Source organism: Bombina bombina, chromosome 6 (genome assembly GCF_027579735.1).
Source record: "Bombina bombina isolate aBomBom1 chromosome 6, aBomBom1.pri, whole genome shotgun sequence".
Taxonomy (NCBI): domain Eukaryota; kingdom Metazoa; phylum Chordata; class Amphibia; order Anura; family Bombinatoridae; genus Bombina; species Bombina bombina.
In genome coordinates this window covers 382,314,055-382,386,143 of record NC_069504.1, presented here as the reverse complement: position 1 = coordinate 382,386,143, position 72,089 = coordinate 382,314,055, and the positions used below count along the sequence as shown (strand labels likewise).

Here is a 72,089-nt window from a genome sequence, read left to right as displayed (position 1 = left end):
TGTTCTTCCATCCGATGACGAGCGGCTGATCTTCAAGACCTCCAGCGCGGATCCATCCTCTTCTTCCGACGACTAGACGTCGAATGTAGGTTCCTTTAAGGGACTTCATCCAAGATGGCGTCCCTCGAATTCCGATTGGCTGATAGGATTCTATCAGCCAATCGGAATTAAGGTAGGAAAATTTTGATTGGCTGATGGAATCAGCCAATCAGATTCAAGTTCAATCCGATTGGCTGATTGGATCAGCCAATCAGATTGAGCTCACATTCTATTGGCTGATCGGAACAGCCAATAGAATGCGAGCTCAATCTGATTGGCTGATTGGATCAGCCAATCGGATTGAACTTGAATCTGATTGGCTGATTCCATCAGCCAATCAGAATGTTCCTACCTTAATTCTGATTGGCTGATAGAATCCTATCAGCCAATCGGAATTCGAGGGACGCCATCTTGGATGACGTCCCTTAAAGGAACCTTCATTCGTCGTCTAGTCGTCGGAAGAAGAGGATGGATCCGCGCTGGAGGTCTTGAAGATCAGCAGCTCGTCATCGGATGGAAGAACATAGAAGATGCCTGGATGAAGATGTTTGCCGGTCCAGATGTCCTCTTCTGCCCGCTTGGATCAAGACTTCAGCCGGAGGATGGATGTCTTCAGCCCCCTGCTTGGGCTTGGATCAAGACATCGGAGCCAGGACAGATCGGTGTGATACCCGGTGTGGTGAAGATAAGGTAGGAAGATCTTCAGGGGCTTAGTGTTAGGTTTATTTAAGGGGGGTTTGGGTTAGATTAGGGGTATGTGGGTGGTGGGTTGTAATGTTGGGGGGGGTATTGTATGTTTTTTTTCCAGGCAAAAGAGCTGAATTCTTTGGGTCATGCCCCGCAAATGGCCCTTTTAAGGGCTGGTAAGGTAAAAGAGCTTTTCTATTTTAATTTTAGAATAGGGTAGGGCATTTTTTTATTTTGGGGGGCTTTGTTATTTTATTAGGGGGCTTAGAGTAGGTGTAATTAGTTTAAAATTATTGTAATATTTTTCTGTTTGTAAATATTTTTTTATTTTTTGTAACTTAGTTCTTTTTTATTTTTTGTACTTTAGTTAGTTTATTTAATTGTATTTATTTGTAGGTATTGTATTTAATTAATTTATTGATAGTGTAGTGTTAGGTTTAATTGTAGATAATTGTAGGTATTTTATTTAAGTAATTTATTGATAGTGTAGTGTTAGGTTTAATTGTAACTTAGGTTAGGATTTATTTTCCAGGTAATTTTGTAATTATTTTAACTAGGTAGCTATTAAATAGTTATTAACTATTTAATAGCTATTGTACCTGGTTAAAATAATTACAAAGTTGCCTGTAAAATAAATATTAATCCTAAAATAGCTACAATATAATTATTCGTTATATTGTAGCTATATTAGGGTTTATTTTACAGGTAAGTATTTCGCTTTAAATAGGAATAATGTATTTAATAAGAGTTAATGTATTTCGTTAGATTTAAATTATATTTAACTTAGGGGGGTGTTAGTGTTAGGGTTAGACTTAGCTTTAGGGGTTAATACATTTATTAGAGTAGCGGTGAGGTCCGGTCGGCTTATTAGGGGTTAATACTTGAAGTTAGGTGTCGGTGAGGTTAGGGAGGGCAGATTAGGGGTTAATACTATTTATTATAGGGTTATTAAGGCGGGAGTGAGGCGGATTAGGGGTTAATATTTTTATTAGAGTAGCAGTGAGGTCCGGTCGGCAGATTAGGGGTTAATAAGTGTAGGTAGGTGTCTGCGATGTTGAGAGGGGCAGATTAGGGGTTAATAAATATAATATAGGGGTCGGCGGTGTTAGGGGCAGCAGATTAGGGGTACATAAGTATAACGTAGGTGGCGGCGGTGTGCGGTTGGCAGATTAGGGGTTACAAAAATGTATTATAGGGGCGGCGATGTGGGGGGACCTCGGTTTAGGGGTACATAGGTAGTTTATGGGTGTTAGTGTACTTTAGAGCACAGTAGTTAAGAGCTTTATGAACCGGCGTTAGCCCAGAAAGCTCTTAACTCCTGATTTTTTTCTGCGGCTGGAGTTTTGTCGTTAGATTTCTAACGCTCACTTCAGCCACGACTCTAAATACCGGTGTTAGAAAGATCCCATTGAAAAGATAGGATACGCAATTGGCGTAGGGGGATCTGCGGTATGGAAAAGTCACGGCTGCAATGTGAGCGTTAGACCCTTTAATGACTGACTCCAAATACCAGCGGGCGGTAAAAACCAGCGTTAGGACCCCCTAACGCTGGTTTTGACGGCTACCGCAGAACTCTAAATCTAGGCGAATGTCTGTAAGATCATTATAAAACAGTCCGTGAAATCCATCCTGTTTGAGAGGGACAGTTTTAGAACATATCCTTCCATCAATAAATTAAGACATTGAGGGGTACTTATCAAGCCCTCTACTTTACCTGCCTTCGCCGGTCCAATATGCCCGCCTAAGCTCGCCTACCATCGCCGCCGCGGACCCGAATACGTTCGCCTAAGTTATCAAAAAAGCTGTCAAAAAGCCGCGCACCAAGTACGGGGAGATGAGCAGTGGATTGTGATAGTTATCACTCATCCAATCTCGCTGCTCTTCGGCTTTTTTACAGCTTTATTGACAAGCTGTCACTAAGCACCCACACTAACTACACTGTTCTACCCCCTATACCGGTGCCCCCGGAGCCCCCCGCAACTAAATAAACTTACTAACCCCTAACCCGCCGCTCCTAGACCCCGCCGCAACTCCTATAAATGTATTAACCCCTAAACCGCCGCTCCCGGACACCGCTGCCACTTACATTATACCTAGTAACCCCTATCCTGCCCCCCCTATACTGCCGCCACCTATAATAAATTTATTAACCCCTATCCTGCCGATCCCCTACACCGCCGCCACTGTAATAAAATTATTAACCCCTATCCTGCACCCCCCTACACCGCCGCAACTCTAATAAAATTATTAACCCCTAAACCTAAGTCTAACACTAACCCTAACACCCCCCTAACTTAAATATTAATTAATACATCTAAATAAATTTAACTCTTATTAACTAAATGAATCCTATTTAAAACTAAATACTTACCATTAAAATAAACCCTAATATAGCTACAATATAAATAATAATTATATTGTAGCTATCTTAGGATATATTTTTATTTTACAGGCAACTTTCAATTCATTTTAACTAGGTACAATAGCTATTAAATAGTTATTAACTATTTAATAGCTACCTAGTTAAAATAAAGAGAAATTTACCTGTAAAATAAAAACTAGCCTAAATTACAATTACACCTAACACTACACTATACTTAAATGAATGAATCCTATTTAAAACTAAATACTTACCTGTAAAATAAACCCTAAGATAGCTACAATGTAATTAATAATTACATTGTAGCTATTTTAGGATTTATATTTATTTTACAGGTAACTTTGTATTTATTTTAGCTAGTTAGAATAGTTATTAAATAGTTATTAACTATTTAATAACTACCTAGCTAAAAGAAATACAAAATTACCTGTAAAATAAATCCTAACCTAAGTTACAATTAAACCTAACACTACACTATCAATAAATTAATTAAATTAATTACCTACAAATAACTACAATTAAATACAATTAAATAAACTAACTAAAGTACAAAAAATAAAAAAAGCTAAGTTACAAAAAATAAAAAAAATAAGTTACAAACATTTAACAAATATTAAAACGATTTTAAGCTACTTACACCTAATCTAAGCCCCCTAATAAAATAACAAAGCCCCCCAAAATAAAAAAATGCCCTACCCTATTCTAAATTAAAAAGTTACCAGCTCTTTTACCTTACCAGCCCTTAAAAGGGCCTTTTGCGGGGCATGCCCCAAAGAAAACAGCTCTTTTGCCTGTAAAATAAAAATACAACCCCCCCAACATTAAAACCCACCATCCACATACCCCTACTCTAACCCAAACCCCCCTTAAATAAACCTAACACTACCCCCCTGAAGATCATCCTACCTTGAGTCGTGTTCAGCCAGCCGACCACCGCTGGAACCGAAGAGGAGATCTGGAGCGGCAGAAGTCATCATCCAAGGGGCGCTGAAGAAATCTTCCATCCGATGAAGTCATCATCCAGGCGGCACTTTAGAAATCTTCCATCCGATAGAAGTCTTCATCCAGGCGGCGTCTTCAATCTTCATCCATCCGGAGCGGAGCGGAGCCATCTTCAGAAGAGCCTACGCGGATCCATCCTCTTCTTCCCGACGACTAACGACGAATGACGGTACCTTTAAGTGATGTCATCTAAGATGGAGTCACTAGAATTCCGATTGGCTGATAGGATTCTATCAGCCAATCGGATTTAAGGTAGAAAAATCTGATTGGCTGATTGAATCAGCCAATCAGATTCAAGTTCAATCCGATTGGCTGATTGGTTCAGCCAATTGGATTGAACTTGAATCTGATTGGCTGATTCAGTCAGCCAATCAGATTTTTCTACCTTAATTCTTTAGATCGCTGCTTTATAACTTCTGTTTCCGGTGAGTCTGAAACAAGGGGCATCAAGCTCAATATGGAGCTTGATACTGTAAATATGCCCCTATGTGTTTATTCACATAATGTTTGAAAAAGAAGGAGCTGTGTCTTCATGATTCTTATAAATAGTTGGAATGACTACAACAGAGAAGTTTGTGAAGGTGTGCTGACCCTTTATGGATGGATATATACTGTATATACAGTATATATTTGTAGCGCATTCACATTGGTTACCATTTTTATTATTAACAGTATACTCTTTTTAATTTTCACTGATATTTTAGGTAATTCTTTTGGTTGTGTAGGATACATCTTTATATCCAGTTTTGTTATTTTATGGATATGTTATAATAAAAATCTCTTGATTTGTAGTCTATATTTTTTAATTTGTATATGTAGTACTTTCATATAAGTCACACTTTTATTAGTCAGTGATAATATACTGTTTAGGATTTTTACTCATATTTTAGGTGATTGTTTAATCTGCTCGGTTGTGCAGGACGCACCTTTATATTAAGTTTTGTCATTTGATGGATGAGAATCACTTGATTTGTAGCCTTTACTCTCTAGCCTGTACATGCAGTAAATGTATATTGGTCACACTTTTATTAGTCAGTAATAGTATTGTTATTGTGATTAGAAATATGTGTGTGCTTGAACTCTCACATATACACATTTTTTTCTCTTTTCTCTACGGGGTTAACACGTTTGATCAACCAATAAGGGTGAAAGGGATTGGATCAGTACACAAGGAAAGCTGTTCCAATAGGATCATGCACATATTTGTACATTAAACAAGTTTGTTTTAAACTTTGAACTAAGCCTGAGGAAACGAGTTGCTGATTTTTAATATATTATTGACTTTCAACAGTTGTTAGCGTTATTGTTTATTACATCAATACCTTTTTGCAACTGTACTAAGCCATGTGGCTCCCTGGTGTTATTTGATTTCAGATACACATTGTGGACAAAGTGAACCAACACCTGGTGACAAGGAGCAGGCTGGGTTGTTAACCTTTCTTGGTAGATGTGAAGGAGACTTTAACTTTATTTATATTTCCATTTGGTCTTATAGAAACACTGTTCTTGGAAATACTTTTTTTCTGTTAGTTTGAGTAGCTTCGCTACACTTATTTTTATCTGAAGGGCACCCCCTATGTTGGCTAAAGTTAGAAATAAATCTTCTGCAATACCCAAACAAACCAAGAAATGCTAAAACTTCTTAGTTAATGGTCTTGGACCATTTTAAAAACCTAGGGTTTCACCAAACCTCTACTACTGGAATACCTGAAGGATTATTTGTTAAAACAGCATTTTGTATTCATTTTAGAACAGCTTGTACTTTTGGAAAAGGGGACTCCCAATCCACATTATGTATTACAACATCATCTAAGTATGCGGTGGAATAGTGTGCATGTGGCTTTAATATTTTGTGCATCATTCTTTGGAATGTGGCAGGTTCCCCGTGTAAGCCAAAAGATAAGACTGTATATTAAAAGTGACCATCAGGTGCAAAAAAATGCAGTCTTTTATTTTGTCTGCTCTGTGAGCGGCAAGTACAAATAGCCCTTGGTCATGTCATTTGTGATTAGGTATCTAGTTTTCTCTTGTCTCCCTGCCAACTCATATATTCTTGGCATGGGATACACATCAATTTTTGTTATTTAATTCAGTTTGTGATTATCATTAGAGAATTGAATTGTGCCATCAGGTTTTGGTACAATTACAATTGGACTACACCAGTCTCTTTGCTATTCCTTAATAATGCCCAAATCAAACATTTTCCTAACTTCTGTTTAATTGCCTGCCTACGGTCTTCAGGTATTCTGTAGGGCTTAAGGTTAGTCTTTTTCCCTGATTCTGTTATAATGCCATGTTTGTTAACATTAGTTCTACCTGGTATTGTAGGTACTTCTTAATTTATTGTGAGGAACTCTTTTACCTCTCGTTTCTGATATACAGGCAAAGTTTCTGAAATCTCACTTTTTACTTTTAATAGTACAAGCTGTTATTTCTATAGTAACAGAAACCTCCCTTAATTTCCAAAACTTCATTAAATTAACTTGATATATTTGCTCCTCCTTCTGTCTACCCAGTTGCCTTACTTGATAATTACCTTCAGTTTTCATTTCAATTACATCATAGGGTTCCTGCCAGGTTGCCAATAATTTGTTTTCTACAGTGGGATTCTAAACTATAACTCTTTCCCCTAGCTGAAGTACACCTGCCCTAGCATTCCTGTAACTTTTCTTTTGATCTTGTTGGGCCTTTTTCATATGTTCTTTAATTATAGGCATTATGGCTGCCATACCCTCCTGCATCTGAGAAATATGTTCAATAACACTATGATTGTGGGGTAGCCTCATGTTACCATGTCTCCTTAGCTCTACCCAGTAAACCCCTGGGATTTCTGCCATACAATAACACAAAGGAAGAGAAACCAGTAGATAGCTGACACACTTCTATAACTGCAAACATTAGATATGGCAACAACAAAAAATCTATTTTTTCCCATATTCATCAATAACTTTTCACAACATAGCTTTTAAGGTTTTATTGAATATTTCAACTAAACCATCAGTTTGTGGATGGTACACTGAGGTTTTTAACTCTTTAATGTTATAGTGTTTACATAATTTAAGATCTCCTTGGGTAACCCAAACCAGATATAAGCATTGCAGACATAATCATTTTTACGTCTCTTTTTAGCTCAACCAAATCATAGTATGCATTTTTGGGTTCTCCACTCAAGAACGGTCCAAGTAAAATCCAATTAGCCACAGGCTAGCATTCTCTCTCAGCGGTTTGCTCAAATGCTAACATGGTCTGTTGTCACCATCTTTTGCAGGTAATTACTCACACCAGATACTCTGGCACTTCATGGCACTCCCGGACAACCTTTCAGGCAGGCTCAGGATTTCCTGATGTTTAGCATGATTGGCACTTTGCTGTCCCTATCTAAGAACACAATGCTCCTCTGATTGTATGGCTGCCACCTGCTTAATTAGGGCATATGTATATACAGTATATATATTTTTTGCCTTAGCAAAGCTGCAATGTTACCCTGCTGTGTAGCATTCATCCGCATTGCTACAGATTGAACCAGTGCTGTAATAAACTCTTGAATCATTGCAAATTGTCTCTTTTCTGCTTTACAGACTTATCAGTGTGTTGCACGATACTCCACCAAATGTGACAAAATACCGCTCTCTTTGGGATTATGTCCCAGTATCAGCTTTAACACATGGGGCCTGATATTCAAAACCTCACTGCTCAGGCAAGATATTCTAATAAGTCTCGTCGGTACGGCGAGGCCCTTAAATAACATTTAGAAACACAAATTTTATCTTGGGAAATGTTTATGTTTCTATGTAATGTTCTTTATGTGAAACAGAGAATTAAATAAAAATCCAAAGATTTTGCTTGATTTCTCTCAATGCCGGCGAGGTTTTAAAAAAAGGGGGTCTATAGTCTTTTACAGCAGAAAAGTACTACATACACACACTGGTTTAAGTGTAATAGACTTGGCCTATTTATTTACAGACAATTAACAGGAACAGAATTCCAAAATAAAAAAAACTAAATAAATCCTTGCTCCATAGCGCTTGCTAAACAGAATAAAGCAAACCTTAATGAATCTGTAGGACTTTTCCATATTAACTTTAAAATACAAAATAATATTAAACTTACAGGCCTAAAACTTCAGTCAGCTGCTAAGCTTCAGTATATTTTCTGTCTCTCTCTCACAGGAACTCTGATGATCGATGTTCCACGAGGCTGCAAGATATTTAAAAAGGATCTGTTGCGATGTTAAGAAAGTCATCAAAATATTCCAAAGGGCTGACAGTACTATGCAAAGGCAGCATCGCTGGAAGGCGTCTTACCATACATTTCAGTGGGTGACGAAGCTGCTTATGATACTGGCGATATATATATATATATTCAAAGCATTTTTTAGAAAAAAAAATGTAGAATGAGTTTGTGCTAATGGAAATACACTGAAATACCGTTTTTACAAATAACGAGATCCTAAATCTTGCTCACTACAAAGCTCCACAAAAAAATTAAAAAGGTGCGCTTTATTTATGGAAGGCTACTAAAGTCTACCACAATAGCTAAACACTGTCTACTCAGAAGGTATCTATTTCACTGAAAACATAAACTCTGTGTTAAACGATATTTTAAGACCTAAATCACGAATAGAGCACAATATTGCACTTTCACAAGCACGATATTTGCGATCCACTCAGTAATACAAGCGCACATAAATGTAAAGGCACTTTCAGTGCTGTTTTTTTTTTTTAATACCCCCATTACCTTACCTTAACCCCTTATAACTGCTTTGTGCAGTTTTTTTGTTTTGTTTTTTAAAAAAGAAAAAAGCTCATATTTTTTATTTATGTCAAAGAACTGTCCACTTTATTTGGTGGCAATTGGGGCATATTTTTTTTAACTAACCAGAGCGCAAAGTGAAAACACAAGCTTGCTGGAGCATTTACCAGCCATTTGTAATAGCTGGTTATTAAATGTGCGCCCATAAATGGGCAAATTTGCCCCTTTATGGGAGCACGTTAAAATTGTGATCCACTTGTAATCTAGCCCTAAGTTGGATGAATAAACACAATGTTGCAAAATATTATGTATAGTAATAAAATATAAATTTTAGAAAGCTAGTTAAAAAAAAATAAAAAAACGCATATCAAGTTCAGTCCTGCAGTTTACAGTTAAGTCTGTACGGATACTTATTCAGCAGAGTTCCAGCTTCTGATTGTTTAAGAAAACTGCGAAAAGAGAGGAAATCTCCAATCAGGGTGGATAACTGTCCTTTTCAAAAAACAACTCTCTGTACTCGCACTAAAGAGTTTGATGTCCAGCAGACAACATAGACCCTCTAAGTGATATGCCCAATTCCGTTTGATAACAGCAAGGAGTTAAATTCTCAATTGCTTTTGTGGTAATTGCCTGTCAGTCATCCGAACAGGAGTCTAAATACCAGTTTGATTTTTACAGTATTTTTAGCCGTTTTTGATGTCAAATGATTTATCACTAACTCCGATCAAATAACAGACCCTCCAGTGGGTGAATCTTTGAGCTCAGTCTTGAAGTTAGTGTGCCTCAGTCTTTTGCTCTCATGTTAACTTTTTACTTTCTACTTGTAATATGTGTGCTAACGTGACCAAGCTACATTTATACTTTGAGTGCTATTAGTGCAAGAGTAAAAAATGTATTTATTGCTCCACTTGTAATCTGGCCCATCATTTTTTGGCATCTGTAAACACTGACACGACTTTCAATGCATTTTTGCCTAAATAAAGAATATTACATTAACAACAACTCACTCCACTCGCTACTTAAAGGGACACTGAACCCAATTTTTTTATTTTGTGATTCAGATAGAGCATGCAATTTTAAGCAACTTTCTAATTTACTCCTATTATCTATTTTTCTTCATTCTCTTGCTATCTTTATTTGAAAAAAGCATATAAGCTAAGGAGCCAGACAATTTTTGGTTCAGACCTTTGGACAGCACTTGTCTATTGGTGGGTAAATTTATCCACCAATCAGCGAGAACAACCCAGGTTGTTCACCAAAAATGGGCCGGCATCTAAACTTACAATCTTGCTTTTCAAATAAAGATACCAAGAGAATGAAGAACATTTGATAATAGGAGTAAATAAGAATGTTGCTTAAAATTGCATGCTCTATCTGAATCACCAAAGAAAAAATTTGTGTATTATAACTGTTTCTCTCCAAACAGATCTCTTTCAATTTGCACAATAATCTTCTATGTTGAATTGTATTGATTGCTTTAGCAAAATCTAATTGGATCACACCCACTGCAACACCCTCATCTATACTTTTACTAATGTGATTATTTGACATGATTTGTCTTTCATTAAACCATGTTGACTCCTACTAATGATGTTGTTATTAAAAATATATTTCTGAATATTATCCTTTAATAATCTTTCATATTCAATTTCTGAACCACAGTTGTTAATTTCACAGGTGATATTTTGGTCCCATTTTAATTATGGGCACCACATCTGCTTTAGGCAAAACTTTTTGTACAACTATATAACTGAAAATTTTAAAACAATGTTTTGGCTATTTCTAGATTAATTTCAATGAGTGTATACCATCTAGTCCTGGGGTTTTATCTACCTTAAAATTAATCCTGTGTCAGCCAATTATGGCCTTGTTTACAAGATCAAAAATATTATTCTATTTTTCAATCATATTAAGTCCAAAGTTATTTTTTATCATTCAAGTGATAGTCTTGGGGGGCTAACATCTGCAGGTCAGATAACATAGAAGCTCTCTGGTGAAACGGTAATTGGATATTTGTTTTTAAGGACTGAGAGATTGCAGCCTAGTAACCACCTTGATAGCCTGCTAAGTATAGCCCTTTTTGCAACTTATACAGCTTAGTGGTGGGACAATCTTGTTAACAGTATATATTGTGTTTATGTCCTATATATTTTTAAAATAAAACTTTTAAATATACATCTTAAAGCAGTGTTCCTGTAATTACTGGAGCAGCCAAGGGGCTTTAAAACCTATCTGTCTGGAAACGTAGAGCTGAGTTATAAGCTCTGTAAAGTGTGAGTAAGATTCCATTAATAACCACAGTTTGTTTTCCTGACAGTACTAACTATTGTGTGTGTCTTTCCCTTTTGAGATACAGCACTGGAGGAATTATCCCATTGGCCTTAAAGGGACAGACCACTCTTTTATGCAAATAATCCACATATTTTTTTGGAAAATCACACAATATATTCACTTATATTATTTCACACTATTGTTGTTTGCTATTGATTTACTTATTTGGTGTGTTTAAATTTAGTGACAACTGTTATTTTGTTAACTAACCATTAAAAGCATAGTGTATACAAAAAATATTTTGGCCATATTAAGTCACACAGGTTAACCTTGTAACTATCCATGGAGTAACACAGAGATTAAGGTGGAGATATGATTAATAACCAGCCTGAAGCTCTGGGTTACTCATTTTTGTTGATATTTATGTACATATAAATCTTTTGGATTTTTTTTGCTTTCTTTATCCGTTTTTTTAATTTTCTATCTTATAACATTTAGGGCTTGATTTTGTGTGGAGGACTATTTAGTGCTCCCACTTGAGTGTAAACTTCCAACCGAATGGAAAGATGATATAAAGAATACCACAATTCCAAAAGTATGCACTTTTAGCACTCTGGGCCCTAAACTAAAGGGTGGGTGGTCCCTGCTAGGATTGGATAAAAATTAACTTTTATTATAACCTTTAAAAAACCAAATTGTTGGTTGAAGTACACATACTATTAAAATACACTCCAGTACCATATACCAGTATTATCGACATTTATTGGATCACCAGTTATTTGAATTAGGCCTGTCTATATTCACAGTCATGAATGATCCAAAGATTTTTGTAACAAAGTAACGTTCGCTAAAACACTGTTACAGTGTAACTACATCGAAAAGTGATTGCAAGTGTGAGTTGGGTATATATAATGAGAGAATGGGTAGAGTATGTCCCCTCTCTTTGTTAATCCCTGGGTTACTGAATTTTAATGTTAAAATATTTTCAGTCTATATTGTAACTTCAGTACACTGTGGTAAAAGCTAGCAGCTACTACCAGGTCATATGAATAGTTGTTCAGTCCAGCTAAGTCTGTGCGGTGTCAGAGTTGGTAATCACAATGAGTTAAAGTGCTGTTATTCCGGCATCGCTTATATGTGAAGGGCTAAATATTTCTGTTGTAGCTGAGTCTGGCACAACCCAGACTAGATAATTTAAATATTTGTGGATTAGAAAGCCTTCCTAGTGGACCAATCTGAATACTAATGACCCAGTTTGCCCGTGTGGGTTTACCATTACTTGTTAGTCATAATATTTTTTCAGGTACACACCATTGCACAGCCCCTCACACTGTTCTATACATAAATGTAGCTATATCTACTGGTTGTTTGTTACTCCCTCTGTTCTAGTCATTGGGTATCACTGTATCAGACACACTAAGCTGCTATTTAGTACAAACTAAGACCTAAGTACATTGCAGTAATGGCCTGCAGTCAATACCAGGTCATATCAAAAATTATTCAGTCCAGCTATGTCTGTACAGTGTCAGAGTTAGTAATTCTGTCTGTGCAGTCACAATGAGTTTAGGTGCTCTTATTCCGATATCCACTATATATGAGAGGCTGTATCAATCTAATAAAGCTAAGTCTGGCACAACCCAGACTAAGTAAATTAAGTATCTATAAATTACAAGGTCTTTTTAGTGAGTCAATCTTGATAGTTATAACCCAGTCAGCCGATATAAATTGTTTCATTGTTCATTCATCATGGTATTGTTCAGACATACACCTCTCTACACATCATCTCGCACAGTTCAATATATAAATAAAGCTAAGTCTGGCACAACCCAGGCTGTGAGTTTTTACTGTTATCAATTATTTTTCATTTCAATCAGCTGTGCAGCACTCATACAGCTATGATTCTGTTATTCGCAGTCTGAGTAGAATATTGGCTGTGAGTTTATATTTTTTCTACTGTCCACTCTGTTGATAGGCTATATATCAAGTTAAATTATTATCTGGCACAACCCAGTTTCTATATTGAATGTTTATATTTTACATAGCCTTGCAATGAGTACGCCCGGTGTTTGCTACCCGGTGCACCGATACAACCCTGTAAGTTAGATTGATCATTCAGACATTCTTTCAGTTTAAATCCCTTGATTCATTATCGAGGGCAAATAGTATACTTGTAATACTGGGGTGTTGGTTTATACCATATCCCCAGATGCACCCAAGTCACTCACTACGATGTATATTATAAAGGTACAGTTTTAGCGGTACATGGATTGAAGGTACTGGGCAGTTAAAAATACACAAAAATTCGAGTGTGAAGGAATCAACACTCTCCCCTGACGCGTTTCGCCCGATAGGGCTTTATCAAAGGCAGCGAGCCGCCGAGTTTTTGGGGATTTAACCCTGCAAAACCGGAAGTCCCGCCCTCGCTCCACTCTAATTGGTTGAAAATCGTCTGTAGAATTGTTGATCGACATTGCTCTGAACCGATTATATATTTCGAATGTCGTTTCTATTGAATTAATGTTACCTGTGTGATTGACATTGCTGTGGACCAATCATCCATTCCAGATTACATGCTAGAAATTTATATTATAGGTTACACATCTTAATACGACTTTAGAGTAATGAATACATAATTTTGTATGTATGTGAATACTTTGTTTGTTAGTGACGTTCAGCATTACGAGTATGATTTCCTCTATTGTTATTCTATACTGTATATTAATACTTTTGTATTCTTATCAGTTTTAAAGTTTGTCATTATCCACCTGATATTTCTATGTTATCAATAATTCTTGATGGATATCGTATTTATCATATTCCTAATATCACTATAGATCTCTTATGGAGTCTGATAAAATACAGGTCTAACCCCTTTATTAATCTTCGGGTTTGAATAATTAATACAATATTATGTATAGTTGAATCCTCTCTGAAGAATATGTTTGTTTTTTTAAATACTGTGATTATGATTCTACGTGCTGTGAAATGAATTAAAAAAAGGGGGAAAAAGGGGGGGGGGGTTGTTTCAGTGATTAATTAACATAGTCCCTAATATCTGTGAAATTTTCCGTAACTTACTGTAGTGTCAGTGCAGGTGCTCTTGATTCTGTGTGAATATTTAAAATAAAAAGAAGAAAAAAGAGGGGGTTTTAAGGGGTTGAGAAGGGGAAGGAGAGTCAAAATATGTTGTCTCCCGATTGGTAATCCTATGTCCCTTTGTAAGAAATTTTATTTGTAAGTGCAATCATATGCATCATATACTTGACAATTATAGTGATTTGGTGTAGATAAGTGCTAATGATAATGTGGTGAAAAATTTTTTTTAGATAAAGAAAAATGTGTTCAAATTCAATTGAAATAAAATTAAAGTGTGCTGGGCACCCCAAACTAATCATACTAGTGTCGTAATAAGCAGGGCCGCCATCAGGGGGTGACAGGGGTGACTCCTGTCAGGGGCCCAATGGGCTAGGGGGGCCCCATGAGGCAAGAAGTAAAAAAAAAAAAAAAAAAAAAATTTTAATTTTGGCAGCCACCAGTGGGTACTACAGCAGAGTGCTAATTGAGCATGGGAAATGTTATTACAAGGAGTAAAGTATTAGCATTTGAGAGGATTTCTGAGTGTGCACTAAACCACTATGCACAGTGTGAGACAGACTTGGTACTTTGTTTGTAGAGTGTGTGCCTGAGTCAGACGGCTGATCACTTTCATTTGCAGAGGAGGTAGGAATTACTTAGCAAATGTTTTTTTATTTCTTTGTACAAATTAAGATTGTAACTTCAGTGTGGTAGTAGTTGTATGGTGGGGCCAGGGGTCCATAAAAACACATTTTTTTAGCAGCAGTGTATTTATGATTATTTGACAATGCTGTAGAAATTCTATATTTAAAACCATGCAGAAATGTTTCCTCCTCAATACACAAATGATATATATTACATTCCAGTTTACTGCCCCTTTATGCAAGGACTTTTCAGATACAAGGAGGCATTTTATCTAAGATTTTTACATCTGCATAACATGCTATACTCTCAGACTAAGATTGCTCAGTGTTGGAAATGAGACAGGTTAACTTAAAACTGTTCAGTTTACTCTACAGCTGACATAATTTTGAAATGCATACCAACAAGCTTAAATCCTGTATTTAACCAGATCTAATGGTATGAGTACCACAGCTTATGGTTCCACCAAGACCATATACAGTACAGCATTTTCAAAATCCACAAGTACAGCTGACAGATGGGAACATTTGTACACTATATTTGAAGTGGTGCTCTTGGTTGCGGAAAATGGGGAAAATATCAAACAAACATATGTCAACCTTTTAAAAGTACTTTTCTTCATCTAGCAATCTACCCAGATCATTAATGTACAATTTTGAATTCACATAATTATTTTTGTTTGCACATTTACAAATATTGATTCTTTAAAAAGTGATCTCTTAATTTCTGCATTTTTTTTATCATGGCATGTCACACACTGTTGATTTAGGGGATGCAAGGTGCATAAATGTTTCCTCCTGTGTTTCTGTGGGTGTCTGTGCTTTGGTTTGTGTCTCTATAAGTGTGTATGTATTTTTTTTTCTGTTGGTATCTCTGTGAGGGTGGGTGTGTATGTCTTTGTGCATTTTCTGTGGATGTCTGTGAGGGTGTGTGTGTGTATGTATGTCTGTGTTTTCTGTGGATGTCTCTGTGAGGGTGTGTATTTTCTGTGGGTGTCTCTGTGAGGGTGTGTATGTCTTTGTGTGTTTTCTGTGGATGTCTCAGTGAGGGTGTGTATGTATGTCTTTATGTGTTTTCTGTGGGTGTCTCTCTGTGTGTGTGTGTGTGTATGTCTTTGTGTGTTTTCTGAGGCTGTCTCTGTTGGTGTTTCCTTGGGTGTATGTGCAAGTTTGAGTTTGTGTGTGGGTGTCCATTGTATGTTCCTTTTTCCGACATTTTGACCTTACTACTGATTATTCACATCTTTCTACAGACTTTGAGACTTATGAGACCTTTCCGGAAGTCACCAATCTACCATTTAACCTTTAAATTATTGTTTAGGCAGTTCAGGGCCCTTCCTTTCAGCCACTGTAAAGCTGTTGTCATCATTTAGTTGGCATCTTCCTTTACAAAAAGATAATTCAGAACTCCATATTTTGTTTTCTAAATCTCCTTTTTTTACAGAACTGTAGTTTACCTCATTACTTGTCAGGGCAATGTAAACAAGTGCTAAGTGTCTGTTTGGGTGTCTGTGTCTGAGTTTCTTTGCGTGTTTGCTAGAGTGTCTGTATGTGAATCCTTATGTGTGAGGGTGTGTGTGTGTTTCAGTGTATTTTTCTACCTTTACAACATTTCCAAGTTTAAATAGACAATTAAGAATAAAGTGCATATACGTTTTTGTCACTAGGTAAAAAATTGCACATGTCAAAGGAGGGCGGGGGGGCCCTGATCGATGGTTAAGTCAGGGGCCCCAAAATTTCTAGTGGCGGCCCTGGTAATAAGGTAAATATTCAGGAGGTGGCATACATTTACTATCATATTTTATGTCCTTCCAATGAAGGGGGAATAGGAATCAATGTAGTTTTTATCCCATTATCTAGTGCACCAACTATTCTGGTGCAGTCATTATTAGCCTTATATCCATTTATAAAATGTATTAATAACTATTATTGTGGTATCATAAATTCCTATTAGCTTGTATACAGTAATAGAGTTCAATTGTTGCTGGTATCACTTATTAGTTACCTTCCTTATTTTTAGAACCAGTGTGAAAAGATTCTATGTATTTAATTTTTTATTGATTTAACCTTTTATTTATATCATAGAGTTCCCACTTTAAAATTAGGAATTGGGATTGGTCACTCTTTGTCATATTCATAGATGGTTCTTTACCTTTATGTCTATTAATCTCTACTGAGATGTAGGTTTGTTCATTTGTTTTCATAAATAGACATAGAGGTTATTTTGTTCATTCAGACCCCAGGGTTGAACTGAGTTTAATAGGTAAATCCAGCGGCTTTCTGACTTTAATAGTGCAGTTTCTAGGTCTCCTCCTCTAAATCCCAAACTTACTTTCTCAATGCCCCAACAAAGTAGGTCTTTTTGGTTAGAATTGTGGTGTTTTAGGAAGTGTGCAGCTACACTAGTTAAGGTTTTTAGATCTTCTTTGTCTTTAGCAGCATTTTTAATGTTTCTGAGATGTTCAAGAAGTCTAGTTCTCAATTTTCTAGTAGTCATACCTACATAATACAAATTACACGTGCATTGAAGCACGTATATAACACTCTCAGTGTTGCAGCTAATATATCTCTTAATTTTGTGTTTCTTTCCAAATCTGTCCTCAATTTCAGAAGTAATTTCATAAGGCTGCAAGTGCTGCAGTTCCCACATTTGTGCGCTCCTGGATTAAAGGAGGAAATAGTTTTTTTTCCTTTGAAAGTGACTACTTGTCACAATATCTTTGATGTTCTTAGTTCTCCTAAATCCAAATGACGGAGTTGTGCCCAATGTTTTTTGAGTAAAGGGTCTGTTAGAAGAACATTCAATGCTTTTTAATTATGCTCATAATTTGTGGAGTTTGAGAGTTATTGGTTAGAATTAGTCTGGGAGTTTGAGAGCTGATTTTATTAGGTCTTTTATACAGTAAATTATTTCTTGGTGTCAGTCGTGCTTTCTGTTTTGCTCTTTTAATCGATCTTTTACTGTATCCTCTCTTTAGTAATCTCATTTCAAGATCCAGTGCCCTTGCTTCAAATGTTTGAGTTTCTGAACAGTTTCTGCGGAGCCTCAGGAATTCCCCTGTTGGTAGACTTTTCATAGTGCCTGGTGCATGTGCACTGCTCCTGTGTAACAGGCTGTTGGTGGCAGTAGGTTTCCTGAATAAATCAGTACTTATGGCTCCGTCAGGGTTCTTACAGATAGTAATATCCAGGAAATTGATCTGTACTAAGCTCTCTTCGTGTGTTAGCTTAATATTCAATTGGTTGTCATTCAGATGTGTAAGGAACTGTAATAATTCTGAATGCGTGCCCTCCCAGATAAAGAAAATGTCATCTATAAATCTAATCCATAGTGGTATTAGATCTATATATTTTTGATTTTCATCAGTGAATACAAATTCTGTTTCCCACCACCCGAGGAACAAGTTGGCATATGTGGGCGCACATGTCGTGCCCATAGCTGTTCCTCGGGTTTGTAGAAAGAATTGGCCGTCAAACGTAAAGAAATTATAATTCAGTACCATTTCCAAAAGTTTCAGAATGAAGTGGTCATGTTCTAAGTCTTCCTCAGAATTTTTCTCCAAAAAATATTGAACAGCTTGAATGCCTTGTCTGTGATTTATGGAGGTATAGAGAGACTCTACGTCAGTTGTTACTAACCATGTTGTTTCACTCAGTACCAGATGTTCTAGTCTTTGTAAGACTTGCATGGTGTCTTGAACATATGACGGTAATTCTTCTACGTAAGCTCGTAACCTGTGGTCAATGTATTCACTGGCTTTCTCTGTTAGGCATCCAATTTCTGACACTATCGGGCGTCCTGGGGGTTGTTTCTGCATTCTTATGTACCTTGGGTAACATATAGAACGTTGCAATTTTGGGGTTAACTACCGTCAGAAATTTCTTTTCTTTAATTGTGATTACTCCATCATTATAAGCTCTATTTATAAGATTGGAGTAGATTTTCATGTATCCTTCCATTGGGTTGAATAAGAGTTTGGTGTAACATGATTTATCCTTTAATTGCTTTGCAGCCTCTTTTAAGTATAATTCTAGCGGCCATATCACAATGTTCCCTCCCTTATCTGATCCTCTTATTACAACTTGGTCCCATTCTCTCATCTCTTGAATGGCCAGATGTTCTTTATAAGTTATATTCTGTTGTGAGGGTAAGATAGGTAAAGAGGTGAAATCTCGACATACCAGATTTTTTAAATACTTCAATCTGTGGGGCATTGATAAATTTTGGGTACAAAGTCGATTTGTTGTTAATTTTATCTCTCCATTTAATGGGGGGCCTAGGTTCAGATTCTGTCAGTAAATTCTCTAGATCTCTCAGGCTATTCAGTTCATCTTCTGACCAGCCATCTGGATTAGAATTTTGAGAGAAATGTTTTTTTAAAAGCAGTTTTCTAATGAACAAATGAATATCTTTTATAGTTTCAAATTTGTCAACATTTGTCGAGGGGCAGAAGGAAAGTCCTTTTGAAAGTACAGACATGTGTTCTGGTTTTAATTGTATATTAGATAAATTTATTACTCTTAATGATTCAGACGAATCTGTGAGAAGGGACTGTGTTCCCTCCTCGGGGGTCGCCAGGGCCCTTGATTGTCTTTGTGTGATCTCGTTCGTCCTCTGGCTGGTTTTTTTGTGTGCGCCCCTGCCTCTGCGTGTCCTCCTCCCTGTTTCTCCTACATCTAAAAAAATTTTTCTTTTATTTCTGCTTGTGGCTCTAGATGTAATCGTGGATGTAGGGTTGGGGGGGTCATCATTGGTGGGTTGTAAATTACTTGAACTTCCTTCCTCCCCATCAGTGTCAGATATGTCACTTTCAATTATGTTGACCTTGGGATGCCTATTACTGTTTCTGTAGAATCCAATTTTACGCCATTTGTAGACTCTATTGTTATTAAAGTCACTGATGTCTCTATTGAGTTTCCCCTGTTTTTACACTTTTGAGTTCTAGTTCATATTTATCCTAGTTCTTGTTGGTAAGACCTTGTATAGTTGGTTAAAGTCTTTATGTTGTTGGAATTTTTTAAGAGCCTCATTTTGTTCTTTGATTTTAGTCTCTAGTAAATCATACTCAGATTATCGTGTTTTTACCAGTATGCCCATCAATTTAGCAGAGCATTCTGATAGGGCCTCTCCTATTCAGTGGTCAAGGCTGGGTTTTTTAACTCAAAAGCTGGGAAGAGCTGAATTCTCAGCCCTCTGGGTATAAGTTTTCTTTCAATGTACTTTTCAAAAAAGTGACGATTCCACCATACTTTGTCTTGGCGGTACATAGTTCTATGGATATCTTTAAGGGCCCCATCTAGTGTGGTAGCGTATAGTGACATTCCCTGTGGTGTTATCTCCATCAAAGATCTCATTGAGATCTGCATTTCTCTTGGCTTGTCTAGTTAATCTGTCTACATCAAATGTAGATTCCATGTTTGTAAGTGGAGTAGTTGTGTGCTCTACTATTCTGAATTCTGGGGAAACCAGAAACTAAAGACTTAACACACACAAAATTGAATAGTGGCACTCCTCGGGCTTTTCCTCCTTTATTTTATTTAATTATATATTCACCTGTTTAGTGTGCAGTGATTGTATATCTCTATAGAGGAAATGGTTGCTTGTGCATGAAATTAATCCAAACGAATGGAAAGATGATATAAAGGAATACCACAATTCCAAAAGTATGCACTTTTAGCACTCTGGGCCCTAAAACTAAAGGGTGGGTGGTCCCTGCTAGGATTGAGATAAAAATTAACTTTTATTATAACCTTTAAAAACCAAAATTGTTGTTGAAGTACACATACTATTAAATTACACTCCAGTACCTTATACCAGTATTATCGACATTTATTGGATCACCAGTTATTTGAATTAGGCCTGTCTATATTCACAGTCATGAATGATCCAAAGATTTTTTGTAACAAAGTATCGTTCGCCTAAAACACTGTTACAGTGTAACTACATCGAAAAGTGATTGCAAGTGTGAGTTGGGGTATATATAAGGAGAGAATGGGTAGAGTATGTCCCCTCTCTTTGTTAATCCCTGGGTTACTGAATTTTAATGTTAAAAAAAGTTAAAAAAAACAAAAAAAAAAAAAAAAAACAAACATATTCTTCAGAGAGGATTCAACTATACATAATATTGTATTAATTATTCAAACCCGAAGATTAATAAAGGGGTTAGACCTGTATTTTATCAGACTCCATAAGAGATCTATAGTGATATTAGGAATATGATAAATACGATATCCATCAAGAATTATTGATAACATAGAAATATCAGGTGGATAATGACAAACTTTAAAACTGATAAGAATACAAAAGTATTAATATACAGTATAGAATAACAATAGAGGAAATCATACTCGTAATGCCTGAACGTCACTAACAAACAAAGTATTCACATACATACAAAATTATGTATTCATTACTCTAAAGTCGTATAAGATGTGTAACCTATAATATAATTTCTAGCATGTAATCTGGAATGGATGATTGTTCCACAGCAATGTCAATCACACAGGTAACATTAATTCAATAGAAACGACATTCGAAATATATAATCGGTTCAGAGCAATGTCGATCAACAATTCTACAGACGATTTTCAACCAATTAGAGTGGAGCGAGGCGGGACTTCGGTTTTGCAGGGTTAAATCCCCAAAACTCGGCCGGCTCGCTGCCTTTGATAAAGCCCTATCGGGCGAAACGCGTCAGGGGAGAGTTGTTGATTCCTTCACACTCGAATTTTTGTGTATTTTTACTGCCCAGTACCTTCAATCCATGTACCGCTAAAACTGTACCTTTATAATATACATCGTAGGTGAGTGACTTGGGTGCATCTGGGGATATGGTATAAAACCAACACCCCAGTATTACAAGTATACTATTTGCCCTCGATAATGAATCAATGGGATTTAAACTGAAAGAATGTCTGAATGATCAATCTAACTTACAGGGTTGTATCGGTGCACCGGGTAGCAAACACCGGGCGTACTCATTGCAAGGCTATGTAAAATATAAACATTCAATATAGAAACTGGGGTTGTGCCAGATAATAATTTAACTTGATATATAGCCTATCAACAGAGTGGACAGTAGAAAAAATATAACTCACAGCCAATATTCTACTCAGAACTGCGAATAACAGAATCATAGCTGTATGAGTGCTGCACAGCTGATTGAAATGAAAAATAATTGATAACAGTAAAAACTCACAGCCTGGGTTGTGCCAGACTTAGCTTTATTTATATATTGAACTGTGCGAGATGATGTGTAGAGAGGTGTATGTCTGAACAATACCATGATGAATGAACAATGAAACCAATTTATATCGGCTGACTGGGTTATAACTATCAAGATTGACTCACTAAAAAGACCTTGTAATTTATAGATACTTAATTTACTTAGTCTGGGTTGTGCAGACTTAGCTTTATTAGATTGATACAGCCTCTCATATTTAGTGGATATCGGAATAAGAGCACCTAAACTCATTGTGACTGCACAGACCAGAATTACTAACTCCTGACACTGTACAGACATAGCTGGACTGATAATTTTTGATATGACCTGGTATTGACTGTAGGCCATTTACTGCAATGTACTTAGGTCCTTAGTTTTGTTCTATATAGCAGCTTAGTGTGTCTGATACAGTGATACCCCAATGACTAAGAACAGAGGGAGTAGTCAAACAACCAGTTAGATATAGCTACATTTATGTATAGAACAGTGTGAGGGGCTGTGCAATGGTGTGTACCTGAAAAAAATATTATGACTAACAAGTATGGTAAACCCACACGGGCAAACCTGGGGTCATTAGTATTCAGATTGGTCCACTAGGAAGGCTTTCTAATCCACAAATATTTAAATTATCTAGTCTGGGTTGTGCCAGACTCAGCTACAACAGAAATATTTAGCCCTTCACATATAAGCGATGCCGGAATAACAGCACTTTAACTCATTGTGATTACCAACTCTGACACCGCACAGACTTAGCTGGACTGAACAACTATTCATATGACCTGGTAGTAGCTGCCTAGCTTTTACCACAGTGTACTGAAGTTACAATATAGACTGAAAATATTTAACCATTAAAATTCAGTAACCCAGGGATTTACCAAAGAAGAGGGGACATACTCTACCCCATCTCTCATTATATATACCCAACCTTCACACTTGCAAGTCACTTTTCAATGTAGTTACACTGTATCAAGTGTTTTAGGCTGAACGGGTTACTTTGTTACAAAAATTCTTTGGATACATTCATGGACTGTGAAATATAGACAGGCCTAATTCATATAACTGGTGATGCAATAAATTGTCGATAATACTGGTAATTGGTACTACGGAGTGTATATTTATAGTATGTGTACTTCAACCAACATTTGGTTTTTTATAGGTTATACTAAAAGTAATTTTTATCCAATCCTAGCAGGGACCACCCACCCTTTAGTTTAGGGCCCAGAGTGCTAAAAGTGCATACTTTTGGAATTGTGGTATTCTTTATATCATCTTTCCATTCGGTTGGATGAAATTTCATGCACTAAGCAAGCACCATTTCCTCTATAGAGATCTATCAATCACTACACACTAAACAGGTGAATATATAATTAAATAAAATAAAGAGGAAAAGCCCGAGGAGTGCCACTATTCAATTTTGTGTGTGTTGAGTGTAAACTTGTCTAGATGGAAGCCTTTGTACACGTCTGGGTTTGGCTCATATTATAAGTTGTAAATAAAAAGATTTAGCCCAAGCGAAACCCAAAGCGAGCTAACCAAACATCACATCATGTTAACTTTTTCTCCCAATAGAAGTCAATGGAGAAATCAGAAGAAATAAGATGCCTATCTCTCTAGTGTTAACCCAACAGGAGGTATTAATAGTTTACATTCTAATGTTCTTCACATACAGAACAATGTAGTTTTTATTGTGTATATATATATATATATATATATATATATATCTTATACATACCTATATCTGTATATCTATTCCTATAGATTTATAGGTTTTCATATATCTATTTTACCTTACTATTATCCCATATATGTAGAAATATATATTTAATAAAAAAAAACTACATTTTTTTTTCTATGTGAAGAACATCCCCTAAACTGCCACACCCCTACATCACAAACTACCCTTTTTCACTATTAACCCCTTAACCCACCACAACCCCCACTGCTACATTTGTTTTGTTTTAGTGTTAGAATAGACATAACTGTTTTTTTGTGTTTTTTTATTTTTATTTTTGGTAAAAAAAAAAAATCTGTAATGGTAGGTTTTTTAATTTCTGTAATGGTAGCTTTTTCCATGCAATGTTATTTCTTTCCCTCAGTAATATTAGATTGTTTTTTTTTTTTGTAACTTAGGGGGTGTTAGGTTAGTTAGCTGTTTAGGGGGTTTAGATGTTAGTGAGTATTATGCAATGGGGTTGTGGCAGATTAGGGGTTAATAGTGCAGTGGGTTACTTTGCGATGGGGTTTGTTGTGGTTTAGGGGTAAATAGTGCAGAGGGGTAGTTTGTGGTGTGGAGGTGTGATAGTTTAAGGGTTATTAGTATAGTGGGTTACTTTGCAGTCAGCTATGTGGTGGTTAAGAGTTTATTAGAATAGGGGGTTTATGGCAATTTGGGTTAGCTTGCGAATATGTGTGTTTTTTCTGCTTGTCTCGCTCCATTGAAGTTAACGCAGTCACGATATTCTAACTTTGGTTCTTTGCATGCGTTGGGTTAGCACAAAAGAGAAAACTTTTTACTCCCAACTTGTAATACACAGGCTACTTGATGCGTGCAAAATCCAAACTCGTAATCTAGTCTTCTGTAGGCTAATAGCAAGAAATAATCTATTGCTTGTATTAACCATTGTTTCTCAGTATTTCTCTGTCCAAAGTAACAATCAGCATACATTCAGCAAAGGTGGATATGAAGGATGCAGCAAATTTCCAGCCACCCAGTGATTAAAATAAAAATACATTTTACGGTACACAATTGCTTTCTATTTTTATATGTAGAAAGTAGAATTACAAAAATATGGATATCACACAAGAAGCTGACAGATCTAAAGGACACTGAAAAAAATACATGAACATGTTTAAGCTTTAAAACACGAGATGTTTTACACAACATTCATATAGATAACATGAATGCCACTGTCTAGAATATGATTATGAACAAATCGTATTAATTTCACAAAGATTCCTTCTAGTGCTATCCCTGGCTGGAGGGAAATATGTTGGGGTGGGGATTCATATTTGGGAGGTGGATATGTCCCTTGTGAGAAGTAGGAAAGTAATTAAGAGATAACTTATTTGAAATAGGTAATTGGGGAGTGCTTTTATAACGCGAGGTATTCCCAATTTTTATGAATGGAATTGGATAGGGGGCCCTTTATTGCAAGGAATACTATTTTTTTATTATGGGAGTGTTTAGTGATAAATATAATTACTATCTGAGGATTCAATTATGGTGAGTAGAATTATTGGGTGTGGGTTATTGAGAGCAGGTTGCACATAGAATGGAGTTGTCAGTTATTAAAGTATTTGCATCGGTTTGTAAAACAGATGGTGAAAATCTTTGGGTGTCCTGGCATGTTGAAATGTTATTCTTGACAAATGATGTAGAATCCATAAGTACCATAACTTGGCTGGTGTTTGTGGTGAAAGTTGACAGTTAATTGTTAACTGTATGGTAGTGAACTGGTGATTAGGTTTAATATAGCATGTAATGGTTTTGCTAATGTGTTGTATCAGCCCTCAACAGCTCTGCATAGAATGCATAGGCATTTTAACTTTGCAGAGCTTGTTTATTTGATGATTCTCTATTTCTCAATTAACATTTTTTTCTCACTTCAGAAGGAGAAGGAGATATTTTTAGCAATGCTGGGTGCCTTAGTGTTATACCTTTCAGTTCCTTGAGAGAAGCTTATTTTGACTAAGGTTCAATACTGTTTTGAGAAAAGTATCTTCATGTGTACCCATCACAACAATATTCATCACTGATTAACCAACCAGAAACAGAGATGGTTTAGTTATGACAGTGGGTCTCCCAGCGTAAGCCCTATATTTAACTAAAACATTTTTTTAATAATATAAAAAAGTGGGAGCTAGGATGATGCTGAGAAAGAAAAACAATATGTAAATAGCAACCAACCATTGCTAGGATACCAAAAGCTAGCTTTCTCTAATAAAACAAAGGGACTCCTGAAGTGTGAAATAAGAGCAATTATCATCCTGACAAAAGTTCAACAGAAAAGTTGTATTTGTTAGTTTTTTTTCTTTGCTTCAGTTATTTTAATGTCTTAAAATGTATAACATATCCTTTCTTGAATTTCAAAACACAAAAATGTAAATTCTAATCCTTTAGAAAAGTTTATTAAATGATTTATATACTTTAACGGTGACATATGTAGAACAATCTTTAGATAAAATTTATTGGAATTGACTCAAAGTTCTGAAGGGTATTTCTAAAACAGTAAAAAAACTAGTTTGCTTATCAGTGACTTATATGGAAAAAAACAATGAGCAGGAAGATAAACTGTTCAAATTGTGCACAGCATTAAATCACTCTGATAAAGTTAGCAATCTGGCACATTTTTGTTTACCCTTTTCACCTTGATACAGTATAAATGTAGAGTCATGGAGAGGAACATTTTCACAGATCTTCAATAAGGTGCTGCAGTTCAGGATTTGATACCAAACAGGACCATGAAAATCGCTATTGCCTTCTTGTTGGTCTCACTAAGCTGTCTTAGTGCTGTACCTGTAGATAAAAAAGGTAAAATTGCTGTAAAATGACAAGCTAATGCAAACGTTTAATGCTATACCAAATTACATATATTTTAATTGTTTTTTGTTCTGGAGTATGCTAAAAAAAAATATCAATTTTCAGAGGTACCAGTTGCACCTGTGCCGAAAGTGCCACAGCCCATTCCAAAGGCACCAGAACCAGTTCCTAAGGTGCCACAGCCAGTGCCTAAAGTACCACAACAACAACCGCAACCAGTACCTAAAGTGCCACAGCAACAACCACAGCCAGTGCCCAAAGTTCCACAGCAACAACCACAGCCAGTGCCCAAAGTTCCACAGCAACAACCACAGCCAGTGCCCAAGGTGCCACAACAACAACCCCAGCCAGTGCCCAAGGTTCCACAACAACAACCCCAGCCAGTGCCCAAGGTGCCACAGCCACAACCTGTGCCAAAGATTGACTGCCTTACTGACCTGTTGAAGGTAAATAGTGTGTATCTACATGTCAGATATCTCTTCATATAATTTTAAATTATTTAATAAAAAAAATATTAACTTATATTAGAGAAATGGGAAAGAAGTGTTTTGAAGAATAAATATTTAGTACAGCAACATTTTTGGTGTTTTTTTTTTACAATGCTTGACATTAGTAAAGTTTACAGCTGAATTATTTGTGATATTTTCTCCACCGCTGTATTAAAACTATCCTTTTTGTTACTATGGCAAAATGTTTCACCCAGTTCCCATATACATTAGCATAGAACACAGCTGAAATGCTAACAACTGACAGTAAGAAAAATAGGAACAATATTAAAATCTAGAAAGAATTCTCATTATACTACCAGTAGGTATATGAACAGAAGGAGTGTGACCTAACTGGTGGTCCTTCTAAAATATGGTGACAGTTATGCGTTTTGGGTTATCACTGAGGAATCAGTCTGAACTGAGTATACTTAAAAAAAAAAAACAGTGTAAAATAATTACATTATATTTTGTTTGGCGAAATGATTGCAGATGCATACAAGTAAGCACAGTTGCTAATATTTTCTATTTTTGTTTTAAAGAAAGATGCTCCAGTGCTTCTCCAGAACTTGGGAAATCTTCTATGCAATTATAAAGTAGCACAAGTAAGATAATAACTTACCTTTTTTTTCACTTTATTATTTTTTTATTGCTAGCAATTTTGAATTTAATTACTAATAATTAATTAGAAATCAATATAAGATGTAAAATCATGTTAAAGAACATATACTTTTCTCAATTAATCATTCACAAATAAATACTTTTCTGTATGTTATCTAACCTCTAAATCCGACAATGTTACACAAATTACACAAGGCCAATCTACAGGTAACAATATTGCATGGCTTGTCATTCTATAAAATGAATTATACACATACAATCGAAATACAGTTTGTGACTTACACTGAATTTTAATCTCATTAAGATAAACAGCCAACTTATTTTTATGTTATAAATTGGTAAATTAGATATTAATTATTAATAACTGACTGCTGTATATTTTCAAGGTTTTTCCCAAATGTCCATTTTTTACATTCAACATTTTTTTTTTTTTCAGAAAGAACAAAACATAGCTCTCTTCATTGCTTTCCTTAACCAAGTGAACACCGTTCTGGTAGGTTTTTATGTTTCTTTCTTAACAAAACTTTAATTGTGACTCATTTATTTTTGCTACACACTATGGGGAATATGTATCAATGTGCGAGCGGACATAAAACAAAGTAGCGTATCATGTCTGCTGCACATCGCTGTTGGTATTTATCATTGCACCAGCAGTTCTTGTGAACAGCTGGTGCAATGCCGCCCCCCGTCAATCAGCCGCTAGCAGCGGGTGTCAATCAACATGATCGTATTCGATCGGGTTGATTTCTGTCTGCGGCCTCAGAGCAGATGGACAAGTTATGGAGCAGCGGTCTTTAGACAAGGGGCCTCAAGCTCCATATGGTCTTTAATAATACTCTGCATTATTTTTTTTATTAATGAAAAGAAACTCAGTAATATAATTTAAACCAATAGATTTTTTTTTTACAAATATATATTTGAGATAATATGAGAAGAAAATACTCTTATTATAAGGCAAAAAAAGCTTAATAAAAGTATGAATATTATATTATAGTTTTTTGTAGTTAAACTCCTTTAGTAAAATAATCAAAATTGTACTATTATTTTACTATACCATTTGGAAATTTACAAAAGAATAAAATAGTTTTCATTCAAATATTGTGTAAAAAATTATATTAAGCAGTGCCGCTAAAATAATCAAATAATGGGTAAAGCATAAAAATGTAATTCTGGAGCAAAGAGCCTTTATATATGGGTTTTTTTTTGCTAATAGTGACCATAAATCACATTACAGAACATTCTTAGGTTTGTTGTCAACTGAAAGTGGGAAGAAGAACTTTCAATATGTCAAATGTTTCTTCTTCAAAAGTTACCATACTTTAAATGCTCATTTACTACATTTATGTTCCTTCACTAAATTCAATCTCTCAATTTGATCACTCAAAATTTTAACATGTGACAACCAACCAGTTTCTTTTCTTTATTAACCAGAGATATTTTTAAAGACATTAATCTGTGCTTTCTATCCTCATTTAGGGCTAGGTTACAAGTGGAGCGCAAATGTTTGTGCCTGAGCGATAAGGGGTATAGCTTACCGCTCGTATAATGAAAGTAAATGTGATTGCATAAACACAATCACAATTTACGCTAGAATAATTACCGCAACTTCAGAGCTCTGGTTAACTGTTTTGTAAAACTAAAAAGTTGCACAAAAACGCATCAAAAATACATTACAAAAATATAGTTACACTCATAAGAGCACCATCTAAAATCTAAACAATTATAAAACAAAATTATTGCACACAAAAGTTATAAAGACTCAAACATATGAGATCTCAGGTGTTAAAAAAAAATGCAGGCAAAGGGCTTTAACATAGAGATACATAATATACATATTTAAAATGTTTATGTATGTATAGAGATATGTCTAAGTATGTGTACATATGTATTTATATGTGTATATTTGTATTTGTACACATAAATACATATATATACATATATAAGTGCATTGGAGCCCTTTGCTGTTAAGTAGATGAAAATATGTTAAGGTATATTTTTGTGAAATTCATATTTTATAAAAGTTTTAACTATGTATTTACCATAAATATTTCACATTCCAATGTTCTGCAGATAGCAGGTATGTATGTATTTGTTTATATATATATATATATATTGCACCAAATTATCATCAGATATATGTAGGCAATTTTATTTATGAATAAATAGAACATATTGTGTTATTTAAAGAACATTGAAATATGAAAAATTCATATTTTCATGTAGTTTTAGCACAAATTATGAATATGTGATTGTGGTTTGCGCAAGAGTGTGTTGTTTGTTTCCCCCACTTTTTTTCTCCCTTGACTTCTATGGGGGAATAAGTGAACAAACACATGATATTCTAACCCTGTTTTTTTTTTTGCTCTAGTAAGGTTACTGATTGAGTAAAAACAGTTTACTTTCAACTCAAAAAAATCTTACTTCTAGCGCAATTTACGCTCAAGCGGAAGTGTTAATTTGCACTTCACTCGTAATCTAGCCTTAGTATTTCTTATGAAGGTAATAGGAATGTACTAATTCCTGGAAAGTATGAAACTTTTAATGTATCATGAAATTTTTATTTCAACATTTCCCCCGTGCGCGTGTTTTCATTTTAGGAACAAGTTGGGTGCTCTCTGGGAAATCTCCTGGGTTCAAAAGTGGTAAATATTTGTTATATTTTGTCTCTATTGTAAAGTATAACAGAGATTAGTGTATTGTAAAGACTGAAAAGGGTGTTGTATAATATGGCAACATTTAACTTTATATACTGATTCTGATTACAAGCATGTGAGTCATACTATTGTTTAAAATGCTAAAGCCTACTTGGTCTGATGTAAAATAGTGTTTAAGAAGCTCAAACCACAAGACTCCTGTGGTTAAAACTAAATGAAAGAATATTTAGATAACAAGGAATAAGTGTTAAATTTCTTGAAGATTATATTTAATCTTATTATAAAGATTTATTTTGAGATTTAATGTGTAGGTTTGTTGTCAAGCTGCCAACTGATGATCTGATTTATTAGCATTATTTTGCAAGATACAAAATGAAGGATGACTTTAAATGTAACATTTTAAAGATACATTTATATTGTTGGACAACATTACATATGTTTGTGACAGATTTTGAAAGCTGTTTCAGTGGGCTCATATAAGATGGTAAACATGTAAAAAGATTATATAAACTTCTATGATTGTATTTTCTAATTATCTGAATGACCTTAGCTAAACAGTCTGACAATTTTATAAGTAAAAAGAATGAATATATATATATATATATATATATATATATATATAATCCCAAGTTCAATAAGGCACCTCTCAACTGGTGATGTTTCGGGGTTGTGCCTCTTCTTCAAACCACAAAAAAAAAAAACAGAATATTGATAAACATTCACTTACCCCATTGAATACCCTCTAAACACCATGCAGCTAAGTCCCAGACGGCACGGTGTTAGAGGGAATTTAATGGGGTAAGTGAATGTTATCTATATTCTGTTTTTTGTGGTCTGAAGAAGGGGCACAACTCTGAAATGTCACCAATAAATATTTGATGATTTCAAATACCGGAGAGTGCCTTATTGAACTAACTTGGGATTGTATACCTGCTGTTTAAGTGCACCCTGGAAGCTGTGTAACTGGTTGGGAGTGCTCGGTTTGTATTATCTTGTTTATATATATATATATATATATATATATATATATATATATGTTTGTATATATGTATATATATATAATATATATATATATATAATTACAAATACATAAATAAGTATTTGTTAAAATGTGTTTTATATCTATAAAAGGTACAAATATGAAGTAAGTCAAACAAAGGTCGGATTCACTTGTGCATTTCAAATAATTTGTCAAGTAGCCAAGATAAATAAGGATCTAGCCCTCTAATTGCAAGTTACATTAAAGGTATATGAAAACCCCATAATTTTTTCTTTCACGATTCAGATAGAACATGCAATTTCTAATTTACTTAATTCTCTTGATATCCTTTCTTGAAACAAATTACCTAGGCAGGCTCAAGAGCAGCAATACATTACTGGGAGCTAGCTGCTGATTGGTGGTTGCACTTATATGCCTCTTGTCACTGGCTTACCCAATGTGGTTCAGTTTGTTTATAGTAGTGCATTTATGCTCCATCAACTAAGGATACACAGAGAATAAAGCAACTTTGGTAATAGAAGTCAAATGGAAAGTTGTTTTAAAATGGTATGTTCTTTCTGAATCCTGAAAGAAATATTTTGGAGGTTCATATCTATTTAAACTATTATATATATATATATATATATATATCATATATATATATTTATATATATATATATATATATATATATATATTTATATATATATATATTTATATATATATATATATATATATATATGCTGTATTAGTGTTTCAACTTAGATTAAATATCATGGCACATTTGCACAAATTCCAGGTCAAATATACTACATTACATAAAAAAATATATTCCAACTAAGTTATGAATAAAGTAGGACTGTATCTCTCTCTCTCTCGATATATATATATACTATATATATATTTATATATGTATGTGTGTATATACTGTATATATATATATATATATATATATATAATATATATATATATATATATTTATATGTATATAATTATATAATATTATACGCGTACATTTATTATTGTATGCTAGTTGTTTTTATTGGATGAACTCATAGCCTCCTATGTAATATCCAATTCATTTGGTTGCATCTGCCAGATTTCAGCCATTGTTTCTTTTTCTTTTGCTTATCTTCACTATTACACCATAACTTTCCTGTTGTATCATGCTATGGAACTCCTTACCTATCAGGCATAACCTCAACCCAATAGACTCAGCCTACAATGTGACATATATTCATGAATTAAAGCATCTTAACTTTCTGTGTACTAATCATTTTTGTACAGTAACCTGATTATGGTTAATTTATCTATTGTAACACTTACATTTCTATTTTTTCTTCTAGGTAATTAACCCACAAGATGCTGAACAACTAGCTGACCAAGTTGCTTTAATTTTGTTCCAGTTTACTGTAAGTTAATAATTTAAAAAAAAACATATTTCAAACATACTATTTATGTTGGTTGATAAAACTTTTGAAAAGCGATAGATTCATTGCATGTTTTCAAAAGTAAATTTATGTCAAGAAATTTTTCAGAAATATTGTTAGAAAAATATAAAAAATTCTAGAAAGCTATTTTAACTAGCCAACAGATTTTGAGCATCTAGATAACGTAATAATTACATAGGTGTGACAGCTACATTTTACACATTTCAATATATGGATCACAGTATCTTAGAATGTATTATGTTCATTTTAAACAAAAATGCTAATTATCTCACACCAGAATTAGTACTCTAAAACACTTGTAAATAAACCTATTTAGACCCAGCCTTACTTAATAAGTTATACATATACAAGTGTATGAAATATTTGTTAGTACATTGCTCTTTCAACAGAATTTACTCATAAATGCAATGCCATGATAGGCATTGCAACTCATATTTACTCAGTGGGAATATTGCCAAAAAAGGTAATATTCTTCCAGTGCTGGTTTAAAAGCCATTCAACGGATGTGGTTAAATGATTTCCAACATTTTAAAACTTGATATGTGTTTGTGTTTCTTTGTAAATATTGACCTATGCATTGAGTGTTGAAAAGTGAATGAAGGGGAAAAATCTTAAATATTTGTAAAGTTCATGATACTACAATATATAAAATATCTTCAGTGAAACAAATCTATCTAGTTTCCCTTTTATCTCATATTGAATTAAAGGGACATTAAACCTAAAATGTTCTTTCATAATTCAGACAGAGAATACAATTTTAAACAACATTCCAATATACTTCTATTATCTAATTTGTTTCATTCATTAGATATCCTTTGTTAAAGAAATAGCAATGCACATGGGTAAGCCAATCACATGAGGCAAATATGTGCAGCCACCAATCAGAGGCTACTGAGCCTATCTAGATATGATTTTCAGGAAAGAATATCAAGATAGTGAAGCAAATAAGATAATAGAAGTAAATTAGAAAGTTGTTTAAAATAGTATTCTCTATCTGAATCATGAAAGAAAAAAAAATTGGGTTTAATGTCCCTTTAATTAGCTAAAGTGAGAAGCTGCTGTTTAGAACTAAGTGAATCAATTGCATTGGATAATGTATGGAATGCAGAGACTTGTCTTACTAAAATGTTATTTTAATATCTACAAAGGCCAGGCTATCTTAAATGGATATTGTACACTATAATTTTATTTGCATAAATGTTTTGTAGGTAATCCATTCATATAGCCTATATGGGGGTGTTTTTGTAACAATTTATAGTTTTTCTTATTTTAAAATAAAATTATGCTGATTTTCAAAACTCCTAACCAAGCCCCAAGTTTTAGATGTCTACTGATGTCTACAGACTCCTGCTTGCTCCTGTTTATCTAATGGGTCTTTTCATATAAAGGGAAGGGGGGAGTTTCATCCTGATTTCCCAGCCCCTTTAACTGGGTGTCCCAGCCTAACCTCATCAACAGTACTAAACTGGGAACTTATAAGGAAGTTTTTAAAAGGCTTTATACTGTATTTTTATATCAGTAGCCATGCATATTCTTCATTATAGTAGTGTCTATTACATGTAGTTATAAGAAAGTGGGAGTATATCATCCATTTAAGTATTTGTTGATTAATTGAAAAATGCATTTTGACATAAATGTTCAGAAAAAAACAAACAAAAAACATTATTCAGTAAATGTGCCATATACTTTGTTTTTGCCTGGTATTATGCTACTATACAAAAATTACTTTCTATTAAAATAGGTTTCATAAAATATCTTATACATTTGTGTGAAATACATTATTTAACCTCTGCTGTAAACATTTAAATTATTAATGTTACCTACTGTTTTCTCTTTATTTGTTAGATAATCCTTTAAGATTACACTAACTGAGAACTAATAATTTACAAACACTATGAATGATATTTACATTTTTCTACTCTTTTAATTGTTTAATAGGAAGACATTATTGCAAGAGTTGTGAAGATATTGGTAAGTTAATGTTGTTTCATGATTATATGTAGGTCTCTGCGCTGGCGAGATTATTAAAGAATGCTCGCCCGTACTTCTATTTCCCCGGTGGAATGCTCTAAAAGCCACTGTCTACCATGTAAACAGGGTGTCTTGCTAAGGAGCGTATATTGCATTTTTGTATGGGGAGGAGACGCATAGATTACAAAAGTTCACAATTAAATTTGTATTTTAAAAATCTTACAAAATGAATTAATTTAAACATTCATTACAAATATATGCAGGAAAAAATTGTATTGTTAAGGTGCATCAAAAATCGTAACAAAATGTGTATGTTAATTACACACAAATAAATTGTATTAAATATGCACAGTGAAAATCACAATTTAAGTGCACTGGATGTGCAAAAAACACAGATAAATATAGTACTTAAAAGTTGCAAAATACAAAGTCTAAAGGGGGCCTATTTATGAAATGTCTGTCTGACATGATCCGATCAGTGGATCATGTCCGACAGACAATCGCTGAATGCGGAGAGCAATACGCTCTCTGCATTCAGCATTGCACCAGCAGCTCTTGTGAACTGCTGGTGGCAACGCCACCCCCTGCAGATTCGCGGCCAAATCGGCCACAAGCAGGGGGTGTCAATCAACCCAATCGTATTCGATCAGGTTGATTTCACGCGATCTCTATCCGCCTCCTCAGAGCAGGAGGGACAGGTTATGGGAGCAGTGGTCTTTAGACCGCTGCTTCATAACTGTTTTTTTTGGTTAGTCTGAAGGCTCGCCAGAAACACGGCCCTTCAAGCTCCAAACGGAGCTTGATAAATGGTCACCTTATTGTTATTTCACAAAATTGGCTGAACATGGGCCTTCCATAGGCATATATGAAATTGTCTCTCTAATCCCAGCGTAATTCTGGAAAGATTTTTGCACTATAGATCCCCACAGTTTTTTTCTCGAAACTAAAGGTTGCAGGCTTTTCTCAAAACATTCAAAATACTTATAACCCTATGCAAGAAGCTATACAAAGAAAGTAGCGTTAATGTAATTTATATTTATTTTTTTAAGTGTACTCCCTGCTCTAATCTAATTTCACTCTATGAAGCAAAGTGTCCCTTTCCAGCGAGCTTTATACTTTTAATAGGAGACATTTTGCCATTCACTGGGACTGCCCCTTTTTATGATAATTTCACAGGGCAGCCTATGGGGTCTCAAGCTCAGTAGGGCATTACTGCTCTGGAGCTGACTTCAATTATGTGTTTAACCCCTTTGCAGAAGTCAAACACTTGCATGTCCTTTACAAATGTTCAAATGTATAAAAGGGACATAATTATTTGTAAAATGCTTGTGAAATGGCAGCTGTTTAATTTTGTTTGCATAAAAAATGAAAGAATATGAAACAATTTAAAACATATTTCCAATTTTCTTCTGTTATAAAATGTGTTTTGTTCTCTTGGTATCCTGTGTTATAAATAGGCTTTGCAGCTATGCACTACAGGGAGCTAGCTGAACACATCTAGTTAACCAATGACATGACGCATATATTTGCAGTCACAAATCACCAGCTTAGTTCCAAGTAATGCATTATTGCTTTTAAGCCTACCTAAGTATGCTCTTCAAGAAATAAAGAGCAAAGCAAATTTGATAACAGATGTAAATTGGAAAGGTTGTTTAAAATTGCATGTTCTCTCTGAATAAAGGTTTAATTTTGACTTTACCATTAATTTAAAAGAATAAAGTGCCTCACTATTATGATGAAGCTTTTATTCTTGAAAAGAAGGTGCAATCTATTTGAAGTGTAAGAACACACTAGTAACTATCCATCTATTTTAAAGCATCCAGAATAGTTTTGTTTACACCTTACAATCTTGACTGTAGCTTTCTTTCAAATGTCTAAGAAGTATTAATGACAAATGTATCTATTACATATAGGATGAACTTCCAATTATTGGTGATCTTATGGTAAGTAAAACTATAGATTTTTATTTAAAAAAAAAATAGTTTTTACATCTAAAATGTTTGAATTATATGAAAAATGGTTTGAAGATTCACAAATATTAATTAGAGATTAATTGCATTGTGTTTAATATGGTATAGAAGCATAACAATATTCATTATTTATCCATTTTTAGAATGATGGTCCCCTTACTGAAGATATCAGGGATGTTGCATGTGGTGTGATGGTGAGAATGTTTTGTTTTTTTTGGTTAAAACTATTTTATTAATGTTAAAGAAATTATGAGTATTTATTTTGTATTCCTGAATGTAGAAAGTGTAGGCACTGCTACACAAGATTCTATATAACTAGAATTGTCTTTTGTTTATTTTTCTTTATAATTAGTGAGTGAATTTTAAAAAAAAAATTCATTTATTTTTTTATCTTTTTTTTTTTTGCACACAGGAAGATGTTCTTGCAAGAGTAGCCAGAATTATGGTAAGAGAAAGTCCTCATCTCTACTGTGCTTTTATTTTTATATTTTCATTGAATATAACATTTCACAATATCAAGCAAAATAATGTCTATTCCTTTACTATGGACAATTTGTTACTGTTGGAAGGCAGCTTTTAATACAAAATGTCAAAAATATATATAAACATTTTATTCATATATATGCAAACGATTTGTACTACCTTATTTTAATTTATAAATGAATTATTGTTTTAATTTATCAATCAATTTAAATAATAATTAATACTTGATAGTTTTAAATTATTTTAATTTTATTTTCAGTATATGAAATGCATGTTTTTGAAATTATTCCTTTAATAATTTTATACAGAATATCGTAGCAGATGTTACTGGAGGAATACCAAGATTATTGAAGGATTGTAGAGATGATTATATGACACCAAGCCCATCAGAGAGCTGTAAGTGATATAGCAATGCAATTATCAATAGCAATAACTATATATATAATCAGTGGTAAACATTAGTTAATTAGTTCTGCCCTCTAACAATTAAGTTATCTGTTCCCCCAAAAGATCTTGAAAATCTGTTACTCACATTAAACCCTTTATTCCTTGTGTCCTCTTTCAATAAAATAAGATTGATGGATTGCGGTGCAAGATAGGTGGAGTCTTTGTAATGTATTTATGATAATCTCAGAGTCTAAGATAAATTTCAGGTATAAAACAAAGCTAGGTTAGTTGGTGCTACATATTGTGGGCCTCTATTACAATCTCAGATGGCCATAATAGCAAGCTTATTAGGTGCGCCCTGGTGTTTTAAAGTTAAAATATTTGCTCTTAGAGATGTGACCATTAACTTTAAAACTCATTTTTGTCAGCCCTGCAATATACATAAAATCTTAAAAAAAACTTTCAGACAAACCAGATTGAATTTCAGATTGACCCGCAATTGGCTCCTCTAGAATGTACAAGAGTAAATACAAAATAGGTGCTTTAGGGTTATTACCTATATTATCTTAATGAGAAATCAGCTTGTAATGGTGCAACATAGACATTCTTTATGCAGAGCTTTGTCTTAGGTTTAGCTTTCAAGAAAAAAAATATAAGAGAATTTATTGAGTTCAAAAGAACTGTGATTATTTTAATATATTTCTATGTTCTGAAACAATGATAGCTTTTAAAGAAAAAGTAATTAGAAATAAAACATTATGGAAATGCGGTCAATCTGAAAGACAAACCAGTTGAATTTCAGATTGACCGCAATTGGCTCCTTAGAATGTACAAGAGTAAATACAAAATAGGTGCTTTAGGGTTATTACCTATATTATCTTAATGAGAAATCAGCTTGTAATGGTGCAACATAGACATTCTTTATGCAGAGCTTTGTCTTAGGTTTAGCTTTCAAGAAAAAAAAATATAAGAGAATTTATTGAGTTCAAAAGAACTGTGATTATTTTAATATATTTCTATGTTCTGAAACAATGATAGCTTTTAAAGAAAAAGTAATTAGAAATAAAACATTATGGAAATGTCATTGCATGAAATTAAATTGTGTTACAGGTATTTAAATACTATAATGCAGGATAATGAAAGAATGCTTTTCATAGTTACATCTAATTTATAATGAACAAGGCTGAAGGAGCATAGAACATGTCATTAAAAAAAAAGGACTTTTGTGAAGCTTTAAAGGGACACTGACCCCAAATGTTTTCTTTTGTAATTCAGATAGAGCATGCAATTTTAAGCAACTTTCTAATTTACTCCTATTATCAATTTTTCTTCGTTCTCTTGCTATCATTATTTGAAAAAGAAGACATCATAGCTTTGTTTTGGTTTCAGTACTATGCACAGCACTTTTTATTGGTGGACAAATGTATCCACCAATCAGCAAGGACAACCCAGGTTGTTCACCAAAAATGGGCCGGCATCTAAACTTACATTCTTGCATTTCAAATAAAGATACCAAGAGAATGAAGAATATTTGATAATAGGAGTAAATTATAAAGTTGCTTAAAATTTCATGCTCAATCTGAATCACGAAAGAATTTTTTTTGGGTACAGTGTCCCTTTAACCCCTTAATGACCGGACCATTTTTCAGTTTTCTTACCCTTAATGACAATGGCTATTTTTACATTTCTGCAGTGTTTGTGTTTAGCTGTAATTTTCCTCTTACTCATTTACTGTACCCACACATATTATATACCGTTTTTCTCGCCATTAAATGGACTTTCTAAAGATAACCATTTTTTTCATCACATCTTATAATTTAATATAAAAATTATATAAAATATGAGGAAAAAAATGGAAAAAAAACACACTTTTTCTAACTTTGACCTCCAAAATATGTTACACATCTACAACCACCAAAAAACACCCATGCTAAATAGTTTCTAAATTTTGTCCTGAGTTTAGAAATACCCAATGGTTACATGTTGTTTGCTTTTTTTGCAAGTTATAGGGCAATAAGTACAAGTAGAACTTTGCTATTTCTAAACCACTTTTTTTCAAATTAGCGCTAGTTACATTGGAACACTGATATCTGTCCGGGAATCCCTGAATATCCCTTGACATGTACATATTTTTTTTTAGAAGACAACCCAAAGTATTGATTTATGCCCATTTTGGTATATTTCATGCCACCATTTCACTGCAAAATGCGAGCAAATAAAAAAATTGTTCACTTTTTCACAAATTTTGTCACAAACTTTAGGTTTCTCACTGAAATTATTTACAAACAGTTTGTGCAATTATGGCACAAATGGTTGTAAATGCTTCTCTGGGATCCCCCCTTTGTTCAGAATTAGCAGACATATATGGCTTTGGCGTTGCTTTTTGGTAATTAGAAGGCCCGCTAAATGCAGAGCTGCGCACCACACGTGTATTATGCCCAGCAGTGAAGGGGTTAATTAGGGATCTTGTAGGGACCTTGAAGGGTTAATTTTAGCTTTAGTGTAGTGTAGTAGACAACCCAAAGTATTGATCTAGGCCCATTTTTGGTATATTTCATGCCACCATTTCACCGCCAAATGCGAGCAAATAAAAAAAAAAGTGAAATTTTTCACAATTTTAGGTTTCTCACTTAAATTATTTACAAACAGCTTGTGCAATTATGGCACAAATGGTTGTAAATGCTTCTCTGGGATCTCCTTTGTTCATAAATAGCAGACATATATGGCTTTGGCGTTGCTTTTTGGCAATTAGGAGGCCGCCTAAATGCTGCTGCGCACCACACTTTTATTAAGCCCAGCAGTGAAGGGGTTAATTAGGTAGCTTGTAGAGAGCTTGCAGGGTTAATTTTAGCTTTAGTGTAGAGCTCAACCTCCCACCTGACACATCCCACCCCCAGATCCCTCCCAGACAGCTCTCTTCCCTCCCCCCCCCCACAAATTGTCCCCGCCTATCTTAAGTACTGGCAGAAAGTCTGCCAGTACTAAAATAAAGGTGTTTTTTTTTTGTTTTTTGTTTTTTTTAATTATTCAGCTGTGATGGACCCCTGCCTTAATCCCCAACCTCCCTGATCCCCCCCAAACACCTCTCTAACCCTCCCCACCTACCTAATTGCCACCATCTTGGGTACTGGCAAGCTGTATGCCAGTACCCAGTTTTCCACCCCCAAAAAAGTGTTTTGTTTTGTTACATGTTTTATTTTTTCTGTAGTGTAGCTGCCCCAACCACCCCCCCCCCACCCCCCCCACCCCCCCCCCCCCCCCCCCCCCCCCCCACCCCCCCCCCCCAGATCCAGATCTGATCAAAATTCTGCCCCCCTCCCTCTTACCTAAATTCATTGGTGGCAGTGCCAGTGATTGCTGCGCGCGCGCACGCGCACACACACGCAGGCGCGCGTGCACGCAGCCCGCCGACGCTCCCGGCATCCGGCGTGCACAATACACTTGAAGGAACCGGATGCCGGGGTAGCGATGGGCCGCCCCACCCCTCCTCCCTGTAAGCTCCCACCCCACCAACGAACGGCCGCATCGCTACCGGTGCAGAGAGGGCCACAGAGTGGCTCTCTATGCATCGGATGCTTTCTAAAGGGTATTGCAGGATGCCTCAATATCGAAGGCATCACTGCAATACCCTGAGAGCTGCTGGAAGCGATTGCGATCGCTTCCAGCACTCTCTTAGACAAGTGACGTACCAGGTACGTCCATTGTCACTAACTGCAAGTTTTTGCAGGACGTACCTGGTACGTCACTTGTCATTAAGGGGTTAAACGGATATTCCAGCCAAATTGAAAAACCACATGGGTGCATTTCGGTATTGAACGGAAGCAATTTTGTAATATAGATGCATTAGCAAAAATGCTTCTAATAAAAGCTATAGCTGTTTCAAAAGTATATTTAAGTATGCACTGTGCACCAGCATTTTATAAACAACACTTGCTCAGAGAGCCTAAGGTGCTTGTACCATCTTGTAATGACTCAATTTGTTAATTGCTGACATGATACAAGCCCCACTGATGATCTGAGCAGCTGCATTAATTTAAAATTTGGGTGCAGTGACAATATCTAGCTAAGCTTCACATGCACGTGCAGAGAAAAAAACAGTGATAACTCTTACTAGAAGCATTTTATTTGCCAATACATGTATATTGCAAATATGTTTCTATTCCCCAAAGATAGATGTAATAAATTTATGTGCATTTTATTTTGACTGGAATGTCCCTTTAAGAGGACAAAGTAAGCAAAAATGTTTATCATGAATATTTAAAAAAAGCAACAAATAAATATGATAAAATACTGTTGCTTGAAAAAAGTCATAAAAAACGAGTTACATTTAAATGATAGGAAAGGGTTGTTTTGTGTAAATCTGTCACTGTAGCTTACATGTTATGTTCACTGCTGATAAAGACTGCTTGCATAGTTGTGTTTGCTTGCAAGGACATGCGTGAATTATTAGGGATTGGCAGAGTACAGTATTTTCATAGCAAGTGATTCACTAGGTGGTGCTCCTGAATGCATTGGTCTCCATTTACTAATTGACAGATAGACAAGGGCAGACATCTCCTCCATTTTTTTTTTCTTATTACACATGGCAGCTTTGATTAGCGTTAACACACTGATTTAAAATAACTAGCTAAGAGAACGGCAGTACAATATATTAACCAGTCTCTCCTCTTTTACAGGCAGCACCAAGAAGACCGGTGTTTTCTTCATTCTGAAACATTTATTCACTATGCTTAATAACAGAAGATTGTTTCATCTGTGTAGACCATAGCCATCTTATTCACCTGGGGCTTATACTGATGTTGTTTATCAATATCTTTCATCTCTATAATAAATTAATTTCCTGGCAGATGTGCGTTATTATTATTTATTTGAAGCTGACAATTTAATAAAGACGTATTCTGTGTAAGGAAACCAAATATAAGTAAACCTAAGTTCTGAACAAAATAATATTTGATGGAAAAAACAAACTAATTAACATAAAATCAAAGCATACACTGCACTTTGAAAGTTTCTCAGTAACAATTGGATTCCCAATCATTTATGGAGAGAAGTCATCTCATAGACTTTAATGAATAAAAAAAAATAAGGAGCCAGAAAGTCCAAGAAAACTTTGAGCTGCCTCCCCCAGGGGCCCAATGATAAAAAAAAAAATCACTGGCATGGAGAGAAATCACACAAAATATTTGGTGATATAGGTGTCTCTCCTTCATCTACTGAACTCTGCATAGTGACCTCAATGTATTTGATAAGGTTTTGATAATCTTGCCAGACTGGAGACCTTTAGATAATTGTGTACTTAGAAAACACAGTTTAACTTTCTAAAGATTTGACCATTATATAACTGGAAAAATAAATTATTGAGACCTCCTAGGTTTTAAAATTCATAGAAAATACAGTAAGCATGGTGAGAGAACATCACTGGCTTTCCAGTCCACTCTCTTAAACTGGAAAGTTAATTTCACATAGACAAAATACAAAGTACAATGCAATAAGTTAAAAAAAAAACAATGTACAAAGCATTCTTATTGTGTTTAATAGTTTGTATTGAGGTTTAAAACAGTACAAAGAACAACAAGCTTCAGGTTTGCACAATGCATGATAAATATGTGCAACCAGGCTGAAAATAGAACACTCCGCAGATGTATACATGCAGACTGACATACTCAAATTCAAACTTGACAAGATATTTATGATATTATGTGCAAACTAATAAACCTCTTATTTTACCCTCCAAGACGGTGTAGGCCTCTTAGACCTCAGGTTTCACTTAATTAATTAAAACTTTCCTTATTCTGACCTCCTAACTGTATTAAGGCCTCTCTTGGACCTTGGACATCTACTTTACAAAACATAGTAGGCTTATGTGATTACAAAAGCATAGGCTCCTCTTGGACCTGTAGATATACTATAGAGCAGCATATATTCTAAGCATATGAATTTAAACACTAGCTTTGTAATCCCTAAAAATATACATAACAAGTGCTGTTTGCCACCACTAAATTGCCTTTTGGAAAAAAAACTATACAGGTAAATTAAACATAAGAATTTATTTTGAGAAAACAATACTAAGCTCTCTATCAGATATTACAAGCATTTGAGTAAAAATGACATATGCTGCCCATAACTGAAGTATACTGATCTGAAATAGCCTCCTACCTATATTAAGACCTCTCTTGGACCTTAGACATCTAATTTGCAAAACATAGGATGTTTATGTGGTTTCAACAAAGGTCTTTCTTGGACCTGTAAGTATACTATAGGGAAGCATATAATCTAAACATATGAGCTGAAACAATAGCTTTGTAATCCTTAAAATAAACATAACAGATGCTATTTGGTATCACTAAATTGGTTATTGGAAAAATTAATATAGTTAACAAGGAAACATAAAAATCTATATTTTTCAAACAAATGATTAAAGATAAAATATGCTGACTCATTTTTAACTAGCATTTCATAACTGAGCAGCAGTAAACAATAAATATGTTAGATCTTTTATCAAATAAAGCATTATGCCTTCAGCCTTTATGGGAATGAACTTTAGGTCTATATTACAACATATGCATGCATAACTTAGACTATAATAGTTTATAAAATAAATGACCCCATGTCTAAGTCAAATAGCTTATGTGAATAAAATGTAAGGACTATGCAGTGACTGGCATAAGAGCATCTAAACAAAGGTGCATTCTAAGTAAAGGCTGCATTATACTCAGAAAAAAAGGCAAAGTAAACTAGTACTGAACAGTAAGGCTAATAACTCCCACACACAAAGATAAATAATTTAACTAGAGCCAAAAATAGGCTGTGCCTGTCCTGTGGCAAATATTACTTTGTGCAATAAATGATTAGAATGATAGACTGAGATGATAGCACACAACGTTCTCTCCCCATGGCAAATTGAACACATAAAACTCAATAAGCAAATTACTATTGCTACAACTGAATGTATAAACACAGTGTTTCATAGGTCTTATCCCAACCATGAAGATTTGACTGATATGCCTTCATAAAAGGCTAAATCCCTGTTAAAAAAGTAACAAATACAATATAGGGGTTCCACAGAATACCATTGTATCAAAATATAACTCATCTAGGGGAATTTGCTAAGCAAACAGCAATATGTATCCCACTCTGAGAAAAATCACCCTATTTCAGATGCAGGTAGCACAACGTCCTATGAATGCTTCCCAAGTGACAGTTTTGTGTAAGGCTGTAAGTTTTGTGTAAGGTTTTGTGTAAGAAACAGTTCAGGCGGCACTAAGTTCGCTCGAATCTCCACAATAGAAGCATTCCCCTGTTGCTGTAATTTCTATTAATAATCCAGGAAGCTGGCAATCTCCCCTGAATCCCAAGAATGTATAAAGGCATTTATCTGCTGAGATAAAGGTACATACCATCCCTCTTGTCTGCAAGTAACAAACTGATAAGTGATCCATCTTCCTCTCCTAAGCTTTTCAAAGCTAGGGCCATAGCACTTCCCGTCTGACAAGTGATTCATCTTCCCCTCCTAAGCCATTCTCAGCTAGGGTCATAACATTAAACCATATTATAGGAGGCAGAGAGAGGACTGGTTGGAGGATGCATAAATATAACTTGATCCGGGTTGTAGAGGCCTGCAACATATTAAAGGGATACTAACCCCAATTTCTTTTCTTTCATGATTCAGATAGAGAGTGCAATTTTAAGCAACTTTCTAATTTACTCTTATTATCAATTTTTCTTTGTTCTCTTGCTATCTTTATTTAAAAACCAAGAATGTAAAGCTAAAGAGCTGGCATTATTTTTGGTTCAGCACCTGGGATATGCTTGTGTATTGGTTTGCTAAATGTAGCTTCTTGCCACTTCAACAGTCAAAATCAGGCGATCAATTCTCTCATTAATCTTCCTCACAAAACCATCAAAGAGAGATTGATAGGCTCTGTAAATTTCCTCCATTTGAAAGCCTTTCAGGGAGTGCTCAAATGTATTATATAAAAAAGTGTCTTACCATTTGTTTACCAAAAGTTTCAGATTCAAGCTGGCACAAGTAGTATTGTATCAAGATATAGCTTTGCTCAGGACAATACCAGTTTAGACTACAAGTACAAATAAGTACCAGTGCTAGGGTATTAGTATAAAGATCATCAGTGAGAAAAGAAAAATATCGCCTAGATTTAGAGTTCTGTGTTAGCCGTCAAAAAGCAGCGTTAAGGGCTCCTAACGCTCCTTTTGGCTGCCCACTGGTATTTAGTGTCAGCCAGGAAAGGGTCTAACGTTCGCTTTCAAGCAGCGACTTTTCCATACCGCAGATCCCCTTACGCCAATTGCGTATCCTATCTTTTCAATAGGATCTTCCTAACGCTGGTATTTAGAGTCTTGGCTGAAGTGAGCAGTAGACCCTCTACTGACAAGACTCCAGCCGCAGAAAAAAGTCAGCAGTTAAGAGCTTTCTGGGCTAACGCCGGTTTATAAAGCTCTTAACTACTGTGCTCTAAAGTACACTAACACCCATAAACTACCTATGTACCCCTAAACCGAGGTCCCCCCACATCGCCGCCACTATAATAAATTTTTTTAACCCCTAATCTGCCGATCGCACACCGCCGCCACCTACATTATTTCTATGAACCCCTAATCTGCTGCCCCTAACATCGCTGACACCTACATTATATTTATTAACCCCTAATCTGCCCCCCCATGTCGCCGCTACCTACCTACACTCTGAAGATCTCCCTACCTTGAGCCGTGTTCACACAGCCGGGCACCGATGGACCAAAAGAGGACATCCGGAGTGGCAGAAGTCTTCATCCTATCCGGGCAGGATGAAAATAAAAAAGATTACAAGAATTTTAAGCTAATTACATCTAATCTAAGCCCCCTAATACAATAAAAAAGCCCTCCAAATAATAAAATTTCCCTACCCTAAACTAAATTACAAAAGTAATCAGCTCTATTACCAGCCCTTAAAAGGGCCTTTTGCGGGGCATTGCCTGAAGTAATTAGCTCTTTTACCTGTAAAAAAAAGAACAACCCCCCATTACAACCCACCACCCCCACACTCCTACTCTAAAACCCACCCGATCCCCCCTTAAAGAAACCTAAGTCTAACACCCAAGTGCTCCTTACCTGTCCTGAAGACCGGCAGAGAAGGTCCTGTTCCAGGCGGAGAAGTCTTCTTCCAAGCGGCGACCTCTTCTTCTTCGGCCACGCTGGAACTGAAGATCGGCGACGCTGGAACTGAAGACCGCGGAGCCATGGAGCATGGAGGATCCTCTTCATACGATCTCCGCCGTACACTGAATAGGAATTCAAGGTACGCGATTAAAAATGGCGTCCCTTGAATTCCTATTGGCTGATTTGAGCCTTCAAATTCAAATCAGCCAATCGAATGAGAGCTTCTGTATTTCTATTGGCTGATTTGAATAGCCAATAAAATAAGAGCTGCTGTAATTCTATTGGCTATTCAAATCAGCCAATTCCTGGTTCCTGGAGGAAGAAGAAGAGATCACCGCTTGGAAGAAGACTTCTCCGCCTTGAACAGGACCTTCTCTGCCGGTCTTCAGGACAGGTAAGGAGCACTTGGGTGTTAGACTTAGGTATTTTTAAGGGGGGATCGGGTGGGTTTTAGAGTAGGGGTGTGTGGGTGGTGGGTTGTAATAGGGGGGTTGTTCTTTTTTTTTGCAGGTAAAAGAGCTGATTACTTTGGGGCAATGCCCCGCAAAAGGCTCTTTTAAGGGCTGGTAATAGAGCTGATTACTTTTGTAATTTAGTTTAGGGTAGGGAAATTTTATTATTTTGGGGGCTTATTTATTTTATTAGGGGGCTTAGATTAGGTGTAATTAGCTTAAAATTCTTGTAATCTTTTTTATTTTTTGTAATTTAGTGTTTTGTTTTTTTTAATATAGTTTAGTGTATTTAATTGTATTTTAGTTGAGATAATTGTAGTTTATTTAATTAATTTATTGATAGTGTAGTGTTAGGTGTAATGGTAACTTAGGTTAGGATTTATTTTACAGGTAATTTTGTAATTATTTTAACTAGGTAGCTATTAAATAGTGGTGTAGGGGGGTTAGATTAGGGGTTAATATATTTAATATATGTGGCGGCGGTGTAGGGGGATTAGATTAGGGGTTAATATATTTAATATAGGTTGCGGCGGTGTAGGGGGATTAGATTAGGGGTTAATATATTTAATATAGGTGGCGGCAGTGTAGGGGGATCAGATTAGGGGTTAATACATATAATATAGGTGGCGTGGTGTAGGGGAATCAGATTAGGGGTTAATATATTTAATATAGGTGGCTGCGGTGTAGGGGGATCAGATTAGGGTTAATACATATAATATAGGTGGCGGCGGTGTAGGGGGATCAGATTAGGGGTTAATATATTTAATATAGGTGGGCGGCGGTGTAGGGGGATCAGATTAGGGGTTAATACATATAATATATCTGGCAACGGTGTAGGGGGATCAGATTAGGGGTTAATATATTTAATATAGGTGGCGGCGGTGTAGGGGGGTCAGATTAGGGGGTAATACATTTAATGTAGGTGGCGGCGGGGTCTGGGAGCGGCGGTTTAAGGGTTACAAGACTTTATTAGGTATTACGGTGGGGGATTGCGGTTGACAGGTAGATAGACATTGCGCATGCGTTAGGTGTTAGGTTTTATTTTGCAGGCAGTTTAGGGAGTTACGGGGCTCCAATACTCAGCGTAAGGCTTGCTACGCATGCATTTTGTGGTGAGGTGAAAATGAAGTAAGATTTCTCCATTTTCGCCACGTAAGTCCTTACGCTGTATATTGGATACCAAACTCGCGCGGGTTTGGTATATCAGTCTATGGGCCAAAAAACTACGGCCGAAGGCAGAAATATACGAGTTTAACTTTTATGTTATGCCGTATATAGGATACCAAACCAACGCAAAATTTGGCGTCGCCGGCTTTTGCGGGCGATGCTGAATATCGGATCGGGCCCAATGTATTTATCTACTTATTTATTTATTTCTTAGAGTAGAGTTTACTGATGTGGTGATTACAGGAAATGGCTGAGATTTATTTCCTCATTCAGACCATTAGGATCTAGAGTGTCCAAATTAAAAATCCATCTACTTTCACGTTTTAGTAGCGTTCTGTCTAGGTCTCTGCCCCTAATACCGAAATGAGCTTGGTCAATCCTGATCACCTTCAAATCATGTGTAGCAGAGTTGTGACAGAGTTTGAAGTGTCTAGCTATGCTGGAGGTCTTTTCTTCATTATCAATATCTCTTAGGTGTTCAAGAACCCAATCTCATAGGGTTTGTGTAGTTTTACCTATGTAGTAAAGGGGACAGCTTGCACTTAGCTAGATATACTAAGCCCTCAGTTCAACATGTAATTTTACTCCATATTTTGTATACTTTACACTTCTATCTGCAAATAATCTTATTCTTTTAATGTAGTTACATGCCTTACACTGTCTACATGGGTAACAGCCTGGTTCCATTTTTACTCTCTGTAACCAGTTATGTGGATTTGGGACTCTGACAAATTTACTATGCACTAGACTATCACACAGATGTGGTGCTCTGTGTGCTGTGAATTGTGGCTGTGCTGTCAAAATGGATCTCAATTTGGCGTCCTTTATGTAGTATATTCCAATGTCTTTTCATTATGTTACTTATGTATTCCCACCCCTCATTATACTGTGTTCTATATCTCACTGTTGTATTTTGTATTCTCTGTCTATGGTTTACATTGGACGTCTGTATTAGACCAAAAAGACTATCTTGTTGAGACTTTTCACTAATATGTTGATAACTCTTACTTATTAGTTTTTTTTGTTAGCCTCGATCAATAAATCTCTGTGTGAGATCTCGAGACTCATTTCTAAAGTCTGAGTCAGTGGTGCAATTCCTACGTGCTCAAAAAATGAGAGACAGGAATCCCCCCAATTTGGTTGTCTTAGATGAAAACCCTCTATAGTTTTGATTATAGTTAGATCCAAAAAATGTATCTCCCTCTTATCAAACATTTAGGGTAAATTTGAGGTTGTATTCTTTAGTATCAAGTGATTTGACATATTCTTTTAGAGTATGCTCCTCACCCTGCCACAGCAGGACCACATCATCTATGTAGAGTAGCCACACTGGTATATGTGTCACTGCTGTGTCAGAGTTAAGGGTGAAGGCATGTTCCCAGAAACCAAGGTAAAGGCACGCATACGATGGGGCAAATTTGGCCCCCCTCACCATGCCTCTAACTGGGAGATAGAATCTGTCATCAAATACAAATAAATTATTAGTAAGGGAGAACTCTAAGAGTTTACAAATGAAATCTGTATGTGACTGTAAAGATGTTCCCCTTTGCTGTAGGTAATATCTAATCGCTTGTATCCCTTTGTCATGAGGAATACTAGAGTACAGAGACTCTACGTCAATTGTTGCCAAAATAGTATCGTCATCTATTGTCAACGAATTGATCTTCTTCAGAAGATCTGGTGTGTCTTGTACAAAAGAGGAAAGATAGGTCACAAATGGTTTTAAAAAATGATCAATATATTGTCCTATACCCTCCAGAGATCCATCTAGACTAGCTATGATAGGTCTATGAGGGGAATAATTATGTCCCTCTTTGTGGACCTTTGGTATGGTATAGAATGTAGGTATTTTTGGAAACGTGGGCAAAAGAAAATCATATTCATTCATAGATATAATTTGATCATTATATACCCCACATAGTTTGATCTAGAGGATTGGATCAGGCGACTTGATCACTACGTATATTCTTGTTGGTACTGAGTTCTATTAGGGCTTTTCTCTCCCCTGTGGACAAGTTGTCTGAAAGGGGGCCTGCACTGTTAAGATGTTTAATTTATGATTCAACTAATTTAACAAAAGCACTTTGCTTAAATTAGGCATAAAGGTTGATCATGCTTTTAGGCCACTATTAAGGGAACATCGTTCCTTAATGATGTCTGTCTCATCAGATTATTTTTCTAATAAGTCTAAGGTTTCAAACACGTCATCAATATGCATAGAAGGGTTGTTCTCTCCTCTCCTGCAAGTATTTTATGACAAGCTAGTTTCCTTGCAAACAAGTATAGATTTTTGACTGCTTCAAATTTGTTTATAATTTTTACTGGAGAACAAGATAAGCCCCTTTTAAGAACAGTGATCTGATCTATTGTGAGGTTTATAGAGGACAGGATAATTACTAATCTGTGATCTACTTTTTGTTCCTCAGTCTATAGCTACTGTTCTTTCAATTTGCATTATTTTTATTTTTTCCTCTCCCCCTTCTGGTTTTTGTGTAGTTATCTCTCCTTTGTGTTGTTTCCCTAAAGGGGATTACTCTTTTTATTTTGGTTCTTATTTTAGATGTTTGTTTCTTTTCACCTTCTTCTAAATCACTATTTGTGTTTCCCCTTTGTTTATTAAATGTGTATTCTTGTTTAGACTGATAGTCTTTGCCATCCCTAATAAACTTCTTCTTAATTCTTTTTAATTTTCATTTCTGATTGTGTTCGTAGAATTTCATTTTTTATTTTATCATTTAACTCTTTAAATTCACTATTGTCTTCCCACTTATTTAAGTATTATTGTATAGTATTGTAGCAAAATAACTAATGCTGCTCTACCCCGGGTTACGGGGTGTTGACAAGAAGGCCACCCCCGTATCTGACATCAACGCTCCAGTCCGAGAGAGCTGCCAATGTCACTCTATCAGAATTTATATCTTTAGATTCAGCACAAGCTTTCTAACAAGATTTACTAATCTCAATATCAGTGACATCAAATAGCAGATAATTGGAGGATTATCTCTACTCCCATTAGCAGACACCAGATTTGAGACAGATCATAGCTGCTGCCCAGATATGCCCCCCGCATTCTCAGTCAAATTTGAAAAAAATAAAAATAAAATCACTATACAAAATACAAAATGTAAATGTACTTACACTCAAATATAAAATCCTGAAGTCTAAAGTAATTTAAAGTATTTAAACTAAAACATTTAAAAAAAGAAACTAAAATAAAGTGCAATGTAACAGAATTCTGATTTCATGAAGTACTATATTTTACTTGTATTTCCTTAACTTCTAGAAATGTAGAAAACTCCCCTTAGTGAGACATAGTAAAATGTCTCCTAGAATTGTGCGTGAGATCAGATGTGCTGATGAATCTAATTAAATAATCTCCCTGTGTTGTAAGCTTTTGAGTGTCAGGCTTAATTTAAGAGCTTCATCCATTCCATGCTAGGATAAAATGTGGCCTAAAAATATAAATCTAAGAATAATAAAAAAATAGACGTACTATTATCATGCAAACATTTGAGATAGGGACCTTGTGGCTTTAAAGCAGGTGTGCAGTGGAATAAAATAGAAATAGGAGCCACTGAGGATTATGTTCTTATGGAGCTGGGGAGTGAGGTAAAACACGGAGTTACTAAGCACTAGTAGTTTAAAACTGGCCTCTTTTTTTAAAATCTAGGACATAATACTAAAAATTTATAATTTATTTGAAAGAGCAGTAATTAAACATGTTAAAAGTATGTTTTCCATAAAAAAGGATAAGTAACATACATACATTTGAAGTAAAACTAACAGTAGGTGTATGCCTGTGTGCAACTCAGTTCTGGAATGCTACTGGTCATTGGATAATATGGACAACGCCCACCAAAAATGGTTTATTTAGGACGAAGACGCCCAATAAAAAGACATAATCATAATATTGTTTAAATACACTCTTTCAAATGGGACAAAACCAAATGGAGATTAGCATGTCCCTTTAATTATGTCTTTTTCTCCTACCCCCAATAAAATAAGTTTTCATAATTAAAGATGTGTCTTCTTCATCAGTATATTTTAAGGAATGCTGGCATCTTAAAGTTACTTGGCGTTCCTGGAAAGTGTACCTGAGTTGGGACCCTGCAACTCTGTTTTCCTAAGGAGCTTTAGTTTGGGAAAATAAATTATCATGAAATGCTCTATCCACCCTGTGTAGAAATACACTTCAGTTCAGGGTGATATTTATTCTTTTGAAAATTCAAGCAGAGAAATCAATTCAGTTAAGGACTGTCAGCTTAAAGATACATTATAGTCAAAAAATAAAATTAAAGTAAATACCCCATTGAAAGTTTGGCACTCTCTAGCAAGCACACAGGTAGATTAAAAGGACAACATGAAGGTCTTTTCAGCCTGGTTCCCAAACCTACAGCTAGTCAATGCATACCTTTAACCAAACACACTGCGATACAAACAAGGGTGACACAGAACTTTTGTAATTTCCCTAGACACATACAAAAGACGGAAATAGACTGCACTCTCAAACTGGACTGGGTACACAATGCCCTGAGCACTCAGAAGCACTTACAGACAGCTGCACAGCTCTAAGGGACTCAGGCAGTTAACCCCACCCAAGCCTGGGTGCAAAGCCCATAGGGAAAATTACAAAACAAAATTATTATCCACAACACAAATGGAAGAGTTAGCTAAAGCATTTGGCCAAATGGTGATATGCCCAGGACTAAGTTAAGTTGTCTTCCTCCCTGAGTCCCTAACCTACAGCCACACAATGTCTGGTTACCTCAGAAACAAAGTAGTGTCTGCAGTTAGTTGGCATCTGACACTATCCACATTGCTCCTTGTCACAACATAAATACATTAAAATATACTGTTACACTCATATAAACATTATCTGATAAAAAAATATTCATGCAAATATCCCTTTTTTAAGGGTTAAAATGTATATGGAATATGGCCATGTATTTGACTACAAAGGGCTATAATTTATATATATATATATATATATATATATATATATATATATATATGTGTGTGTGTGTGTGTGTGTGCATTATAATAATGCTATAAAATATTTAATAATGTGTTTTACTGTGTATTTAGAGTAAATATTTAACATTAAAGTGTTCTTGACATACAGAACGTTATTTTGAATTTAAATACATATTTCTATATATATTTGTATGTGTTTTTACCTTCATATCTATTCCAATAGATATATAGGTATAGATATATATTATATTTTACATTAATATTAATAATAATTAAAACAATTATATGTGAATAACACAGGTATGGAAAATATGCGTATAGCAATTTTGGTTTCGTATTTCGCACATGGAAAATTAGCTATGGTATGTTATTGAAATATTAAATATAAAAAATAATAATTATTAAAAATGATTATAGGTACTAAAAATATTTTTATATATGTATATATATATATATATATATATATATATATATATATATATATATATATATATATGTAGCTCTGTAAAAAAAATTAGAAACCACTGCAAAATTATCAGTTTCTCTGGTTTTAATATTTATAGGTATGTGTTTTATTTCAAATGAACATTCTTTTTATTTCTATAAACTACTGACAACATTTCTTCCAAATTCCAAGTAAAAATATAGTCAATTAGAGCATTTATGATATTATATATACCATTGCTGGTGTCATCAATATCCTCTTGCAATAGGGTCAGATGGATGTCTAACGGGCGCCCCATGCTAGTAGTATCTCAAAAGCAATTGGAATAATAAAAACAAAAAATACAATTGACACTGCCAAAAGAGTTAAAAAGAAAAGTTTTGAGTGAGGAAAGGGCGGTTTCAATTGTGGTTTTGCTGTCAGAGAGATACAATGAGCATTAGGTAGCATTCATCCTTAAAACTTCAAAGATGGTGGTTCATACGAACAAGGGTCATGCAGCAGACATTGGAGACAACAAAGCTACAGACCAGCAGAGGGCAAAAAATACTCTCCATTGCCCGGGATGACCACCAAACTAATTTAAATGTCACTCAACAACCAAAGGATGACACCAAGTGACCTACAAACAGAAAGGCAAATGGCAGCTTGGGTGAAGTGAAAGGCATGGACAGTGCAAAACAGGATCCTAGGGGCAGGGCCTAAAGTTGTGCAAAGCTAGAAATAAGCCCTTCCTCAATGAGAAGCAGAGCCAGGCTAAAGTTTGAAAAGGACCATAAGGATTGGACCGTAGAGGACTGGAGTAAGGTAATCTTCTTGGATGAGTCCAAATTTTAGCTTTGTCCAATACATGGTCATCTAATTGCTAGACAGAGGCTTAGAGTGGCATAAAAGCAACAGTGCCTCGCACACACTGTGAAATTTGGTGTAGGATTGGTGATGACCTGTGGGTGCTTCAGCAAGGCTGGAATCTGGCAGATTTATTTTTGTAAAGGACACATATATCAAGCCACGTACAAAGTTATATTGAAGAAAAACTTACTTGACAAGGTTCCCCAAATGTATTTTTTTCCCCTGCAGGACAATGCTCCATGCCACAGAGACAGTTCAATCAAGGTTTAGATGGAGGGGCCACTAGTACAAGACCCTATCATGACCGGCCCAGTCTCCAGACCTGAACCCCCATTGAAAACCTCTGTAACCTGATGAAGAAGAAGATGGATGATCACAAGCCATCAAACAAAAATGGTAGAGAGCACACCAAGACACATTAAAGCTGTAATTGAAAATCATGGTTATTTCACCAAATATTGATTTCTGAACTCTTGCTAAGTTAAAACATTAGTATTGTATTGTTTAAAAATAAATATGAATTTATTTTCTTTGCATTATTCAAGGTCTGAAAACACTGCATCTTTTTTGATATTTTAACAAGTTGCAAGTAAATTCTCTAGATGACAATATTTTTATTTGGAATTTAGGCAAAAAGACATGTGTCAGTAGATTATAGAATAAAAACACATTTTAATTTTACTCAGAAACTGATAATTTTGCACTGGTCTCTTAATTTTTTCCAGAGCTGTATGTATATATATATAATTTTTTTCTTTAGTGTAGGGATCCCACTCACTCTCTGCACCTAACCCCTCTAAGCTATCACTTTTTTCTGTAGTGTAGGGTCCTCCCACTCAAACCTTTATTTTTCTGTAGTGAAGGGAACCATCCCTCCTTTTAAAACCAATTTGCCACAGTGCCCCTTCCCCTTACATGCTGTACTGCCACTTTCCTCCCACCTTCCCTCCCACTTGTCCCACCGTCACAAGCAGATGAGCGTAACAGTCAGTGTCACTGTCTGCAACAATCAGGCAATCTTGCTTCATATGGTAAGGGAGCACAATCAGTTAGCGGGGGTACATTTTAAATATTACATCATGAAGATAATACTAATGAGATTACTCTGCTAGAAGCTTTTAGTATCTTGGAATTGCCTCTATTTTCATATGCAAGTGTTTATCTATAATAAGTATTTTGCATATTTCAACACAATTTTGTCATCTTTCAGTTTGCGAGAAAAAACAGCGAGAACGTCAGAGAAAATATTTACACAGACCTAATGGAGAAATTTCAGCTACACCCATAAAACACTCTTGTTCAACCAAAGCAAAAAAACAATATGTTAAACCTTATAAACAGCGTAGCTTACTTCCACATAAAGGTGATATCCCAACCTCTAGAATAAAATACAAAACAGGGATAAAGGAAAGAAACGAGAAAAAAGGCATCTGAATGCACACAAATAGATATAAAATACACAATTATAATAATCATAAAAACTACACAAAATGAAAAGAATAATGAAATAAACTACCACCGGGAGTGTATACTGAATAAAAGACACAAAAAGAATGATATTATATAAAAAGTAAAATCCTGAGGGAAGTACTGCTTTAAGAAAAAATTCAGATCTTTGAATTCTGGATCTCTAACAGTTTTGACTAAATATTTTCTCTTTTGACCCTGGTAAGGTTGCAATATTTCTGGATTCTGGATGATGAGAAGACTTACCAAAGACTCTGCAGCAACCCAATAGCAAAATACAAGAAAGAACTAGATGACCTGCTTACAAGGGCCAAGGAACAAGGAATACTCAACAAGAAGGTGTTCAACTTCATTAAAGTACCACATTCAATAACCCCAGTTTTCTATCAACTGCCTAAAATTCACAAATCCCTAGAAAATCTGCCAGGAAGACCCATCATATCAGGGATAGGGCCTTTATCCAGCAACCTCTCTGAGTATGTTGACAAAAGTTTACAAAAATACGTTACCAAACTGCCATCATATCTGAGAGACTCCACTCAAGTATTAACCATATTGGATGAACTAGTTTGGGACCGAAAATACATAATGGCCACATGCGATGTTACATCACTCTATACGAGTATCCCACATGAAGCGGGTATAGAGGCTGTGTACTTCTTTCTCAGAAAGGATCCAGATGTACCCGATGAACAACGCTCATTTATACTAGAAAGTATAAATTACATTCTGAGTCACAATTACTATTGTAACGACAACAAATTCTACAAACAACTATGCGGTACAGCAATGGGGACCAGGTTCGCACTGAGTAACGCAAACCTTTACATGGGTAAATGGTAACAAATATTCTGGGACTCATGCCCAGCCAGCGCGGATCTGGTCCTATACTTAAGGTACATAGACGATATTTTGATAATTTTGAGAGGAACACTAGGATTTGACGTATACCATTAATGTGATGAACAAGAATTCGATGAACCTGAAATTCACACATGAATATAGCCACAATAAAATAAACTTCCTAGATCTAACAATTGAAATCATACACGTCAAGATTGAAACATCGACCTTCTTTAAGGAGGTAGATTGTAACAACTATATCCATAGTTTTAGTTGCCACCACCCAAGCTGGAAAGCAAATATACTGAAGGGACAACTTCTAAGGATAAGAAAAAACTGTTTGAATCCCAGCAAATGGGACGAACAAGCTGATGTATTAAAACAAAGATTCCTGGAAAGAGGCTATGTCAAAGAGACTCTGGAAGAAAAAATAGAGGAAACACTGGGCAATACTGAAAGAGGATGATGTAATTGGGGAAAGATTGATATCACAGCCAAGGTTTATCTACAGGAACAAAAAACAACTAAGAGGAATAGCCTCTTACAAAAGGTACATATGTGTAGCACTCAAATTCCCTTGATTGGTAATATCGACAGAGTATTGAGTGGCCGATAAACTAGGCTATTAAAATATAACTTTTATTGGGACTTATTAAAAGGGTAAGACAAAACAATTAAAATTACAGAAACTAGAATTAATCTGATTAGGGACAGTGGTAAGGGAAACACTTTGTGAAAAAAGATATATATTGTCAGAGATATTAATATATCTGGTTAGTATCTCTAGGTGCTCCAACTATTGTGTTATTTCTATATGTTAGCAATTTTATCACTAACGATGAAACTGTATTAGATTAAAGATATTGATATATCTAGATGGTAACTCCAGATAATCAAATTTGTATAAGTCTTTCTATTAGTGCTAATACACAATCAATCAAAGCTTGCTAAATATACTATTTGTACCATAGATAGTCGTGCACAACATTGGTGTTCACAAGGTGAAGTGGTTATGGCATATTGTGGTATACCATGTACATCAAATTCACATAATCTGTGAGGTATAGAGAGCGTCGTTAACTATTGGTAACTGGTATCAAACCCTCCTGATTATATCACAATTAAGTCGGGGTGTATATTATGCACTTATAAATTGGTCAGAAATAACTGTAACTCAATTAGATATTAAAAATAAATCCCCTTTAAAGTCAAATGTATACAGGGAGTGCAGAATTATTAGGCAAATGAGTATTTTGACCACATCATCCTCTTTATGCATGTTGTCTTACTCCAAGCTGTATAGGCTCAAAAGCCTACTACCAATTAAGCATATTAGGTGATGTGCATCCCTGTAATGAGAAGGGGTGTGGTCTAATGACATCATAGATATGCTGGGTGCTTTTAAAGTGAGGGATTGGGTACATCCCTGGCTGGATCAAGTAATATCATCCAAGGAGATGTATGGGTTAATAATTACCTGGGTTTACAAACCATAAACGCCATCTGATATCTGCTATGTAACAAGAATCTGACAGGTTATGTCAAATACAGAGACATCTAGTTGATATAATGTCTCACAATACACACAGTGCTGAAAGTAAAAAATGGTTCCCCAGATCTAATATTACACTAACGCAGTCAGTGAAGGATTTGGTGAACTATTGAAGAGAATCAGTGATCTGTAAAAACATTCAAGATGAGTATAACATTATAAAATGTTATATGGGAAAAAGTTGTATTACTACCAGCAAAATATAGTGTCATTGATGAAATATAATACCAAGAAATCACTGCGAAAAAGTATAAATGAATGCAAGAAATACAAACATGTTTAAACAATGCTTAATATTAATTAAATGGATGAGCACGGTAATCAGACACGATATGCTTTGGTGCATACCTGTCAGATCGAAGAAGTCAGCTGGAATATTACCAGCACAACAATTACATCCATTGGCTAGGACTGGAGGAGTGTCACTGGAACATTACCAGTAAAACATTCACACCCAGATGTGCTGATAGGTCAGTCTTTCAGAATAGGCGGAGTTACCAGGCATAAATTCCCGCCAGACCATAACCTCAGTAAACCCTTTGAAAAAGCAGAGTTTGTCGGTGAAACATGTCAGGGGAGGGTTGGGAGTTGATGGGCTCCGTAAAATATATGTTTTTAACTTAGCAGAAAACAAATCTTTTTTTAACTATTTAAACTTAATTCGTCAAGCTTATTAGCAGCTCAAATATTGGAATATAGCTATAGCTATTCTTAAAAGCCCAGAGAAATTACTTTGATTATAAAGATTGGGGACAGTCAGATAAAACTTAAACCGCTGTTACTAGAAGCAGTATAAGCTATATCACCAGGTTATGGTTACAAGGAGAGACTTATAGGTTTACAAAGAGAAACTCATAGATAATATGGTTATGGTTACAAGGAGAGACTTGTAGACAATGATATGTACAATATCATTGTACATATCACTTAATATTACTGAAATAAATGTTTATGGCTTTGCCTTACATGTTACTAACTAGACAAAAGTGAGTGAGTGGAATTAATATATAGTATTGACTACACTATAACATATAATAGTGTTGGGGTAACATACATAGCAATACTATTATACATGTAATCACGTGATTGGATGAGAGTTTAGTAGTACACTATGATACATATTGGATAAAATTACCTTTAATCAGTCGATGACTGAAACACTCAGGAGCCAATTGTTGAACTTAACTCTATAAATGAGCGAATAACTATAATTTGGTCCAGGAGTGATATCCTTCTATACAATCTAACTGGTACAAAATATAGATGTATATTCATGCATCAAGAGAAGTTGTGCTACTAATATCCTAAATTCCCAGAGTATATACATTTGACTTTAAAGGGGATTTATTTTTAATATCTAACTGAGTCACAGTTATTTCTGACCAATTTATAAGTGCATAATATACACCCCGACTTAATTGTGATATAATCAGGAGGGCTTGATACCAGTTACCAATAGTTAACGTCGCTCTCTATACCTCACAGATTATGTAAATTTGATGTACATGGTATACCACAATATGCCATAACCACTTCACCTTGTGAACACCAATGTTGTGCACGACTATCTATGGTACAAATAGTATATTTAGCAAGCTGTGATTGATTGTGTATTACCACTAATAGAAAGACTTATACAAATGTGATTATCTGGAGTTGCCATCTAGATATATCAATATCTTTAATCTAATACAGTTTCTTCGTTAGTGATAAAATTACTAACATATAGAAATAACACAATAGTTGGAGCACCTAGAGATACTAACCAGATATATTAATATCTCTGACAATATATAATTTTACACAAAGTGTTACCCTTACCACTGTCCCTAATCAGATTGATTCTAGTTTCTGTAATTTTAATTGTTTTGTCTTACCCTTTTAATAAGTCCCAATAAAAGTTATATTTTAATAGCCTAGTTTATCCGCCACTCAATACTCTGTCGATATTACCAATCAAGGGAATTTGAGTGCTACACATATGTACCTTTTGTAAGAGGCTATTCCTCTTAGTTGTTTTTTGTCTAGTAATGTACATAGCACCTAATCTTCATACTATTTAGTATACCGCTGAGGGTGAATTCACTTTTTACTCTTAGTTACATTTACCTATAATTGTATTCCCTTTTTTATCCTTCAGTAGTGCCTTTGGGCCCCCTTCTCGCAGTTCTTTATCTACAGGAAGACTAACAACTTGAGAAACATGATAGCCCTGAGCATCCAGAGGAATAAGATAAGTAACACTACCTATTACCAAGGGAAATCAATCAAATGTTTTTTTCCTAGCCCGAGTTGCAAGGCCTGCAAGAATGGTTTGAAGATCAGACTTTTTTTCCCCATGCCACAAAAGGGACAAGTTCAAAATCCAAGACTTTATAAGATCATGATAAGGGAATAATATATGTGATAATGTGCATCTGTGGCCTTCAATATGTGGGACAAACATCCAGAGCACGTAAAGACAGGATAAGAGAACATATCTTGTGCATTGAGAAGAAAAATACAGAAACCCCATTGTATAGACACTTCTCATCCACACATGGAGGTAATATCAAGGAGTTTAAATACTTCAGAATACAAAAGGTCATCAAGAACTGGAGAGGAGGTGACTTTGAGAAAAAATGACTGTAATCAAAATGGATCTTTACATTAGATTGTCTTTATCCGAAAGGACTAAACCATAAAGAGGACCTCTCACACCTCCTGTCTCTAAGAAAAGAGTAGAGTGATTCAGTCAGGCATTTAGACTAGGTTCATAAAGTGACCGCATGTGTTTTCACACTAACCTTCAGTAATGACCCTTAATGATGAGTCCACTGACTGTTTTAATAACTTACATTTCTAATAGGGATTCAACACCTAGGAACCCACTTCTATTCTGACAGATTGGTCCAACAGTGTAGCCTCAATCTTTAATTTTTTGATATTGAACAACCAAGTTCGTAATAATTGAGTTTTGCCCCAGAGATCCACACCCAAGTCTTTAGCAAATGAGATTTGTATCCTAAACACACAATCTCATTTATACAACATGTAACCTGTTTTACAGACTCCACCTTCATACCACAAGATATATTGGTACGACAGAGAAAGGCATAGAACACTGTGGATATATATATAAATATGTTTATATATAAATATATGACACAAAGATGAGATATACCTCACAATAATAGAGATAAGGACAAAGATATCTGTTACACCCCTTTCTGAATAGACCGTAGTAAGCAAAATTCCCACATGTTGAACAGTGCAAAATACAGCGGACCTAGACCCACGTACTTGACATAAAGCCCTACATACTTAGCATATAGCCCCATATAAATAATTACTCACTAATTATTTATGAGTTCACTCACTCCCTCCTTACATCATTGAAATTAGGTAAATACAGGTTGATTATTAGTATTATTAGTTAAACGGCATATGTAAACGGAGAGTGCCTTCTTTATTGTGCGAATATTTAAGGCTTGTAAGCGCACCCCGGCAGCTGTATTAGAAAAAAAGAGTGCTGGTTCCCTGCTTTTGTATATATATATATATATATATATATATATATATATATATATATATATATATATACAGAAATGGACGTCACTGATGATGTCACATACCTTCCTAGCTGCAACCCCTGTTAGAAGTTAACTACTTTGCACACTTGTATATATCTTGTGGCATATGTGTGTAGAAGTGTCTAACCTGTATCACATACACCCTGATATTCAAATGTCCGATATCATCAACACTGACATTTATCACAGTGATATCATCCACTTCCCTATTGTTTTAACTCACTGTTCTAAAATTTTTTTAAATTGTTTTAAATTGTTTCACATTATTTTGATTGTCTCGCAGAATGTTAAACTATATATCAACTATATATCCTCTATATATATATATATATATGTGTGTATATCCTCTATATATCACACACGTTAGGACATGTTTAATACATCAGATACACTATAATTATAAACATAGATATTTATGCCTAAAGTCACACACCCATACAGTATCGATATAATAATAAGTATCATATTGGGTTTTCACAGATTATATACTCTTATATATATCCTTCGATGGTTAGTCTCTTAACAGATAGAAGTTTCAAAGTTTCCTAAATTGAAAATCACAATAATGAGGACCCCGTAGAAGTATAGATCCGGTCATATCGAAACCGGAAGTGACGCTATGCCCGCACATACAGAAACCGGAAGTGACGTAACACATACACAAACCGGAACCGTGGCACACGTAAAACACCGGAAGTAAAGTGGACACAGTAAAGATGAACCAGATAATGGAATAAGGGGTCAATTTGACAATACTACAAATAGAACATTACTTTTTTGATGTATGTATTAAACTCCTAATACACTAGTTGTAACTAATAACACAGAAAATTAGGAAGAATACCCAGAAGACATTTGCACTAACAGGAAGGGGCGGACCCAATGGGTTTGGCGCAGAAATGGACCCAATAGCCCCTGATTATCACCCTATATAAGCTCCCAGTACACATCTAACAGTATAGTCTTGAGAAAGGCCTAGACAAGGCCGAAACGCATTGACATACTGGTGAGCTTATTTCTACTATTAGCTAAGTGTACAAACTTTATTGCACTCTTGAATTTTTGTTTTATTTCAGGTTCAGGACACATCGTTTTTTCTATTGTTTTTTTTTTTCATTTTTTCATAGGATCAACCACTGTATATCTTCTGTGTTTTTTCTGATTTTTGATTTTTGCTTTTGTTTTTACTTTTTACCTTGACTTTTGGATATTCATTTGGATCATTGCACATTGGTGTGATTCTTTTTGATGGTTTAATTTTTTCCACTTTGAAGATGATGATACCACTTTCACAATAGGCTATTTACAGTTGGACACATTGGACTTATTGTTTTGGACACTATTTGACTGTAATTTTGTAATAATTGTATTTGTTATTATTTTTGGTGTAAACTTTTGGTGTTATTTTTGGTGTTATTGCTTTGTTTACACCAAGGTATATATACATATATATTTTATCTCACTTACACTAAGGTATATTTGTGACCATCACTCACACCACTTGTTTTTCTCAAAGTGTTTGGAATTATTATTTTGCTGATTGGGTTACCACCCACTTTTTTGTTTTATTGCATTCTCTATCATTTGTATATGTTTGCTCACTTTTCATATTATTTGCGATTTTGCGTCATATCACCCGCATTGTAATACTGGCATTAATTTTCCAGACTTATCCTGGATCCATGTAGGTTTTAATATGTTATTTTAGCTTGATTTGATGTTTTTATCGTGCTCATTCAATAAATTGTATTTACTTTTGTTTTAGATATTTTAGCCTTTTTTAGCTTTCTAGCACCCCCTTCCCCATATTGTTCAAGGTTGCAATATTTGTCAGATGCAATCCAATGTTATCCGATATATAAGGCAAATGAATATTACATATGCAAAAGTATCTATGTAGGATCTGTTAGTCTTTTTAATTATATAAACGGTATTGAGGATGTAAGTTCTATTGATACTCTTTAGTAGTATGGGAGACAATCTTTATATGCCGTTTTTTGAAGACAACTAAAGTGCAGTGTGCTAAGAACAATAAAGGTCCATAGTGGGTGAAAGGGACTCACTGAAATCCGAAAGTCACACTTTCTCCTCTTGCCTGTATCCTCTCCAGCACACCAAACACTTGCCAATCATCTGGTAGTTCACTTTGGGTGTGTTTGTGATGTCCAAGTCACGTGATGAGTTTTCAGGCCAATGGCAATTGCAGATTCTCTGCTTTTACTTAGCTGAATCTGGGACTGTCTTGCTTTTGGGTTCTTGGATATGAGGACACAGTGTCATACACAGACACATTTTTGTCAGTACATCTTATAGTATTCCTGATGATAAATTCCTTTTTCATAGTGTTGGATACTACACTTTTAGTCTTATTGCTATGTTTACACGTTTTGCAACTAATTATTCTTGTTATCTTATAAAGTGTAAGATAAGAACTCTGAACAGAGATTAATTATAAACAATATAATTATATATAAGCTTGGGTCTATTGCAATAGAGGAATGTAACTGCTTTTTAACATATGTTACAATACAACAGTAACGGCAGACTATAACTTTCATGACTTTAAGAACAAATTGGAGGCATAGATATCTGTATAAAATGCCAAGCTAGACTGGAGGAGATTTATCTTGAAAAAAGCTATCTGCAGCTGAAACGTGTTGATGAGCCAACATGTAACACAGTCTACAACCTACTTGCAGTACATCAGAGCGCTCTGAAAAACCCACTAAACTTTTGCAGCTAAGAATCTATTGGGGATGAAAAAGCCGAGGATCTGCGATTGCCATTGGCCTGAAAACTCATCACATGACTTATATGTCACAAACATGCCCAAAGTGAACTACCAGGTGAGTGCTGAGTGTTTGGCATGCTGGAGAGGATACAGGCAAGCAGAGAAAGTGGGACTTTCGGATATCGGTGAGTCCCTTTTACCCACTATGGACCTTTATTGTTCTTAGCACATGGCACTTTAGTTGTCTTCAAAAAACGTCATATAAGGACTGTCTCCTTAGGAGTATCAATAGAACTTACAGCCTCAATACTGTGTTTATAAGTAAAAAGATTAACAGATCCTACACAGATACTTGTATCGGATCACATTGGATTGCATCTGACAAATATTGCAACTGTACCAGGGTCAAAAGAGACAATATTTAGTCAAAACCGTTAGAGATCCGGAATTCAAAGATCTGAATTTTTTCTTAAAGCAGTACATCCCTCCTTTACTACTGGTTTTACTACAAGTTTTTATATAATATCATTATTTTTGTGTCTTTTATTCAGTATACACCATTGGTGGTATTTTATTTCATTTTACTCTTGTTCAACCCACTAGCAGAGGTGAGGAAACTCATTTTACAATAATGAAAATAATAGGCTTTGAATTTCATATAAAAATACATTTTTTTTGCATGTGCAGTGTAGTTTTATGATTTCTAATGTGCACTTTAAATATATATATATTTTTTTCCTGCACAATTTCCTTATGAATTTTAATATTTGTATAAAATAGGAGTTTTGCAGGAATATTTTGTTACTATTTTTTTTTAAATTCTTTTTATTAAAGAAACACAGGTACAACTAGATACTTGTATGCATATACAGAGTATGATTATATACAATTTACATTGCACACTTGAAATAAGCCTTACATATATCAATAGCCACAATACAGGTATCAAAGATGGAGTGCAGATTGTATTTCTGTGTTCAATATACAGCAAACATTATAGTCCTTCAATAGTGCTCATAATAGGGAAGTCCTTGTAAAAAGAGCCTTACTAAGTTAGTCAGATAGCAGTTCATGTATAACCCTAGATTAGTATAACTTTCTAGATTGTAAATACCCATGGGAATAGGGCCCTCAATTCCTCATGTATGTGCTTGTAAATTTTGTCCTGTCTCTTACATGTCTTATATTGTTTTATTTAAATGAATTGTATCCATGGACAGCTCTACGGAATATGTTGGCGCTTCATAAATAAAGTATAATAATAATAACCCGTGTTTCTTAAAAAATTTTTATACAATAATAAACAAAACAACTTAACCAAACTAAATATATAAACTAAGCACATCCCCAATTGACCCAAATATTTCAGAGGTATGCCATCCCCATTATATGTATAGAAGAAAAGACAATGAGGCCTACTTATCAAGCCATCAACTGTGCTGCATTCGACGGCACCAAAACGCTCACCTGACATTGCCTAACATCGCAGCCGCGGAACTGAATACGCTCTCCATATTTAACAAAAAAGCTGTCAAAAAGCCGCGCACCAAGTACGGGGCAATGAGCAGCGAACTGTTGTTAACTAACAGTCATCAATCTCACTGCTATTCGGCTGTTTCACAGCTTTATTTGTATACTGTCACTAAACACCGCCACTAAACTAAACTGTTTAACCCCTATCCTGCCACATCCCGACCCCGCCGCAACAAAATAAAGTTATTAACCCCTATCCCACTGCTCCCGGAGCCCACCGCCACTCTAATAAAGTTATTAACCCCTATCCTGCCGCTCTCCCGGAGCCCGCCACTACCTACATTATGTTCTTAACCCCTATCCCGCCACTCGTGGAGCCTACCACAACTAAATAAAGTTATTAACCTCTAAACTGCCAGCCCCCCACATCGCCATAAACTAAATTAACCTATTAACCCCTAAATCTAAAAACCCGCTAACTGTACATTAAATATTAACTCATCCCTATTTTATAATAAATTTAAACTCACCTTTAGATTTAAATTAAACTATATTAAACTATTAATTAATCTAACCTAACTATTATACTAAATTACATTAAACTATATTAAACTAATAATTAACCGAACCTATTAGACCAAAATTACATTAAACTATATTAAATTAATAATTAATCTACCCTAACTTTTATACTAAAATTACATTAAACTACAAATTAAATTAACTATATCATATATTTAAACACCTAACCCTACTCAAATAATTTAAATCTACACTAAAAAATTACTAAGTTACAAAAAACTAACAACTAAGTTACACAAAAAAAATAAACACTAAGGCCTAGATTTGGAGTTCGGCGGTAGCCGTCAAAACCAGCGTTAGAGGCTCCTAATGCTGGTTTTGGCCGCCCGCTGGTATTTGGAGTCAGTGATTAAAGGGTCTAACGCTCACTTTTCAGCCGCGACTTTTCCATACCGCAGATCCCCCTACGCCATTTGCGTATCCTATCTTTTCAATGGGATCTTCCTAACGCCGGTATTTAGAGTCGTTTCTGAAGTGAGTGTTAGAGCTCTAACGACAAAACTCCAGCCGCCTGAAAATAGCAGGAGTTAAGAGCTTTCTGGGCTAACGCCGGTTCATAAAGCTCTTAACTACTGTACCCTAAAGTACACTAACACCCATAAACTACCTATGTACCCCTAAACCGAGCTCCCCCCACATCGCCGCCACTCGATTAAAATATTTTAACCCCTAATCTGCCGACCGCCACCTACGTTATACTTATGTACCCCTAATCTGCTGCCCCTAACCCCGCCGACCCCTGTATTACATTTATTAACCCCTAACCTGCCCCCCACAACGTCGCCGCCAGCTACTTAAAATAATTAACCCCTAATCTTCCGACCGCAAAGCGCCGCCACCTACGTTATCCCTATGTACCCCTAATCTGCTGCCCCTAACACCGCCGACCCCTATATTATATTTATTAACCCCTAATCTGCCCCCCTCAACGTCGCCGACACCTGCCTACACTTATTAACCCCTAATCTGCCGAGCGGACCGCACCGCTACTATAATAAAGTTATTAACCCCTAACCCGCCTCACTAACCCTATCATAAATAGTATTAACCCCTAATCTGCCCTCCCTAACATCGCCGACACCTACCTTCAATTATTAACCCCTAATCTGACGACCGGAGCTCATCGCTATTCTAATAAATGGATTAACCCCTAAAGCTAAGTCTAACCCTAACACTAACACCCCCCCTAACTTAAATATAATTTACATCTAACGAAATAAATTAACTCTTATTAAATAACTTATTCCTATTTAAAGCTAAATACTTACCTGTAAAATAAATCCTAATATAGCTACAATATAAATTATAATTATATTATAGCTATTTTAGGATTAATATTTATTTTACAGGCAACTTTGTAATTATTTTAACCAGGTACAATAGCTATTAAATAGTTAAGAACTATTTAATAGTTACCTAGTTAAAATAATAACAAATTTACCTGTAAAATAAATCCTAACCTAAGATATAATTAAACCTAACACTACCCTATCAATACATTAATTAAATAAACTACCTACAATTACCTACAATTAACCTAACACTACACTATCAATAAATTAATTAAACACAATTCCTACAAATAAATACAATTAAATAAACTAGCTAAAGTACAAAAAATAAAAAAGAACTAAGTTACAAAAAATAAAAAAATATTTACAAACATAAGAAAAATATTACAACAATTTTAAACTAATTACACCTACTCTAAGCCCCCTAATAAAATAACAAAGCCCCCCAAAATAAAAAATTCCCTACCCTATTCTAAATTAAAAAAGTTACAAGCTCTTTTACCTTACCAGCCCTGAACAGGGCCCTTTGCGGGGCATGCCCCAAGAATTTCAGCTCTTTTGCCTGTAAAAAAAACATACCATACCCCCCCCCCCCAACATTACAACCCACCACCCACATACCCCTAATCTAACCCAAACCCCCCTTAAAGAAACCTAACACTAAGCCCCTGAAGATCTTCCTACCTTGTCTTCACCATCCAGGTATCACCGATCCGTCCTGGCTCCAACATCTTCATCCAACCCAAGCGGGGGTTGGCGATCCATCATCCGGTGGCTGAAGAGGTCCAGAAGAGGCTCCAAAGTCTTCCTCCTATCCGGCAAGAAGAGGACATCCGGACCGGCAAACATCTTCTCCACGCGGCATCTTCGATCTTCTTCCATCCGGTGCGGGTCCATCTTGAAGCAGGCGACGCGGATCCATCCTCTTCTTCCGTTGTCTCCCGACGAATGACGGTTCCTTTAAGGGACGTCATCCAAGATGGCGTCCCTCGAATTCCGATTGGCTGATAGGATTCTATCAGCCAATCGGAATTAAGGTAGGAATTTTCTGATTGGCTGATGGAATCAGCCAATCAGAATCAAGTTCAATCCGATTGGCTGATCCAATCAGCCAATCAGATTGAGCTTGCATTCTATTGGCTGATCGGAACAGCCAATAGAATGCGAGCTCAATCTGATTGGCTGATTGGATCAGCCAATCAGATTGAACTTGATTCTGATTGGCTGATTCCATCAGCCAATCAGAAAATTCCTACCTTAATTCCGATTGGCTGATAGAATCCTATCAGCCAATCGGAATTCGAGGGACGCCATCTTGGATGGCGTCCCTTAAAGGAACCGTCATTCGTCGGGAGACAACGGAAGAAGAGGATGGATCCGCGTCGCCTGCTTCAAGATGGACCCGCTCCGCACCGGATGGAAGAAGATCGAAGATGCCGCTTGGAGAAGATGTTTGCCGGTCTGGATGTCCTCTTCTTGCCGGATAGGAGGAAGACTTTGGAGCCTCTTCTGGACCTCTTCAGCCACCGGATGATGGATCGCCAACCCCCGCTTGGGTTGGATGAAGATGTTGGAGCCAGGACGGATCGGTGATACCTGGATGGTGAAGACAAGGTAGGAAGATCTTCAGGGGCTTAGTGTTAGGTTTCTTTAAGGGGGGTTTGGGTTAGATTAGGGGTATGTGGGTGGTGGGTTGTAATGTTGGGGGGGGGTATGGTATGTTTTTTTTTACAGGCAAAAGAGCTGAAATTCTTGGGGCATGCCCCGCAAAGGGCCCTGTTCAGGGCTGGTAAGGTAAAAGAGCTTTTAACTTTAGTAATTTAGAATAGGGTAGGGAATTTTTTATTTTGGGGGGCTTTGTTATTTTATTAGGGGGCTTAGAGTAGGTGTAATTAGTTTAAAATTGTTGTAATATTTTTCTTATGTTTGTAAATATTTTTTTATTTTTTGTAACTTAGTTCTTTTTTATTTTTTGTACTTTAGCTAGTTTATTTAATTGTATTTATTTGTAGGAATTGTGTTTAATTAATTTATTGATAGTGTAGTGTTAGGTTAATTGTAGGTAATTGTAGGTAGTTTATTTAATTAATGTATTGATAGGGTAGTGTTAGGTTTAATTATATCTTAGGTTAGGATTTATTTTACAGGTAAATTTGTTATTATTTTAACTAGGTAACTATTAAATAGTTCTTAACTATTTAATAGCTATTGTACCTGGTTAAAATAATTACAAAGTTGCCTGTAAAATAAATATTAATCCTAAAATAGCTATAATATAATTATTATTTATATTGTAGCTATATTAGGATTTATTTTACAGGTAAGTATTTAGCTTTAAATAGGAATAAGTTATTTAATAAGAGTTAATTTATTTCGTTAGATGTAAATTATATTTAAGTTAGGGGGGTGTTAGTGTTAGGGTTAGACTTAGCTTTAGGGGTTAATACATTTATTAGAATAGCGGTGAGGTCCGCTCGGCAGATTAGGGGTTAATAATTGAAGGTAGGTGTCGGCGATGTTAGGGAGGGCAGATTAGGGGTTAATACTATTTATGATAGGGTTAGTGAGGCGGCTTAAGGGTTAATAACTTTATTATAGTAGCGCTCAGGTCCGCTCGGCATATTAGGGGTTAATAAGTGTAGGCAGGTGTCGGCGACGTTGAGGGGGGCAGATTAGGGGTTAATAAATATAATATAGGGGTCGGCGATGTTAGGGCAGCAGATTAGGGGTACATAGGGATAACGTAGGTTGCGGCGGTTTACGGAGCGGCAGATTAGGGGTTAAAAAAAATATGCAGGGGTCAGCGATAGCGGGAGCGGCAGATTAGGGGTTAATAAGTGTAAGGGTAGGGGTGTTTAGACTCGGGGTACATGTTAGAGTGTTAGGTGCAGACGTAGGAAGTGTTTCCCCATAGGAAACAATGGGGCTGCGTTAGGAGCTGAACGCTGCTTTTTTGCAGGTGTTAGGTTTTTTTTCAGCTCAAACAGTCCCATTGTTTCCTATGGGAGAATCGTGCACGAGCACGTTTTTGAGGCTGGCCGCGTCCGTAAGCAACTCTGGTATCGAGAGTTGCATTTGCGGTAAAAATGCTCTACGCTCCTTTTTTGGAGCCTAACGCAGCATTTGTTTGAACTCTCGATACCAGAGTTAAATTTATGGTGCGGCCAGAAAAAAGCCCGCGGAGCGTTAACAGCCCTTCTACCGCCGAACTCCAAATCTAGGCCTAAGTTAAAAAAAATAAAAAAAATATCAAAGATTTAAACTAATTACACCTAATTTAAGGGCCATATGAAAATAAAAAAGCCCCCCCAAAATAAAAATAAAAAAAACCTAACCTACAATAAACTACAAATAGCCCTTAAAAGGGCCTTTTGCGGGACATTGCCCCAAAGAAATCAGCTCTTTTACCTGTAAATAAAAAATAAAAACCCCCCCAAACAGTAAAACCCACCACCCACACAACCACCCCCCCAAATAAAAACCTAACTAAAAAACCTAAGCTCCCCATTGCCCTGTAAAGGGCATTTGGATGGGCATTGCCCTTAAATGGGCATTTAGCTCTATTGCAGCCCAAAACCTAATCTAAAACTAAAACCCACCTAATAAACCCTTAGAAAATACTAACACTAACCCCTGAAGATTCATTTTCAGTTTTGAAGATCAGACATCCATCCTCCAAGAAGCTGGCAGAAGTATTCATCCAAGCGGCTGAAGTCTTCCTCCAAGCCCGCAGAAGACTTCACCCAGGCGGCATCTTCTATCTTCATCAATCCGGCATGGAGCAGCTCCATCTTCAAGACATCCGACGCAGAGCATCCTCTTCATTCAACGTCTTCTTCCCGAATGAAGGTTCCTTTAAATGATGACATTCAAGATGGCGTCCATTAGATTCTGATTGGCTGATAGAATTCTATCGGCCAAT

At 35.5% G+C, this 72,089-nt stretch overlaps 1 long non-coding RNA gene across 1 annotated transcript; it reads left to right on the top strand.

The window, feature by feature from the left end:
- The first annotated feature begins 37,529 nt into the window (after window positions 1-37,529).
- LOC128665087 (uncharacterized) lies at window positions 37,530-42,455 on the top strand. Its single transcript, XR_008402995.1, has 2 exons — window positions 37,530-37,618; window positions 42,286-42,455. It is a non-coding gene; the product is annotated as an uncharacterized LOC128665087 (long non-coding RNA).
- The last annotated feature ends 29,634 nt before the right edge of the window (window positions 42,456-72,089 follow it).